Genomic DNA, 72089 nt, shown 5'->3' on the forward strand with positions numbered 1-72089 from the left:
ATTTCATTCTGGACCTCATATTTTGCCTTACTTGTGCATTTATTTAATGGACGGTTTACTATTTTGCCAGTAACGTTATTCAGATGTTGATTACAAGTGCTATTAAAAGCTGTGCTAGATTAAGAGTGGTCATTCACATGTGTTAGCAGACCCCGCAGTTGAAAAGTGAACTAAAAGACGCTTCTGCCAGGAAGGCATAAATAATAGTTTAAACAAAATTTAACCACAATTCGTTGTCATTTATGATTAGCACACTTGTGCAACAATACTAGCTTACTTATTTACGAACAAACCTTTATATGTAATTATTGTGAATGACTGTGACCGAATATGTACAACAGTTATTTATTTAAATATCTGTAATACGTAAGTTTAGCCCAGGAAGTTGTCATGATGAATTAAAAATTTTGTTTGTAGAACGTAAGAACGATGTATTTTTCGTGGAGACCACCTTCAGCCAATGGAAAAGCAGACAGTGGAGGAACACTACAGGAGTCAAGAGGAGTTGGTGTAATTCCAGTGAAGAGCTCTGAGATGACATGCATGATTCAGTCATATAGGTGTTTGATTCTGAGCAGTGAACGGCCGCTACCATACCCTAACTTCTGAAGGGACTTTATATTTCAAGAGGTCTGAATGTGTTCCTGAATAGAACTTTAACTTACTCCGCTTATGTCACGGACCTGAGGACAGACAGAGGATGAGTTACTATCCCTTGTATCATGTGTGATAATTTGTAAATCCTCAGGCTGACCTCTGAACATTTTTGAGCTCGTGAATATTTCTTATATACTGGTCAGAAAATCGACTTAGTTTTCAAGTATCTTTAACGACTATTTGGTCTGGGGATTTTGGTACCATTCTCGTAACGCCCTCACCTAAACGTTACCGCATAATATAAGGGTATTTTTGTCTGTATTTTTACTGAATATTGTTGGACCACTTCCCATTTATCTGAGACGTTCTTTCTCGAATAAACATTATTCGACATAGTTCTCTGTCGTTTACATCTGTTACAGATGCCAGAATAGAACCCTTGTTAAAATTACTCATTTGACTTTTGTTTTGTATTTCTGTGTTTCATATTAACTCGCAGTTCTAGTCAATGCGTAGACTATTTGACTGCAGGATCGCAGCTACAGGGTGATTTGATCTGATTTGACTTTGACAGGGAAGCTGAAACAGCTTTGGTCTAACCCGCCACTGCCCGCACCGGAACCGAGTTCACTGTGCGATGTCTCTCCCTGTATATCTAGTAAAGCCAACCAATGCCCTTAAATAGTGCAAGGAATCCCTTTAACAGTTTTTTGTTTGACACAATTTCTTCAGGCCTAGTTACCCCGAAGATTCTGTATCTTGTCCTCTCCAGTGACATGCATTCGAAGATCAGGTGTGATGCAGTTTCTTCACCCTCACCACAGATCCTACATTTAGGGTCTTCTCCCGTTATACCCTTTGTGTGTAGGTGGTTTTTGAAATTCCCATAGCCAGTCATCAGACCAGTCATGAGTTTAATCTCTTTCCTGTTCAATCCCAGGGTTACAGAGCTTCTTTTAAAACACAGCTTAGTCATCATTACCTTACCACGTTTTTGTTTATGGACCTTTGTCCAATATGCTACGTGCTGTTTCCCAATCCAGTTCTGTAGTTCTAGTTTGATCATAGCCTTAGTGATTGTCAGGACAGGTTTCGGTCCAATAAATGGAGTCGTTGCCCCCATCCTGGCCAATCTGTTCATTGACATGGATTCCTGAGTGGCCAGGGACCCACACTTGGTTTAACCTATTGCTTCCCCCTAGCTCCACCAGAGCCCTGTGGCATTCTGCAACAATCTTAGATCTCGTTGCAGGAGCTGCCAGTGATTTCAGGGCTGCCTGGCTGTCTGAATACATGTAGACTCTACAGTCCTTGTAGCACCTACGCATATTCTCCTCGACATTTCAGCTTGGAATACCGAGGCCAGTTTTCCTAGAAAGATGATGCCCTCCAGTCTTGGCTGAACCCTGTACACCCCTGCCCCAACGCCTTGGTCTGATTTCGACCCGTCGGTGAACCTAACAATGTCCCCAGTATGGTGCTGAACAGTTTTTTCCCACTACTCTCTGCTTGCAATCATTATATTGTGAGGCTTGTTGAAGTAGTTGGGAGTTACTGTATAGTCGGCCCGCATTTCCCCGGCCATTCCTATATTTAACTCACTCACTATCTTAGTGTCTGATTCTGGATATCCCAATGAGATCCAATTTTTACCAGTTTTAATTCTGTATGCCCCAGCTGCTGCCTCCAAAGGTGCATTGGAGGCATGTCCAGCATGGCTTTCATCCCAGCGGTTGGTGTGCTGCTAATTCCGCCTGTTATGGCTAAGTAGGCCAGTCTCTGCACCTTAGCAAGCTCCTTAGCTGCAACCCACTGTTCTACCTTCTTCCACCACACTACGGCCCCGTAGGAAATTCTAGATCTAACCACTGTGGTGTATATCCATACCACAAGCCCTTCTGGCACTCAATAGAGTATATTTCAGCTTGGAGCAAATGCTCTTAATGTGAGGGGTCCATGTTAGTTTCTCATCTAAGGTTACTGCTAGATATTTCACTATCGCTTCATAGGTAGAGTTTCATCAAAGAGCTTTAAATTCCAACTTAAGTGTTGGGTATGTCTCTTCGTGAATGGCACCACAACATTCTTCTTAGGATTAACCCTTAGATACTGTTTAATCCACAAGTCTTGCATAATGTGTCAGTAAATATGCCAAACATTACTATGACAAGGTCATCTGCATATCCTTGGCAAAAGCATTGTCTGGAATTTAGTTCCTCAATGAGTTCGTTCACCACTAGATTCCACAATAAAGGGGACAGAACTGCTCCTTGTGGGCAACCTCTAGTGGTGTTAATTACCATCTTTTCATTCATCATGGTAACCTCTACCTTCCTTCCTCTAAGCATGGCCCTGGTCAACCAACATATAGTGGTCCCTAGGTGATGCACCTCTGCTGCCCGTACCATGAACACGACGGTCGTGTTATTGAAGGCCCCCTCGATGTCCAGGAAGATGCAGAGGGCTTTTTTTTAAAGTGCTTTTTCCACCCTCCCAACGAGTTGATGGGGAGCTGTCTCACACGATTTACCTGGTTGATAGGCGTGTTGGTTTGAATGTAGAGGGGACCTAATTAGCCTCATCTCCCCAACGTATACATTAACCAGTTTTTCCAACGTTTTGAGAATGAATGAGGACAGACTGATTGGTCTCATATCCGTGACCTTGGAATAATCAATTCTCCCTGGCTTTGGAATGAAGACAATCTTCGCTGCCCTCCAAGCATTGGGAATGGTTCCTAAAGCTAGGCTAACCCTGAATTATCTACATGGGACTCTTACTACATTCTCTCCTGCATGTTGCAGGACAGCTGGAAAGATTCCATCTGGGCCAGGTGACTTGAACAGTAGGAATGTTCCAACCGCCCATTGAATTTTATTGAAGTCCACGCACTCCTTGGCCGATTCCCAATCCTATCTTCGAGCGCCTGAGAACCATATCCTCTGCAGGACCACATTCTGGTCTGTGTTGTCCGGCAGAGCATATTGAGGAAAGTGAGTTTTGAGGACCAGTTGCAGCGTCTCATGTGCTGTCTTTGTATATTCCCCATCCTCCTTCCCCAAAATTGGTTGGTACTGTAGCACAAAAGACATACATGTTGATGATACAATCATAACATTTTTTGAAGCTAATAGTCACATCAACAGCAAAATCATCTACTACAAAAGATATGTTGATGATAAAATTATACTTTTTGATGGCACCAATGAGGAAATAGACACATTAGCAACAAAACTGAGTAGCATGCACAAAAACATTAAATTCCCCGTTGAACATGAGACCAACAACAGTATCAATTTCCTAGATGTAAAAATCACCAACAAAGGCCATAAACATCATTTTGAGATTTATAAAAAACCAACATGCACTGATGTTTGCAACAACAGCTCATCTTGTAATCCAAACCAGCATAAGATGGCATATTTTTTAGATCCACGCTGAACCACCTACACAAAATTCCTCTTGAACACATTAAAAAAGAAAAAGCAATTAGTATCATTTAAATCATAGCCTCAAACAATGGATACAGCCCTCTCATGATAGACAAACTATCACAAAAAATCCAAAAACCGTCAGTCAACAAAACTGTGCACCAGACAACCATGCAACCTACTCAAGACACAGTGGAAAGGAGAAGAAAATATGTTGCACTACCTTTCTTAGGGAGTGTATTCTATAAAACAAGCAACCTATTAAAAACACAAACATTAAAATAAGCTTCCACACAAACAACAAAGTCCAGCAGTTAGCAGTTCACAACTTAAAAAACAGCAACCCCCATACAAAAAACCTGGCATATACAAACTCAGCTGTCAAAGTTGCCCCTCGTACTATGTAGGACAAACTGGAAGAAGCATTGAGACATGGTTCAAAGTGCATATAGATGCCATACGTTTGAACAACATTTCAAAATCCACATTTGTCATGCACACTACCAACAAAAGTCATGAAATAAAGAGCATTGAAGACCATGTACAAGTATTGCACTACGCTGAGAAAGGTAGCCTTACGAATTTGCTTGAGGAGATTGAAATGTATGTACATAAAAGCAAATCACCACAAATCCTCTCATTGTAAATAGTAAGTAACATAACATTAGCAATTTGTAAACATCTGCTGTCACTTGCATGTACGTAATGAAATATCTCTGAGAGTGGAAGTCTTTGGCTTTGTTATGGTTGTAATATCGCCATCTTTGTATGCATACCTCCGTGTGATGAAACTTCGAAGAGTGTGAGTGGTTCGTTGCATTATGTGCAAATATATACTTACGAAAAAGTGCATTATACAGTTTTCGATGTTGCAAGATGATAAACAACCTGCACTGGAACGTAATGACGCATACTCCTCATTGTAAGTAACCGAAACGTATTCCATTTGATAATAATAATTTGTTTACATTACTTAAAATTATCGTGAGGTACAATTACGATTAAAAAGGCACTGTCTCACATCTTGTTTTGGCTGTAGAGCATCACCAACTCATGGAAGTTTCGTGAGATGGCGAAAAAAAACTCAAAATGAAATGTAAAACGTGAACTAGCCGTCTGAAGATGAACCTATCGGTTCGAAACCGGTTACGGCGCTATTTAAGTAACATTATAAAAAGCGGCTGGTTGCTGTAATCTCCTGTGTAAGAGTCAACCTATACTCTAATGAGGATTCTGTGAAATCTGGCTTGAGCAGCCGTGCTCTCCAGTTCCTTGCAGAATGCCTTCCAGGATGCCTCCTTTGCTTGTCTAATTGCAAGGTTGTAGTTGACAAGAGCGTCACGATATTTTTCCCATTGTCCTTTACGTCGCACAAATTAAACAGTCTTCATACCCGTTTTCTTTGCGCTTCCAACTTATTATTCCACCAAGGCACACTCCTATTTATGCATTTCTTGGTGATTGTGCAGTTGTCCTGATATGAGGTCACTATGGCACTATGCTACTTCATCAAACTACTGGATTCCTTATCGAAGTTTTAATTTCCGGTAAGTTTAAGTCAAGGTCCCTCCTATACGTCTCCCAGTCTGTTTTCCTGGGATTCCTATAGTTCATGGTCTGTCTGATTCCCATTTAAACCTTGAATTTAATGTACATGTGTTCTGATGAGGATGGCTCTAACGCCACATGTCATCGTTTGACATTGCTGCCCATCATCATGGAACTGAAGGTCATGTCAGTTACTTCTTCCCTTCTGCTATTTCTGAATGTAGGCTCATTGGCCCTATTCAGGACCATCAAGTTGTTAGCTAAGAGAAATTCATGAAGGCTCTCACCTCTACTGTTGGTGTCCTTGCTTCCAACCAACAGTTGGTCACCCTGACGATGTCAAGCTTCTATCAGTCTCCTCACCTCCAAAGAAGGAGGAGAGCTGTCTTCATAAGGAAGGTAGGCTGAGGCCAAAACAATTTCCCTCGTGATACCCCTCACACACAAAAATGAGGGCATCACGATCTAGGTAGATCCTTCTGAAGTTTGGTCCTGGACCAGCGTCCCCCCCCCCCCCCCCAATCTTTTCAAAGAGGGCCATCTGTACAAGTTCCTCCTGCTGCAAGGTGATGGCTACCAGTGGAAAGCCTTCCCAGATAACTGCCATCTTAAAAACTGAGACTGCAGTACTATAGGTCTGTTTCCCTATTTCTTGCCTCGGCTTTTTCCGGGCTCGCTTATCCAGGGAGTAGGGAGTCTTATATTCTTCCCTTATCCTCTTGCTGCCTGTCTTCAACGTTGCATATCCCCTTCAACCAGAGACAGTTTTTTCTTGGGGGGTTTTAGGCTCAAGCCCTTTTAATTCCCTCCACTTGTCTTTGGGAAAGCATTATTTCCCTTACTTTTGTCTCTGTTCCCTGAGGAATTTCCTCCTCTGGGCCCTGACAAGGCTTTAATCTTGATCTGGTTCAACTTCTCGGTTACAGTTCCCACTTCTGGCTCAGGTCTAGACACTGATTCAGTACTGGGAATGTCTTCCATCGGCCCTGACACCGATGTTTTGGTGTCCGAGGTCTCAGTTTGACAATCTGTTTTAATTTATTTTCTTTAGTCGTGTCCATCTTGGTCACACGAGATTTAGGGATGTACACAGTCCACACCACGAATACCTCGCGCTTAGTAAGGCTACTTACTCAGGGAGGTCGGCCAGTATCCCTGAGGCTCCATTTGCGACACATCTTCCCATGTGCCAAGCATCTGTCTCCATGGATTGCATCACGTCTTGGGTTGGGAAAGGTAACTGGCTAAGGACTAAGAGTGGATAGGGAAGATGGAACGTTGTGGGACACTCTTAGTCTGAGCCATCAGCTAAGGCCTTTCTAGCACAAGGTCCTCTACGTTCGGCAGGCCTCTCCACCCACACGGACATTGCTTCAGCAAGGCGGTGTCCCTCGGAGAGGCAGCTACAGGTTACTACTTGCAGCAATTAGCTGTGGGGCACAAAAGCAGAAGTGCTCCACTCGACCCTATGACTACATCGAGCGATTCTTTTTAAACTGAGCTGTGCATAGCTCAGTACCTAAAGCACGAGTAACCACAGATAGAGACACAACAGGTTTGCTCATATGGATTATTGCTTAGAAGATCAAATAATCAGCAGTAACCCTTAGGTACCGTAGCATGTTCAATAAGTAATAAAACACATTTTTATCGCGCAATTTCGGATGAAGAAATGTGGAACACCGTGGAATACTGTCGCATCACCACCTATGGTTTCATGAAGTTCCGATGGGTGGTGGTACTATTCATATCTTCTGTAATGGAGGTGCAAACCAAGGAGGGAGCTATCACTGGGTTTCTTTTGACGGAAAACCATAGCATCGCAGATATTCATAGGTGCTGGCAGAATGTCTACGGAGACCTGACAGTGAAAAAAAGCACCATGAGTCGTTGGACGAGATATCAGTCATCATAGCAACAAGGTCGCGCAAACCTGTCCAAGCTCCCACTTGCCGGCCGGCCGCACCCAGCTGTGACTCCTGCAGTGTTGGAAAGTGCGGACACTCTCATTCTAGGTGATCGACTGATCACAATCAAACACTTCACTGCCCAACTGAACGTCTCTGTTGGTAATGCTGACACATTCGTTCACCAGATGGGGTGTGGATAAGTGTCTGCTCGCTAGATTCCACGCTGCCCAACAGAAGACCAGAAAGGACAACGAAGGACCATCTGTGTGGAATTTCTTGCGCATTACGCGGCTCATCGTGATAATTTTCTGTCAAATATCATCACAAATGATGAAATATGGATTCATCATTTCGAATCGGAAACAAAATGGCGATCCATGTTGTGCCATCACACCATCTCTCCTCGAAGTAAAGAGTTGAAAGTCATATTCTCAGCCAGTAAAGTCTTGGCGATGGTCTTTTGGGACTCTGAAGGGATTACTTTGTTTAATGTCCTGCATCATGGCGAACGACGAACTTCAAGAGTATTGTGTTACTCTCAGGAAACTGAAGAAACGACTTCTTCGCCACAAAATTGCAAAATGAACGTCTCCTTCTCCATGGCGATGTAACGCCACACGCAAGTCTGCGCCATCGAGAGGAGCTTACAAAACCTGAGTTGACTGCTCTGCCTAATTCACCCTACAGCCGTTTCTCAGGGGTCTAGGAGTTACAGCTCAGTTATACCTGTACTACATTACCGTCTGCCAGGCACTAAAGTGTGATTTGCAGAGTACCCATGTAAATGTAAATCAATGCGATATGAGAGGTGACGCTCAATGCGAAAAGATGCTTTCCTTCGACAAGAAGATCTCTGCGAGAATTCAGAGAGATCGAGTAGAGAAACTAGCCGCGGGAGATCGGGGTTGCGGCGCGAACGGGGAGACGCGTGCGGACGGCTGTCGTGAGGGGGAGCTGAAAAGAGTGCTGTCCCTTCGTTTGGTAACGTGACAGACATCACATTTATCTAGAAACTTAGACGAGAACCTGGCTTCAGTACTAACAACTGTTGACGTATTTAATCTGATATTATACACATCAAAAAAAGTTTTGCACACCTCAGTTCCGAGTGTTTCGGAACCCGTACAGAAAATTGGAATAGAGATCAACACAAACATCATTTCCGCCCTTTTTGTTGCTCATGAAAACCACACATTGCATGTTGCACCATCATACAGCGAGACCTTCAGAGGGGGTGGTCCAGATTGCTGCCCACACCAGTACCTCTAATACCCAGTAGCATGTCCTCTTGCATTCATGCATGCCTGTATTTGTCGTGGCATATTATTCAAAAGTTCATCAAGGCACTGTTTGTCCAGATTGTCCCACTCCTCAACGGCGATTCGGCGTAGATCCCTCAGAATGGTTGGTGGGTCACGTCGCCCATAAACAGCACTTTTCACTCTTTCCTAGCCATGACAGATAGGGTTATAAGCCCTGGCCGGCTCGCATTGATGCCGTTTGTTCTTTGGCATTTTGTTGCAATCGAGTGGCGTCTTATTTCTCCCTGAGTTACTACTATAACGAGCTGCTGACTTGCCCCACCAGTGGCAGCAGCGACGCTTATCGATACTAGTACTGCTGTACCATCTTTGGTGTGACCGCTGTATTTCCGTGTGGTGGTGTGTGTGGGAGTCAGTCGGTTGGGACAGAGCAGCGAGGAAGTCTCCGCAGCGTGAGGTCAGGCCGAGACCGCTGGCGGCGTGCACACGCGGTTGGATTGTGAGGCGCTAGCTGCAAGAGCTACAAAGATCGTTGCCGATTAAACCTGGACACTGAAGTTGAGTGATCAGTTAACCTGTTATGAAACCTCTACTGCTGTGACGTCTCTTTGTTCATTGCCAGTTGTTGCTTCCTGGGCCGTTCCGGCTAGCAGCAACGTATGGCGTGTTGGAGTCAGCGAATTTTTGCGGCCGTCTTCCTCTGTGGTCTTTAACTATTAAATTGGTTGTTACTTATCAGGAAGTGCACCAGTGGTATTTTCTGCCTTGTGGCCGTTAACGCCCCAGTTACCTGCCCTGGTCGTTTGCGTAGTTTTCTGGCAGTGTGTTTTTCTTGCCATGTTAATGCTGTCCGGCACGGCGTGTAGTTCGACAGCCTTTTAGTTGTTTATTCATATTTTTTCTTAGAGTGGTTATTGTGCCTTGGCTGTTTTTAGAAGCCAATTTTGAAACCGTAGTGCTGTTGGTATCTTGTCCTGGGCTGATATTTTCCATTGTTGTACCTGCCGTTCCTGGGTCGGGTTGCCATCCGATTATTTAACCTTACTCTCGGCTGCCCGTCTCACCTCACCTTACGTTAGAGCTACCTCCTCAGGCCGACCCTTGGAACACTTTAGAGCACCTCTGTTCTGTTGGTTTTAGACTGTGATTTTCATTGTAGTCTGGTATACTGTGCGAGGCCTTTAGCCGTCTATTAATTTAGTTTGTTTTAATTTTAAAGTAAGGCATTCAGCCGACTTAAATTAAAATTTGAAGATTGATTTGTTTAAAAACTAAATTTTAAAGTTTGTTCTATCTGAAATTCTTGTTATCCAGGCCTTAACCCCTGAGTTGTTCAGTGTCCAGTGTGTGGCCTTCAGCCGAGCTTTTATGTGAAATATTTTTGAGGTAAGGCCTTCAGCCGCCTTAAATTAAAATTTTGAAAACTTATTTGTTCAAAACTATTTTTTTTTAAATTTGCTCTATCTGAAATTCTTGTTATCCGGGTCTTAAGCCCCGAGTTGCTTAATGTCTTGTGTGTGGCCTTCAGCCAAGTATTTATGTGAAATACTTTTTTAAATAAGGCCTTCAGGCGCGTGTATTGTTTAAAGCAATTTTTATAACTTGTGTTCAGGCCTTTAGACGTTCTGATTTTTGGTGTGGTTTTGGGCCTTCAGTCCTTGGAGGTATCGCAAGTTTTCTTTACTAGGCCTTCAGCTGCAGGGTTTTAATTTGATCATTTTAAGGCAATGTGTAATTAAGTGGTTCTTAGGAAAATAAAGGTTTGTGTGTTTTGTGCAACTAACAGTAACTGATTACGGCCCCCTCCAAAACCATAACCTGCTCCACTCTACCCGCGAAACCAGATTTCAGGTTCATGTCTGGAGAACATGCTGGTCACTCTAGTCGACCGATGTCGATATCCTGAAGGAGGTCATTCACAAGATGTGCACGATGGGGGCTCGAATTGTCGTCCATGAAGACCTCGCTACTATGCTGCTGATACGGTTGCACTGTCGGTCAGAGGATGGCATTCACGTATCATACAGCCGTTACGACGCCTTCCATGACCACCAGCGGCGTACGTCGGCCCCGCATAATGCCACCCCAAAACATCACAGGACCTCCAGCCTGCTGCACTCGCTGGACTGTGTGTCTAAGGCGTTCAGCCTGACCGGGTTGCCTTCAAACATGTCTCCGATGATTGTCTGGTTGAAAACATATGCGATACTCATTGGTGAAGAGAACGTGATACCAATCCCGAGTGGTCCATTCGCCACGTTGTTGTGCCCATCTGTACCGCGCTGCATGACGTCGTAGTTGCGAAGATGGACCTCGCCATGGACGTCGGGAGTGAAGTTACGCATCATGCAGCCTATTGTACACAGTTTGAGTCGTAACACGACGTCCTGTGGCTGCCCGAAAAGCATTATTCAACGTGGTGACGTTGAGCCATAATCTGTAGGTAGCGGTCATCCACTGCAGCAGCGGCCCTTGGGCGGCCTGAGCGAGGCATTTCATCGACAGTTCCTATCTAACTCTCATGTCCTCCATGTCCGAACAACAGCACTGTTGTTCACTCCGAGTCGCGTGGACACTTCCCTTCTTGAGAGTCCTTCCTGGCACAAAGTAACTATGCGGACTCGATCGAACTGCGGTATTGACCGTCTAGTCATGGTTGAACTACAGATAACACGAGCCGTATACCTCCTTCCTGGTGGAATGACTGGAACTGATCGGCTGTCGGACCCTCTCCTAGTAGGCGCTGCTCACGCATGGTTGTTTACACCTTTGGGCAGGTTTAGTGACATCCCAGAACAGTCAAAAGGACTGTGTCTGTGATACAATACCCACAGTCAAAGTGTATCTTCGGGAGTTCTAGGAACTGGGGTAATGCCAAAATTTTTTTTTTTGCTGTGTGTAATAACTGGTCATCCACAATGATCCAGTTCAAATTTCTAGATGCTGTTTACTGCACGGAGAGAAAATTTACACAGAATTTCCTTGCGGCGAAATCCGGACAAATTTCTTAAGAAATATCTTAATCGGTGCTGCCCGTTGTGAAAGCCAGTGAACATCTGTTCTCTCCTCGGCTGAAGGCGTGTACAACGGTTTCCACTTTTAGCCGTAAGCGCGCCACTTTGACCGCCATCTGAGCTGGAAACGGTCGCTCCACTCCGGATCAGCGCGGAATTCGCTGCTAAAATCTCGCCAGACCAAACAAACAAGACAGCTCACTGTGTACAATTACGCTATCTTTCGTCTTCATTTGTTAGGCCGCATATAACAGGATGTATGAAAATAATCATCCAGCCTTTGATCGACATGTAATAAAACATTGGTACGAACCTTCAAACGTGGGACAAAATATGAAATTTCTTAGAATGAGCAACCATAGCATAAAACTACCAGCATTACACAAAATGACGACTAACAAACTGGGATGTTCGATAGAGCCAATAGTAAACGATAAGATCCTGTTCTGCATCACCAGAACACACACACATCAGTGTATGGTTAAAACCAATATTAGTGATTTCCAACACTCAAATAGCACCAATTTCTCTCTCCACTTGATAAAAACGCAAGAAATGCTGAATGTGTAACTATCCAGAAGCGCCAGAGAAACTGGTATAGGCATGCGTTTTCAAATACAGAGACATGTAAACAGGCAGAACATGGTGCTGCGGTAGGCGTCCTGCTACTATGGCAGGTTATCCAGATTTAAGTGAGTATGAACGTGGAGTTATAGTCGGCGCACGAGCGATAGGACACAGCATCTCCGAGATAGCGATGAAGTGGGGACTTTCCCGTACGACCATTTCATGACTGTACCGTGAATACCAGAAATCCGGTAAAAATCTCGGACATCGCTGCGGCCTGAAACACATCCTGGAAGAACGGGACCAACGACGACTGAAGAGAATCGTTCAACGTGACGGAAATGCAACTCAACCGCAAATTGCTGTAGATTTTGGTGCTGGACCATCAACAAGGGTCATCGTGCGAACCATTCAACGAAACATCATCGACATGGGCTTTTCCAGCCGAAGGCCCACTCGCGCACACTTGATGACTGCACGACAAAAAGCTTTACGCCTCGCCTGGGCCCGTCAACACCGACATTTTACTGTTGATGACTGGAAACATGTTGACTGGTTGGACGAGTCTCGTTTCAAATTGTATCGAGCGGATGGACGTGTACGGGTATGGAAAGAACCTCATAAAGCTATGGGCCCTGCATGTCAGCAGGGGACTGCTCAAGCTAGTGGAGGCTCTGTAATGGTGTGGAGCGTGTGCATTTGGAGTGATATGGGACGATACGTCTAGATAGGACTCTGACAGGTGACATGTACGTAAGCATCCTGTCTGATCGTCTGCATCCATTCATGTCCATTGTGCCTTCAGGACAATGCGTCACCCCACATGACCAGAATTGCTACAGAGTGGCTTCAGGGACACTCTTCTGAGCTTAAACACTTCCACTGGCCACCAAACTCCGCAGACATGAACTTTATTGAGCATATGTGAAATGGCTTGCAACATGCTGTTCAGAAGAGAACTCTACCCCCTCCTACTCTTGAAGATTTATGGACAGCCCTGCAGGATTCATGGTTTCAGTTCACTCCAGCACTACTTCAGACATTAGTCGAGTCCATGTCACGTCGTGTTTCGGCGCTCCTGCGTGCTCACGGGGGCCCTACACGATGTTAGGGAGGTCAAAAACGAAGACAACAGATCTCCACGTGGTCTTAGGGAATACTACTGGAAACAGCCATACGCAGAGAAAACACTTTTTTTTTCAGGAAAACACACGTGCTGAAGCTGAAGTGTGTGTAGTAAACTGTGAGAAAAAATCTACAACAGGACATTATCCACTGTACAGGTTAATTAAAAATAGTTATATCGGACACTTAAACGAAGAAACGACCACAGAAAATCATAAAGGATAAAAATTGTTAAAACGGTGAGTGTTTTGAGCGCCAAGAAGCTTTACTTAACTTAAAAAAGGTCATAAATTTCAAAAAATGTAATATGGAAATACGTTTAAATTCTACCATATATCTGCTATTGACATGTAGTAACCAAGTATACGTTACAGGCCACTGAGCGTGCTTCAAAGATAAAAGGAACTAAATACGTACGGCAAACAACTAAGAAGCCTTTTATTTAGTCCCATAGACGGATGTCAGATTCTGTTTTCAAAAGAATAAAACAACGGATGCACATAACCATAGATCAATGTACGTATGTTGATGGATCCAAGACTTCATTCTAAGCGCGAACCGTATAAAGTACTAGTAGCAAAAGGAACTTCTCACACATCTCCAGCTCATATTTCGGAAAAAAAACATCAGATCAACTCATTCTTTCAAATGTACGGGGTAGGCAGAATCGAGCTTTCAAGTACTCCAAGCGATATTCGAAACTGTACAAAACTATCGTCAGTTAACCTACATTTCAAGTCCGTCAGAAGAGCTCAGTGACCTCGAATATGGTCTAGCCATTGGATGTCACCCGTGTAACAGATCCATCAGCGACATTTTAACCCCTCTAAAACGGCCCACGTCGACTGTTGGAAATGTGACTGTGAAGGAAAATCGCTGAGGAGCAACGACAGCTAAATCAATACCAGGCACGCCTCTTGAACTGACGCTCAGGGACCATCGAGCATTGCAAGGGGTGATAAGTAAAAAATCGCGTGAAATCAGCTGAAAAAATGACTTGTGACTTAAAAGGTGCTACCAGCAGGCCAGCTTGCGCAATGACTGCGCTTAGCGAGTTAACAACAGTGGGATTCATTGGTCGAAAGCTCCTCATAAGCCACACATTTCTGCAGTCAAAGCTAAGCGACAGATGAGCCGCTGGCCGGCCGGGGTGGCTGAGCGGTTCTAGGCGCTACAGTCTGGAACCGCGCGACCGCTACGGTCGGAGGTTCGAATCCTGCCTCGGGCATGGATGTGTGTGCTGTCCTTAGGTTAGTTAGGTTTAGGTAGTTCTAAGTTCTAGGGGACTGATGACCTCAGAAGTTAAGTCCCATAGTGCTCAGAGCCATTTGAACCAGCCAGATGAGCTGTTGTAAAGAGCAACGCACTGGACACTGGATGGCGGTGAAGCATTTACGTTTGAAATATGACAGTAGTTTGAAATACAACTGTTAAAATGGGAATGGCATGTGAACGTGTATTTAATCTCGTCGCTTATGTACTTTGCCCTGTACTGAACTTTTCTGACTGCGAGATTGTACATTTAATTTATCTGTGAGAATGTTTCCTGTCAGTGAGGTCACAGTTCGTTGTAATTGACGCAAAGTCATCGAGTAAAACAGAGGTGATTTCCGGCGTTCTCCAAGGTAGTGTTATAGGCCATTTGCTGTTCCTTTTCTACGTAAACGATTTGGGAGACAATCTGAGCAGCCGTCTTCGGTTGTTTGCAGATGATGCTGTCGTTTATCGAATAATAAAGTCATCAGAAGATCAAAACAAAGTGCAAAACGATTTAGAAAAAAAAATCGGAGTGGTGCGAAAAGTGGCAGTTGACCCTAAATAACGAAAAGTGTGAGGTCATCCACATGAGTGCTAAAAGGAACTCGTTAAATTTCGGTTACACGATAAATCAGTCTAATCTAAAAGCCGTAAATTCAGCTAAACAGCTAGGTATTACAATTACGAACAACTTAAATTGGAAGGAACACAGAAAATGTTGTGGGGAAGGCTAATCAAAGACTGAGTTTTATTGGCAGTACACTTAGAAAATGTAACGGACCTACTAAGAAATCATTAAAAGAAAGGCGTTTCTCGTTGAGACGGAATCTTCTCACGAAATTCCAATCACCAACTTTCTCCTCCGAATGCGAAAATATTTTGTTGACACCGACCTACATAGGGAGGAACGATCCCTATGATAGAATAAGGGAAATCAGAGCTCGTACAGAAAGATATAGGTGTTCATTCTTTCCGCGCGCTATACGAGTTTGGAATAATAGAGAATTGCGAAGGTGGTTCTATGAACTCTCTGCCAGGCACTTGAATGTGATTTGTAGAGTATCCATGTAGATGTAAACTGTCGACAAATTTAAACAAAACTAAAACTGCATGAATATACGTAACACAAAAACTGAATCTGATGCAACACTACTGATTTGAAATTGCCCGAGGTAATAAAACATAACTTGACCAATTTGAAAATAGTGGTCCCTGTTCTTAATGAATGCTATCCCCGAAATAATAAACTTTTTACCTTTATCTGCGCAATGGTAACGCTCTTAGCACTGCTCTCTGTTGTTGTTGTTGTGGTCTTCAGTCCTGAGACTGGTTTGATGCAGCTCTCCATGCTACTCCATCCTGTGCAAGCTCTCTGTTAGTACTTTAAATTGTGTAGTTAGAAACAGCTATTGTGCAAGGCTTTCTCTATCGTACATTTTCATTAAATCGAATATGACTGAGACAATAACTTCTTGAGAAAAATATTTAATCAAAAATGACATAGATGTGGCAACTAGTATTGACTTCGGGTAAGTAACAATATGGCATTAAGTTTAAGACTTGTGTTTTGACTCTTTGAAAATTAGTAGTGCTCACAATTAGCACACTCAATAAACTGATTATACATTAACAATTAGCTTTACAAAATCATTAGCTGTGGGTGCTATACATTGTCCTAGTCATAACTTATGAATACGCGCATTGCTTTAGTAACAAAACCAATTTCTTTACGTTAATTATTGACAACTCTGTTAGCAAACATCATAGTATTTTGCACATAAAAAAATCATAACTGTCCATAGTGAATAAGTATATATCCAGCACACATCGGATACAATACGTCTTAACACGAGAGTCGTCCACACATCACTCGATTTAAAGTTACTCTAACGCATTACCCATAACACCTTGAATCAGCGATCGCCGTTGAGCAGCGACGCTACTACACAATCGGTACTACGTTTGACCATCTCTGATTCAATACAATTTACCCTGTTTATACACAGTTCAACTGGAAATTACTGAACTGGAGTGATGAATCACTCTGTGTCCTGTGGCAATTCGACGGAAGGGTTTGGGTTTACCGAAAGCCCGGAGAACGTTACCTGCCAACATTTATAGTGCCAACAGCACAGTGTGTAGGAGGTGGCTGTTTTGCGTGGTTGATGTACGGACTCCGTATCGCGCTTGAAAGAACGCTAAATTCTGAAGGATATGTACTCAATTTTAAACATTGTGTCCTGCGTACAGCAGAGGAACAGTCCTGAGACGATCACTGTACCAGCGTGAGCCAAGTGGGCCTGCCTTCTAAAGATTTTAGAATCGCGCCACCTACCCGGGGGGGGGGGGGGGGGGCGCTCCCTTTCGAACGGACGTTCGCTGACGGCTGTTTTCGGGACCTGAGGCTTGCAGCGGCCAGTGACGTAGTCTTTTCTGTCGAGACGAGCATAGAGCGGAACTAGTCACCAGTATGTGACTCCTCTAGTGGTTGCGGTGGTGTGTTTTCCTCCTTGAGTCTCAGAGGCGCAGCTCGTGGTCCCGCGGTCGCGTTCTCGCTTCTCGAACACGGGGTCCCGGGTTCGATTCCCCGCGGGTTGAGGGATTTTCACTGCCTCGAGATGACTGGGTGTTTGAGTTGTCTTCATCATTCATGAAAGTGCCGAGTTGGGACTCAGCAAATTTTGGGAATTTGTACGCGCGCTGATAACCGCGCAGTTGAGCGCCCCACAAACCAGACATCATCATCATCATTATCCACTCGGAGGCGAGAAGTCACTACGTGGAGATGTTGTGACAGATTCCCATCGCGCAGTTGTGAGCACCGGAATAGAACTGCATACTAACAGCGTTTACCTTCCCTCCATTTTATTATTTTGAGTCTTCAGCCTTTCGACTAGTTTGATGCTGCGTTCCACGTTCTCCTGAGCTAAGCTTTTCATCTCAGAGTAGCACTTGCAACCTACGTCCTCAATTATCTGCTGGATGTATTCCAATCTCTGTGACAGATTCCCATCGCGCAGTTGTGAGCACCGGAATAGAACTGCATACTAACAGCGTTTACCTTCCCTCCATTTTATTATTTTGAGTCTTCAGCCTTTCGACTAGTTTGATGCTGCGTTCCACGTTCTCCTGAGCTAAGCTTTTCATCTCAGAGTAGCACTTGCAACCTACGTCCTCAATTATCTGATGGATGTATTCCAATCTCTGTCTTCCTCCCCAGTTTTTACCCTCTACAGCCCCCCTCTAGTTGCATGAAAGTTATTCCCTGATGTCTTAACAGATATCCTATCATCCTGTTCCTTCGTCTTGTCAGTGTTTTCCACATATTCTTTCCCGCGGAGAAACTCCTTATTCCTTACCTTGTCAGTCCACCTAATTTTCAACATTCTGGGGTAGCACCACACCTTAAATGCTTATGTTCTCTTATGCTCTGATTTTCCCACAGTCTGTGTCTCAGCGCCATACAACGCTGTGTTACAAACGTACATTCTTAGCAAATTCTTCTTCAAATTAAGACCCATGTTTGGTACTTGCAGATTTCTCTTGGCTACACATGCCCTTTTTGCCAATGCTAGTCTCCTTTTGTGTCCTCGTTGCTTCGTTCGTCATTCTTTATTTTCCTGCCTAGCTAACTTCATTTACTTCATGATCACCAATCCTGCTGTTAAGTTTCTCCCTGTTCTCATTTCTTTGACTTCTCATTACTTTCGTCTTTCTTCGATTTACTCTCAATCCGTCTTCTGTACTCATTAGAGTGTTAATTACATTCAGCAGATCCTGTAATTCTTCTTCATTTTCAACAAGCATAGGAATGTCATCAGCGAATCTTAATGATGATATCCTTTTACCTTGAATATTTACTCCATTCTTGAACTTTTCTTTTATTTCCGTCATTGCTTCTTCGATGTATAGACTGAACAGTAGCGGCGAAAGACTACATCCCTGTCTTACACAATTTTTAATCCGACCATCTCCTCCTTGGTCTTCCAGTCTTACTGTTCCCTCTTGGTTCTTGTACATACTCTATGTTACCCACATTTCCCTACAGCTTATCCCTATTTTTCTTCGAATTTCGTACATCTTGCACTACTTGACACTGTCGAGGGCTTTTTCCAGGTCGACGAACCCTACAAACTTTTCTTAATTTTTCTTTAGTCTTGTTTTCATTGTCAACCGCAACGTCAGGACTGCCTCACTGGTGCCTTTACCTGTCCTAAAGCTAAACTGATCGTTATCTGACACATCTTCAATTTTCTTCTCCATTCTTCTGTATGTTAGTCTTGTCAACAGCTTGGATGCATGAACTGTTAAGGTGATAGTGCGATAATTCTCGCGCCTGTCGACTCTCGCAATCTTCGGAAATGTATGGATGATTTTCTTACGAAAGTCCGATAGTATATCGTCAGTCTCATATATTCTACACACCAACGTGAATGATCAGTTCGTTGCCACTTCCCTCAAGATTTTAGAAATTCCGTCCCTTCTGCCTTATTTGATTTTAAGTTTTCCAGAGCGCTTGTAAATTCTGATTCTAATACTGATACCCGATCTCTGTCCCGTCGAGTTCTCTTTCTTATTCTACCAAGTCGTCAGAAAAGTCCTCCTTGTCATAGAGGCCCTCAGTGTATTCTTTCCATGTATCCGCTCTTTCCTCTGCATTTAACAGTGGAACTCCCCTTGTACTCTTAATGTTACCATCCTTTGCTTTTAATTTCCCCGAAGGTTCTTTTGACTTTGCTGAGGCAGTCTTTCCAACAATCATTTCTTTCTCGATTTCTTCATATTTTTCATGCAGCCATTTCGTCTTAGTTCTGCAATTCTTACGTATTTCATTCCTAACTGACTTGTACTTCTGTATTCCTGAATTTCCCGGAACATTTTTGTACTTCCCTCTTTTCGTCGATCATCTGAAGTTTTCTTCTGTTACCCATAGTTTCTTCGTAGTTACCTTACTTGTGCCTACGTTTCTCTCTCCTTCCGCGATTGCTCTTTTTATGGATGTTTCTTCCTGTTCAACTGAACTGCCTACTGAGCTATTCATTACCGCTCTATCTATAGCCTCAGGGAACTTCGAGCGTATCTCGTCATTGCTTAGTACTTCCGCATCCCACTTCTTTGCGCGTTGATTCTTCCTGAGTAGTCTGTTAAGCTTCAGCCTACTTTTCATCATTACTAAATTGTGTTTTTTATATTTGCTCCTGGGTACGCCTTACAATCGAGTATCTGATTTCGGAATCTCTGCCGGCCTTTTCCAACGATACCACTTTCTCTTCTGATTCTTAAACAGGGTATTCACTATTACCATTTGAAATTTATTGCAGAACTCAGTTTTTCTCCTCTCTCATTCCTAATACAACGCCATATTCTCCATTAACCCTTTCTTCTACTCGCCCACGACTGTTAGACTTTCATCTCCCTTTGCGACGTCGGCATGTATAGCTGAACTATTGGTGTCGGTTTTGGTTTGCTGTCGATTCTGATGCGTAAAACCCTCTCACTGAACCGTTCACAGTAATTCACTCTATGTCCTACGTTCATATTCGTAACAAATTCTACTCCCGTTATACAATTTTCTGCTGCTCTTGATAATACCCTACACACGTCTGCAGAAATCTTTGTCTTTCTTCCATTCCACTTCACTGAGGCCTATTATAGCCAGAGTGGGGCTCAGCATTTATCTTTTCTAACTTTTTAGCTTGCCTATCACGTTGAAGCTTCTGACATTCCACGCCCCGACTCGTAGAACGTTATCTTTTCGTTGTTTATTCGATCTTGTTGTCATGGTCATGTCCCGCTTGGCGGTAATGGAAGAATGGTCCGGAATCTTTTGCCAATGATGAGATCATCATTTTTTCAATTACAGGCCACATGTCTTGTGCTACACTTTATGTGTCTTTAATCCAGTGGTTTCCATTACCTTCTGCATCCTCACGTCATCAATCATTGCTGTTCTTGTGCCTTCTAGGGGCAGTTTCAAACACCAAGAACAAGAGAGTGTTCCGAATCTTTATCTGCTCCTCCGTCCTCTGTGGAAAGGTCTCTGGTAGAATGAGAGTGACTTTTAACAAGGGAAAACGTTTGGAGTATTTTGTCAGCGGTTCGATGGTGCTGCTACTTGTGATTTTACACTCCTGGAAATGGAAAAAAGAACACATTGACACAGGTGTGTCAGACCCACCATACTTGCTCCGGACACTGCGAGAGGGCTGTACAAGCAATGATCACACGCACGGCACAGCGGACACACCAGGACCCGTGGTGTTGGCCGTCGAATGGCGCTAGCTGCGCAGCATTTGTGCACCGCCGCCGTCAGTGTCAGCCAGTTTGCCGTGGCATACGGAGCTCCATCGCAGTCTTTAACACTGGTAGCATGACGCGACAGCGTGGACGTGAACCGTATGTGCAGTTGACGGACTTTGAGCGAGGGCGTATAGTGGGCATGCGGGAGGCCGGGTGGACGTACCGCCGAATTGCTCAACACGTGGGGCGTGAGGTCTCCACAGTACATCGATGTTGTCGCCAGTGGTCGGCGGAAGGTGCACGTGCCCGTCGACCTGGGACCGGACCGCAGCGACGCACGGATGCACGCCAAGACCGTAGGATCCTACGCAGTGCCGTAGGGGACCGCACCGCCACTTCCCAGCAAATTAGGGACACTGTTGCTCCTGGGGTATCGGCGAGGACCATTCGCAACCGTCTCCATGAAGCTGGGCTACGGTCCCGCACACCGTTAGGCCGTCTTCCGCTCACGCCCCAACATCGTGCAGCCCGCCTCCAGTGGTGTCGCGACAGGCGTGAATGGAGGGACGAATGGAGACGTGTCGTCTTCAGCGATGAGAGTCGCTTCTGCCTTGGTGCCAATGATGGTCGTATGCGTGTTTGGCGCCGGGCAGGTGAGCGCCACAATCAGGACTGCATACGACCGAGGCAAACAGGGCCAACACCCGGCATCATGGTGTGGGGAGCGATCTCCTACACTGGCCGTACACCACTGGTGATCGTCGAGGGGACACTGAATAGTGCACGGTACATCCAAACCGTCATCGAACTCATCGTTCTACCATTCCTAGACCGGCAAGGGAACTTGCTGTTCCAACAGGACAATGCACGTCCGCATGTATCCCGTGCCACCCAACGTGCTCTAGAAGGTGTAAGTCAACTACCCTGGCCAGCAAGATCTCCGGATCTGTCCCCCATTGAGCATGTTTGGGACTGGATGAAGCGTCGTCTCGCGCGGTCTGCACGTCCAGCACGAACGCTGGTCCAACTGAGGCGCCAGGTGGAAATGGCATGGCAAGCCGTTCCACAGGACTACATCCAGCATCTCTACGATCGTCTCCATCGGAGAATAGCAGCCTGCATTGCTGCGAAAGGTGGATATACACTGTACTAGTGCCGACATTGTGCATGCTCTGTTGCCTGTGTCCATGTGCCTGTGGTTCTGTCAGTGTGATCATGTGATGTATCTGACCCCAGGAATGTGTCAATAAAGTTTCCCCTTCCTGGGACAATGAATTCACGGTGTTCTTATTTCAATTTCCAGGAGTGTATTAAGGATCGGTGGCTGTGGTGGTAGGCGTGAAGTCATGTACGAAATGATAATTAAATCAAGACCCTAAGCTGTCGACAGGCGTTGATATACATCAACAGCGACAGTTGAAAATGTGTGCCCTGACCGGGACTCGAACCCGGGATCTCCTGCTTACATGGCAGATGCCCTATCCATCTGAGCCAGCGAGGGCACAGAGGATAGTGTGACTCCAGGGATTTACCCCTTGCACGCTCCCCGCGAGACCCACATTCCCAACTTAATGTCCACACACTAAATTCGTAGTGCCCCTGCCCATTACACTCATTACTCGCGGCAGACGATCTTACCGAGTCCCGTAAGAGTTCGGGCAAGCGTGTGCATCCAACACAGAAGAAGAAGGTCAATGACCGGTTAGGCTATACTATATGAAGATGGTATCTGTTCTTTCGGACATGTCCGAAAGAACAGATACCATCTTCATAAAGTCATGTACGTACACGAGCTGTGACAGGTTTCCATCCTGCCTTCATGAGCAGCACGGTGGTGCTGCATACTGCTCAGTGTTCTCCACACAACCGGAAATGTTACGAGTAATCTGATCAACGGTTCGATGGTGTTGTTACTTGTGATATGGTTAAGGATGGGCTAGGGTTGTTGCGTTCTACCATTTGTAGCTAGTTTGTTTCCTGTTGTACGGATCAGCAAGCTGACGTCTGTGTGAGTATACACGAACTGCGTGAAAGATTAGTTTTTCATAGTAGTAGATCGGATGTTTTTCCACCAACGAGCGTGTGTATTCCTGTTCGGTTTGACCATCTCGTCCAGGGAGATTGGTTCTGTGTCGATTGTGAAGTTTCCATTGTTTTGTGTAGTTGCTGATGGGGACATTTACGTACTCTGTGCATGCGGAACATGTGAAGCGTCAGGGATCTGTAGTTTAGCTGTCTGATGCTTTATGAGAATTGTTATAATTAAACTGGCGGTGTTCCGAGTTCTGCAGTGCAGTCTACATACCTCACAGGGCGCTGAAACGTCGAGGATATATTCAGTAACCGGTGAGCTCGCGGAGTATGCTGAAAAAAATAACAGTTCCACTTTCTGCCACAAGGTGAAACCATGGCACTCTAACCATTCAGAATGTAAATGCTTACTATTTAAATTTTAGCATGCTGTTTGTCGCTTGGCAAAGTGTTCAAATGGCTCTAAGAACTATGAGACTTAACATCTGAGGTCATCAGTCCCCTAGACTTGGAACTACTTAAACCCAACTTACCTAAGGACATCATACACATCAATGCCCGAGGCAGGATTCGAACCTGCGACCGCAGTAGCCGCGTGACAAAGTGTGTTGATTTCTTTTGTGGAGTGGCTGTTCACGTAAAGAATTAAGAGGGTTGAAGTTTTCCGTACGAAACGCAACGGCTACTGAGAAAGAAGACCGTGCACTGCCGGTAAAGTTGTTTTATCAGAAGGGAAGCAATAGCAACGCCGCACTGTGGGGATATCGCCGATAACAACAGCCGCGAAGAGGCCCCATGTCAGTAAATGGGCTGAAGAATATGATCAACAAATTTGAAGGAACAGGTGAATCAGGTGGTGCAGAATGGAGCAGGTGGCGGCCTTTTCCCACGACAGTTAAATACAAACGTAGGCGTTCGTGGCCAGTGTCATACTCAATAAAAATTTTCTGGGTTTTTGACCGAATTGTCGATATATAAGACTACCGACGTTTCGGTCGCTGTTTGCAAGTGACCTTCTGCAGGATGTTTTTGTTTACTGTAAAGAAAAACGCCCTGAAGAAGGTCACTTGCAACTGTGACCGAAACGTCGATAGTTTTACGTATTGACAATGCGGTCACAAACCCAGTAAAATTTTATTGACTGTCCCATGACAGTTGTTAATGAAGTTGCTGTAGCTACAGACGACCGTGCAGCACATGTCTCAAATTCTGCAGGCGGTGTTCGAAGTGTGTTACGAGAATTGTATCTTCCCTGTCAACAGTTCAAACGACTGTGGCGCATTTTACACTGATATCCCTACAAGACACAGCTTCTTGGACTCAGGGAGCCGCACCGGCCCTTGATCGAATCCGCCTGGCATATTAACGACGTGGCCTCGTGTTCCAGTCAGTCTGGATGTGATTTTCAGGCGGCTTTCCACATCCCACTAGGCGAATACCGGGCTGGTCCCACTTCCCCCCCTCAGTTACCCGACTCGCAGACATTTGTAACTATTTCATAGTTTATACTAAACGCAGACAGCTGGGGTACACTGATTCTGCCCCAGGGCTGGCCGGCGCGGGAGGGGGGGGGGGGATGTAGGTGTATGGCGTGGCGGCAGGAAGGGTATCCGGCCACCCCTTCAAATTAAACTTGCCAAATCCGTTGTAATCCGCCTGCGACAACTGCGAGCCAAAGACGCAAGCGAAAGAAACAATCCCTACAAGACGCAGGGTGTGCACCAAACGAAATAAAAAAAAAAATGGCTCTGAGCACTATGGGACTTAACTGCTGAGGTCATTAGTCCCCTAGAACTTAGAACTAGTTAAACCTAACTAACCTAAGGACATCACAAACATCCATGCCCGAGGCAGGATTCGAACCTGCGACCGTAGCGGTCTCGCGGTTCCAGACTGCAGCGCCTTTAACCGCACGGCCACTTCGGCCGGCTAAACGAAATCGCAGGATAGGCTACGAAGCCGAAACTTTGTCCTTCGTTTTTTGGCGGGCACGGAAATGGATGACATGTGGCCGGGAAATATTCCTTGGACGGATGAGGCACATTTTACTCTGCAGGGTGCCGTGAATGCACAAACCTGTCGCATGTAGAGTTCTACTCCGCCACGTGTTGTGCATGAACATCCACTGTACTCATCTTGTGTGACAGTGTGGTGTCGTTTCACTACCTGTTTCACTCACGGTCCGTTCTTATCCAAGGAGATGACGCCTCGCGGGCCTGTCAAGTGACCAGTGACATCTGCACGTTACAAGGACCTCCTTGTGCAGCACGTGATTTCAGCTTTGCAAGAACTCAACTGTGTGCCCAACACTATTTTCATGCAGGACGAGACGAGACATGTCGCTTGCTTCGAGAAACTTTCGGTAATGACCGAATCATCTCTAGGCAATTTCAAGGCGTGTTGCCTTCCAGATTTCCAGATTTCCCGAGCTAAATCCGTGCGACTTCTCGTTGTAGGAAGCCTTGAAAGAACGTGTGTGTCAGGGAAGAATCTGGACTCTTCCTGATCTGAAGGATAGCATATTGCGACGTATCGGTCTGATTACAGAGGATTATCTGCGACCTTGCCGTGTTACAGATGCAGGATATTACTGAGTCGGGAGACCAAACTGAACAAGTGTGTAACTTGTGACCATACCCTAATAAACGTGGCAGAACCACAGTTATCATGTGTTTGATCGCTCCTCCGCTTTCCTGCATCCACACCACAATTTGACTGCATACAGCGCAATATTTTCACCTGGTGGCTGCAGGTGTAAATATTTTTTTCAGCGTACTCCGCGAGCGCAACGATTAATGAACGCACCTACGACATTTCAGCATCCTGTGATGTATACAGACCTCAATGCAGCACCGATAACACCAACAGTGTAATTACAACCACACGGGTACCATTTACTGTCAGTTGAAACCTTTGACTCTGGGAAATTCATTGACTTCCTGTACTCATTTCACATATCAGTGATTGCACCATTGCCGGCCGCAGTGGCCGAGCGGTTCTAGGCGCTTCAGTCTGGAACCGCGCTACAGCGACGGTCGCAGGTCCGACTCCTGCCTCGGGCATGGATGTGTGTGATGTCCTTAGGTTGGTTAGGTTTCAGTATTTCTAAGTTCTAGGGAACTGATGACCTTAGATGTTAAGTCCCATAGTGCTCGGAGCCATTTGAACCATTTTGATTGCACCATTCGTACAGTGAGTTCACTGATACGGAAATAAATCTGCAGTACGCTTTTGGAAGTGGAGTGTTTTTCAGTTGTTTCCCTTACCTCTCACACGCCACGGCAACCTTGTATGAATTGTGAAAGTATCGGCTTGCGTCGCTCTTCTTCTGCCAGGAGCAGGTTACTGTTTGTTTGCTTGTGCTGGCATTCCAAGCTGACCTCAGACTGATCCTCCGGTGAGTCTGGTGAGCATATGTACTCCTGGTCAATCATGCATAACAAGCCGCCAAACTGCCTTTGGCTCGTGGAGGTATGTACCGTCTATGCAGCTAAATGAAGGCACTTTGTTTATTGCCATACGCGTTTCGCTTCTTTTATTTGAGAAGCATCATCAGTGGCCTGATATATATATATATATATATATATATATATATATATATATATATATATACAGGGTGTTTAAAAAATGAACGGTATATTTGAAACGGCAATAAACACTAAACGAGCAGCGATAGAAATACACCGTTTGTTGCAATATGCTTGGGACAACAGTACATTTTCAGGCAGACAAACTTTCGAAATTACAGTAGTTACAATTTTCAACAACAGATGGCGCTGCGGTCTGGGAAACTCTATAGTACGATATTTTCCACATATCCACCATGCGTAGCAATAATATGGCGTAGTCTCTGAATGAAATTACCCGAAACCTTTGACAACGCGTCTGGCGGAATGTCCAGATAGCGTGATGCAGTAATCGTTTCGAATCTGAAAAATGGACCAGTGATTCCTTTGGAAGAAATGGCGGCCGAGACCAGTACTTTTTGAGGATGCAGGGACGATGGGACTGCAACATGGGGCTTTTCGGTTCCCCATATGCGCCAGTTCTGTTTATTGACGGAGCCGTCCAGGTAAAAATAAGCTTCGTCAGTAAACCAAATGCTGCCCACATGCATATCGCCGTCATCAATCCTGTGCACTATATCGTTAGCGAATGTCTCTCGTGCAGCAATGGTAGTGGCGCTGAGGGGTTGCCGCGTTTGAATTTTGTATGGATAGAGGTGTAAACTCTGGCGCATGAGACGATACGTGGACGTTGGCGTTATTTGGACCGCAGCTACAACACGGCGAACGGAAACCCGAGGCCGCTGTTGGATCACCTGCTGCACTAGCTGCGCGTTGCCCTCTGTGGTTGCCGTACGCGGTCGCCCTACCTTTCCAGCACGTTCATCCGTCACGTTCCCAGTCCGTTGAAATTTTTCAAACAGATCCTTTATTGTATCGCTTTTCGGTCCTTTGGTTACATTAAACCTCCGTTGAAAACTTCGTCTTGTTGCAACAACACTGTGTTCTAGGCGGTGGAATTCCAACACCAGAAAAATCCTCTGTTCTAAGGAATAAACCATGTTGTCTACAGCACACTTGCACGTTGTGAACAGCACACGCTTACAGCAGAAAGACGACGTACAGAATGGCGCACCCACAGACTGCGTTTGTCTTCTATATCTTTCACATCACTTGCAGCGCCATCTGTTGTTGAAAATTGTAATTACTGTAATTTCGAAAGTTTGTCCGCCTGAAAATGTACTGTTGTCCCAAGCATATTGCAAGAAACGGTGTATTTGTATCGCTGCTCGTTTAGTTTTTATTGCCGTTTCAAATATACCGGTCATTTTTTAAACACCCTGTATATATATATACAATAAACGTATTGCGTGACAGATAAAATATTCTGCTATATTACATTTTGTCTTTTTTTTCTCTTGCTTTTTAGGCTAGAAGCAACTATTGTGGCACAAGTTCGATATTGTGAATGTATCATTCGTTGTTACTTACGATTTCCAGCGCTATTAACGCCTGTGTGTGGTCCTGGAGATGTATTTGTTAGTCTACATACTCCAGATAGCCTATTTCTGGCATTGATTTATCCACATTTGTCACATAGCGTTTCACTTTCACTTTCCATTTGGTGATCAACGTATGAGTGTTTTCGGTGTGTAGTGGTGCCAGCTGTTGTTGTGTGTATGTCTAGTCTTTTGTTTTTGTTGTGTTTTATGTTTCACATTTGTTGTGTGTGTGTGTGTGTGTGTGTGTGTGTGTGTGTGTGTGTGTGTGTGTGTGTGCCCGTGTGTGTATTCTGAAAATAAAAAATAAATAAAAATGAAAAAAATAAAATTAAAATAAGTTCTCGGTTTCACAATTTGTTCTGTATGAGCATTAAGAGACGTCAACGAAACGTGTGTTCCTGTGTGCTGGCCTTCAGATCAGGTGTCCCTGGTGAAAGCGTTCTTTTAGATATCTCCAGAGCAAAATTGTCACATGGATTCTGATCAAATGATGTTGCAAGCCATGCCCCTAGAAAACTTCTAGAGATAAGACGTTCGGGGATGGTTGCGTTTAGCAGATCTTTTACTGAGCGAACGACATCGGGTGTTGCTCTATCTTGCATGAAAATAGTGGTTTCCACGCAGTGGCGCTCTTTCATACAAGAATCACATGCTTTACAAGAAGGTTTCGATAACGAGCAGACGTCAGGGTTCAACTGACAGGCCCTCTGGGTGTATTGTCTTCAAAGGAGAACGGACGGAGAATAAAAATGCGCGCGCGTGCACAAACACACACACACACACACACACACACACACGCACGCACACACCCACACACACACAAACAACTAATGAAGAACATAAAACACAACAGAAACAAAAGACAGACACACATACAACAACGGTTGGCACCACTATACACCGAAAACACACGTATGTTAACCACCAAATGGAAAGTGATAGTGAAACGCGATGTGATAAATGTTGATAAGTCAACGCCAAAAATCGGCTAGTTGGAGTATGGAAACTAACAAATATATCTGCAGGAGCCGGCCAGAGTGGCCGAGCGGTTCTAGGCGCTACAGTCTGGAACCGCGTGACCGCTATTTGAACCATCTCCAGGACCACACATATGTTAATAGCGCTGGAAATCGTAACACCAAATGATACATCCACAATACGGAACTTATGCAAGAGAAATTGCAAGAGAAAAACACGACAAAATGTAATATACCAGCATTTTATATCTATCACCTAATGTTTATTGTACGTATAAAAAGAAACATGTATTTCAGGCCACTGATGATGCTTCCCAGACAAAAGAAGCGAAACGCGCATGGCAATAAACAAACTGCCTTCGTTTCGCTGCATAGACGGTACATAACTCTACGAGCCAAATGCAGTTTGGCGGCTTGTTATGCGTGATTGACCAGCAGTACATATTCTCACTAGACTCACTGCAGGATCAGTCTGTGGTCAGCTTGCGGATGCCAGCACAAGGAAACAAACAGTAACCTGCTGCTAGCAGAAGAAGACCGACGCAAGCCGATACTTTGGCAATCCATACAAGGTTGCCGTGGCGTGTGGCAGGTGAGGGAAACAACGAAAAAACACTCCACTTCCAGAAGCGTACTGCACAGTATCTAACTCCCTGCAGATTTGTTTCCATATCATCTAACTCACTGTACGAAGGGTGCAATCAGTGATATGTGAAATGAGTACAGGAATTCAATGAATTTCGCTGAATTAAAGGCTCAATTGACAGTAGGTGGTATCAGTGTGGTTGTAATCAAACTGATGGTGTTCCCAGTACTGTGTTGAGGGCTGCATACATCACAGAATGCTGAATTGTCGCAGGTCCCTACAAAAGTTGCTTCTGGCCTAAAACGCAGTAGAAAAATACGACAAAATGTAATACAGCAGCATATTATATCTATCACACAATGTTTATTGTATGTATAAAAAGAAGCATGTATTTCAGACTACTGATGATGTTTCCCAGACAAAAGAAGCGAAACGCGTATGGCAATAAACAACCTGCCTTCATTTAGTGGCATAGACGGTACATACCTCCACGAATTTAGAGCAACTAAGGGAAAGACCGAAAACAGATAAAAATGCTTTTGGCTCATTTGCAAGCCTTTCCGCAACGATACGCGGCTGGTGATTCAGGGCGGTTACGGTTTTTGTTCCTCACACAGAAACCGAGTGGAGGATGAGTCACTAAAACCAGGTGGTTACAATTAAATTGCAGCTACTCACAGAGTTCCAGTGATGTGACGTTATTAACGTATGGCAGCTAAATTTGGTAGATATTCTAGCATGTTAATGCGGAACTGATTTACGCTGGAAGAAACTTAGTTCCTATTTTGGCCACCAGATGCGAACCTGGTACTGTACATTGTATGTCTCACCGACTGGTTTGAGGAAAGGCACGATGTCAACAAATTGTTTACAGAAGATGATAATGAAGTTCGAAAACATGGGTGAGCTTGGTGTGGCACGTGGACAACGAAGGCGTCATATCCCGGTGAAAGTTACTACGAGATAGTTGTTGCCGTAACTGACCATATAGCACACGTGCCCCGGGTAGTGACCGTGAAGTGTCACAAGAGTTGCCCATCCCTTGGTCAATACTTTCGCTTTCTATTTTACACTGGTACTCGTACAAGATCCAGACGGTGCAACAACTGAAGTCTCATGATTTGCAGCAACATTATTAATTTGCTCTTCAGTTTGTGGCACGGATCGAAGTTGCTGTCAGTGGCCAATCAATATTCTGTGCAATGATGAGCTACATTTTACACTAAAGGGTGCGGTGAACACACAGAACTACGAAATTCGGGGTACTGTTGAACTACTTGTTGTGCAGAAAGTGCCACTGCTCTCGCCGTATTTGACTATGTGGTGCGGGTTCACAAACACTTCTATTCTCGGTCCGTTCTTACACCCAGAGAGCCTGTCAGTTGTACCTTGACGTTTCCACATTATCGAGACCTCCTTGTCAAGCATGTGATTCTTGTATCAAAGAGCGCAACTTCGTGGAAACCACTATTTTCATGCAAGATAGATCAACACCTAATGTCGCTCGCTTAGTGAAGATTTGCTAAACGCAACCTTCCCCGAACGTCCTATCTCTAGAAATTTTCCAGCGACATGGCCTACAACATCATCTGATCTGACTCCATGTGACTTTTTGCTCTGTCGCGATACGATAAACCGCAATCGCCATAGGCTATTGTCCGACCTTTATCAAAGTCGGAAACGTGATGGTACGCATTTCTCCTCCTTACACGAGGCATCACAACAACGTTTCACCAGGCAACGCTGGTCAACTGCTGTTTGTGTATGAGAAATCGGTTGGAAACTTTCCTCATCTCAGCACGTTGTAGGTGTCACCACCGGCGCCAACCTTGTGTGAATACTCTGAAAAGCTAATCATTTACATATCACTGCATCTTCTTCGTGTCGGTTAAATTTCGCGTCTGTAGCACGTCATCTTCGTTGTGTAGCAAATTTAATGGCCAGTAGTGCATTATTAGAAAGTTATTTAAATATGTATGTCACGGTTGACCAAGTTTTAAGAGAAGTCTTTGTTATCATTTTAATGATTGTATCTCGTGGGTTTCTTAATTATTAATAAAGCACAAGGTTAATATTGAGTCGACCCTCCTGGTAGAGAACTTGTGTTTATGATTATTTTAAGGAAATAAAAGAATGTTAAATTATGTTCAAACTGTTACGTACAGCTATCGATCACAGTACCACTACTCCTAAAATAGTTAACATTTCGAAGATACATGTGTTTCAGCTTGGTCCACTCTTTCGGGGTAATTGTAGGGTCCTTGTTTAAGCTGTGCGTAATTTCTATTTCCCCTAATAAATCAAGGATACGGTCTTTGTGGTGACAATGGAGGATACTCAAATTGGTATTTATGTCACCAACAGATTGCCCAATAACTTTCAAGTGACTAGACAAAATGGACTTAGAATTAGTAAGAAGCCCATGTTGAAAACCGATTCTGTTTCGTAAAAAAATGCCGCAGTGACACCAGTTTTTTTGAGCCATCAGCCAACTTTATCTGAAATAGTGCCTAAACAGGTTATTTTACTGCATGAATTACACGGAATGTCCTCATCAGTTGCTCTCAGGGTAATCCTACGGTGGTTTCTATGAATTCCTTTATGCTACATTTGCATTTGCCAGTATTTTTGTCAGCCATATGGAATAACATTTCTTTCGATCTTTTCCCACTACCTTCACAACGCATAATGTTATTTGCTATAGACATTACGTCAATGGCGCCTTACTTGTTTACAATGCTGAGAAAGAAAAAGTCCAACAGTTCTGTCAAGATTTTAGCACGATGCGTCCTAGTATCCAATTTACGTCAGAGCATCACACTAATTTTACATTACCGTTTCGATTTAATAATCATCTTGCAAATCAAAATAAGATTACCTATCACATTTTTAGGCAAGACACTACGACTCACAATATAATTCAGTACAATTCACATCTCGTCGAATCACACGCTGAAATATAAGGTGGCTGCACTGCAAGCGTCTTATGCACACCAAACAAAACGTGATAAACTGTTTTATTACAACTACTCAGATCAAGTCCGTTTGGAGTGGGTGCAAAGCTGTAACTAGTCGAGAGTTCTGAAGTCTTGGAACCACGGGAAAATAAGTAAAGAGACGTTCTTAATCATGTTCACAGAATTATCGAATATTTTGTAACCAACCATTGATGATGAGCATAACAAAAAAAAAAAAAAAAAAAAATGGCTCTGAGCACTATGGGACTCAACATCTATGGTCATCAGTCCCCTAGAACTTAGAACTAGTTAAACCTAACTAACCTAAGGACACCACACACATCCATGCCCGAGGCAGGGTTCGAACCTGCGACCGTAGCAGTCGCGCGGTTCCGGACTGAGCGCCCAGATGAGCATAACAATTTACACAGTATCTTGCTATGCAGGGTAATGTGTTTTTCAAAACAGTTCGATTTTGGTAATTCGTTGTGGACTATAATCTTTCTTGTATCTCTTTCCAACTAAAAACAAGTATATTGGTAGCTAGGCAAAGGAAATTAATAACTTCTGACCAGTCTAGTAGCGAAGGCAACGGCCTTGCTGCAGTGGATACGCCGGTTCCCGTGAGATCACCGAGGTTAAGCGCTGTTGCCGGAGGGCAGGCTAGTAGCCGTATTTCAACTTTTACTTCAGACATAAACTCTCCGTCTACATCAGTGGTCCCCAAACTTTCATAGACGATTACCCACGAGTACAATCAGATATTATGTGTACCATTCCCCCTACTCTCCCCCCCCCCCCAACCCTCCTGTCACCAAATTTAGCGCCTGACTAAACTTTAGAATGAAAAAGAATTTTGTTTCAGCACTTTTATTTTTAAAGTGACGAAAGATGAATCATAGTTTTCGTGATTTATTGGGCCACCAACTAATGAGTCAATGAGACGATTGGTACTGTTTGTGTCAAACAACCCCGTTTATATTTGAGTGTTTCTCAGATACTACAGATCATAACTTATGTTCCAAATCCATTCATTCCGGTGGTTTTATTTTATCTATTATCATTGTCAAAAATCTACTTTCACATCTATAAATCTTGAATGACACATTTCTTTTCCAGACACGCGCGCGCCTGTGTGTGTGTGTGTGTGTGTGTGTGTGTGTGTGTGTGCGTGCGCGCGTGCGTGTGTTTGCGTGTGTGTGTGCCGCGCGCGTGAGTGAGTGTTTTTACAATCAATGATGAAGCAATTCCCGGTGCATCGCCACTGCCACTACAGCTCCTTGAAGGAAGAGAAAGCTAACTATCCACAGTGACGATAGACACTTATTACTAAAAATGCTTCTTCTGCCCTACTCTACTCCCTAGCGGCAACTGCTTCATCTGCAACCCAATTTAAAATCAATCAAGCTAAAATGTGTGCATTATACTGTTTGCATATTACTTGACTGTTGGACTCTTTACTTACGCATTCGCAGAAACTGAAAGACTTCAGGATGTTAATGCTTTGTGTCTGGCCACTATAATAATAATAATAATAATAATACTGTGTGCAGGTTTATAGTAGCCCTTATGTAACTACTGTTGTGTCATACTGTCAATTAATTCATTTATCTCTTTCGAAGCGAGTAATGAAGCAATTTCTGATCTGTTGCACGAAATCTCTACATCTGGGAGAAGACAGTTTCATATATCTAGCGTTTGTTATGTGCAGGCCCCAATGTTTCGTTTTTACGTTTATCGATGTGTGGTAAAAAGCGTTCGTCTGTACGTCATGGAGTATGCCAGTAGCCTATAACATCCATCGCATACTTATATAATCTTCTTTTTAAAAAAAATATGATTCCACGGCTGAAACACAATTAAACCCTTTTCATTTTTACTCCTCGTAAAATTTAATTTTACCCTTCAAGGGGTCATTCCCCCCAAACTGGGAACCACTTCTCTATATTAACCATTAGTTTTAGCAAAACGCGTAACAATCAAATTGCTCAATTACGCCCGCCCGGTTGGCCGTGCGGTCTAACGCACGGCATTCCGGGCGGAAAGGAGCGCCGGTCTTCCGCACGAATCCGCCCGGCGGATTTGTGTCGAGGTCCGGTGCGCCGGCCAGTCTGTGGATGGTTTTTAGGCGGTTTTCCATCTGCCTCGGCAAATGAGGGCTGATTCCCCTTATCCGCCTCAGTTACACTATGTCAGGCGATTGCTGCGCAAACAAGTTCTCCACGTACGTGCACACCACCATTACTATACCACGCAAACATAGGGGTTACACTCGTCTGGTGTGAGACATTCCCGGGGGTGGGGGTAGGAGGGTGTGGGGGGGGGGGGAGTCCACCGGGTGCAGAACCGCACAATAACCCCGGCTTCGGTGTGGGGCGGCGGAGGGGTGAAGGGGTGAAGTGGACTGCGGTGCGGTAGTCGTCGTGGGTTTGCGGACCACTGCGGCTGCAGCGGGGACAGAGCCTCTCCATCATTTCTAACTGAATTCCGAATCAAGTGCAGTGTGTAGGCAACAACCAACAGTGAAAACTGGTTTATAACAGAACCACACATACAAAATTGACCTGGAGTGTTGCAAAGACCAGCCACGAGCCTAATTTGAGAGCTTCATTTAAACGTTATAACGGAAAGATAGCCAAAATTAACGAAACATGGAACAGAGGGAAAAGTACAGAGAGAAAAAAAAAATACCCACGTCCCACGCGCCTATATCCAAACAGCCTTGCGTAGTTTGCAATGTAGATGTCAGACCAGGCTATCATGTCTTCCCATTAGGGACATTTCGATGGGATCTTGAAGTCGAGCCTGTTTACTTCTCTGGGGGTCTGTCAGCGTGACAAGTGCAGCACAGTTTTCCTTGTGGTGTTACTCGCTCTACAGTGCCAGGATCTCCGAAGAAAAAATAGGATTATTTATCCTTCGAAGATCCTGACACTGTACAGCGAATATCACCTCAAGGAAAGCTGTGTCGCACCTCTGGCACTGACACATCCCCAGAAAAGCAAACAGGCTCGACTTTCCTGGGCGGCGCAGCCTTGCACAAGAGTGCTATCTTTCCTCCAGGAAATCTCGTCTGCAGTCGTACGTAACCAAACAAACGCGGCCCATACCTCCGCAGCGGTGGCAGCTTGCCAGACAGCCGGGAAGCACCGCCTTCGGATCGCTTCGGAGTAACGCAGTCGTGCGTCAGAGAAGCCAAGGGGTCGTACGCGGAGATGTTATGAATGATCAAAACCAAGTTACTTAGTTATTAGTTACTACACTACTAGCCATTAAAACTGCAACACCAAGAAGAAGTGCAGATGATAAACGGGTACTCATTGGACAAATATATTATACTAGAACTGACATGTGATTACATTTTCACGCAACTTGGGTGCATAGATCCTGAGAAATCAGTACCCAGAACAACCACCTCTGGCCGTAATAACGGCCTTGATACGCCTGTGCATTAAGTCAAACTGAGCTTGGATGGCGTGTACAAGTACAGATGCCCATGCAGCTTCAACATGATACCACAGTTCATCAAGAGTAATGACTGGCGTTTTGTGACGAGCCAGTTGCTCGGCCACCATTGAACAGACGTTTTCAATTGGTGAGAGATCTGGAGAATATGCTGGCCAGGTCAGCAGTCGAACATTTTCTTTATCCAGATACGGTCGTGCAGTATCCTGCTGAAATGTAGGGTTTCACAGGTATCAAATGAAGGGTAGAGCCACGAGTCGTAACACATCTGAAATGTAGCGTCCACCGTTCAAAGTGCCTTCAATGTAAACAAGAGGTGACCGAGAGGCGTAATCAATGGCTCCCCATACCATCACGCCGGGTGATGTGCCAGTATGCCGATAATGAATACACGCTTCCAATGTGCGTTCACCGCGATGTCGCCAAACACGGATGCGACCATCATGATACTGTAAACAGAACCTGGATTCATCCGAAAAAATGACGTTTTGCCATTCGTGCACCCAGGTTAGTCGTTGAGTACACCATCGCAGGCGCTCCTGTCTCTGTTGCAGCACCAAGGGTAACCGCAGCCACGGTCTCCGAGCTAATAGTCCATGCTACTGCAAACGTCGTCGAACTGTTCGGTCAGATGGTTGTTCTCTTGCAAACATCCCCATCTGTTGACTCAGCGACCGAGACGTGGCTGCACGATCCGTTACAACTATGCGGATAAGATGCCTGTCATCTCGACTGCTAGTGATACGAGGCCGTTGGGATCCAGCACGACGCTCCGTATTACTCTCGTGAACCCACCGATTCCATATTCTGCTTACAGTCATTGGATCACGACCAACGCGAGCAGCAATGTCGCGATACGATGAACCACAATCGCGATAGGCTACAACCCGACCTTGATCAAAGTCGGAAACGTGATGGTACGCATTTCCCCTCTTTACACGAGGCATCACAACAACGTTTCACCAGGCAACGCCGGTCAAGTGTTGTTTGTGTAAGAGAAATCGGTTGGAAACTTTCCTCATGTCAGCACGTTGTAGGTGTCGCCACCGGCGCCAACCTTGTGTGAATGCTCTGAAAAGCTAATCATTTGCATATCGCAGCATATTCTTCCCGTCGGTTAAATTTCGCGTCTGTAGCACGTCAACTTCTTGGTGTAGCAATTTTAATGGCCATTAGCGTATATAGGAAATGAGAAACGAGAGACAGTGCAACCAGTTAGTGCACAAGGTACTGTCAAAATTTAACTGAATCACTTTCTAAATTTAGCAGCAACGATAGGAGTAAATGACACAGTTGACTAAAGTGTCACTGCTTTAAGCATCTAGAAGCAACACTAATACCATTCACTGAAATTAACAGAATCAAACAATAGCTCCTAAGGTGTTGGTGGAATTTCAGACAGAATTCTGAAGAGTTGTTCTAACTCAATAAGTAACGTCCTGAGGGGTATGTGTAATGCATAGCTGGTACAGGAAATCTTTCCAGGCACATTAAAATATGCCATTGTCGAGCCTCTTTATAAGAAAGGTGACATGAAAGACTTAAACAATTATAGTGCCATTTCTTATCTGACGTCTTTTTCTAAAATAATGGAATAATGAATTCAAAAGTAGTCTCACATTTAACTAGAAACAGTTAATTTAGAGCATTTACTGTTTGGATTCCATACGGATTATCCGACTGAGGGCGTCATTCATACATTCTCTCAAAAGCCTTAAATAATAAAATATTGCCAATTAGTACATTTTGTGATCTTCGCAAGGTGTTTGATTGTTTATCATGTTGCTGTCTTAGAAAATCATACGTTTTGTGGAACTGATGGCTTTACAGACAACTGGCTGAATCATATTTAACCTAGTACACTAAAGGAGGGGAAATGTTACGTTGTTACCAAACCATAGGAACTTCTACTGTTTCATATTTTATTCAAAGTACGTCATAATTTACAGTTTAAGCACTAGTTAATTACAATTATAAGTTCTCCAATGCTGTGCCACATACAAAATAAGTACAAAGTGTTCTGTTTTACACCCTTTAGTGACCATACCAGATTGGTGGAAACAGGGAATTGCTACCAACTACAATCATAAATTTTGCAGGAGTTTAGTAATCTAGGGTTAAAAAACAGAATGATCCATATATTACATTCTAAATAACATTGTGATGTGGAATGTGTTAACAGAAGAAACATATGACATAATGAAAATGGCCAAAAAACATTTATATGGATACATATGCAGATTTTTTTGCATAAATAATTATTTCTATTCACGAATTCATGGTATAGAAGCAGTTAATAAGGAGAAACATCTTTAATCTACATTTGAAATTACTTCTGGTTCCTTTGAGGCATTTTAATTCCATTAATAGACTGTCACAGAATTCTGCTGCTGCAAGTTTCACGCTTTTTTGTGCCAAAGTTAGGCACATTAAATGATAAGGTACATAATCTTCGATCTAGTGTTGTGAATGTAACTCTCGAGCTCAAATGAATTGTCATTAACAAATTTCATAAGTGAACAGATGTTAGGTGACGGTGAGGTAAACACTCTCAGGTGCCTAAACAGATACCTGCAGATGTACGTGTGTGAACCACTTACATAAGTGAGGAGTTGCACCTCAACGTCCAGCAAGACACCAGTGAAAGAAGATATGCTAAATAGAGTATCTGATCAAAAGTGTCAGAAACACCTATTAGTGGACACCAGCAAACCTTCGCTTCATTAAAGAATCGAACTCCCATGTGGAGAACTGCTTCAAATTTCTGATTCCCTAACACATAAGTGAAGGTATTAAATGTTTGATGAGCATGTAAGTGAGAAAAGGTTTGTAAATGGTTTGAAATTACTTTCACAGATTGATAGAAGTCGCTAAGTGCTCACAGTATCAAGCACTGGGTGAATGTAGTCTTGATAATTTTCTCTCTCCTTTAGGCTAGGGCTAGTTTTTCACACATTTTCACTCATTGTTTATGACGTGATATCTTCGAAACTATACATCGTGTAATGACACTTTTGCAGGTGCATTCAGTGGTGTATGTTGATGCTGCCTGCGAAATGTGCTACAAAAAGAGCTAGTGGCAAAGAAGTGCTGAATTCAAAAGCTGTGCGCGTTGTTGAAGTTTGACTGCTCTCATTTTCAAATACTTGGTGATTATAGTCCAGGAATTTGCGCGGCATTAAATAGGATGCGTCACGACAGTTTCCAGCAGTAGTACACTGAAGAGCTAAAGAAGTTGGTGGATCTCCATAATATCGTGTAGGCCCCCCACGAGCACCCAGAAGTACCGCAACACGACATGGCATGGACTCGACTAATGTCTCAAGTAGTACTGGAAGGAATTGACACCATGAGTCCTGCAGCGCTGTTCATAAATTTGTAAGTGTACGAGGGGGTGGAGGTCTCTTGCGTACAGCATGTTGCAAGGCATCACAGATGTGCTCAATAATGTTTATATCTGGGGAGTTTGATGGGCAGCGGAAGTGTCTAAACTCAAAAGAGTCTTCCTGGAGCCACTCTGAGCAAATCTGGACGTGTGGGGTGTCGCATTGTCCTGATGGAAATGTCCAAGTCTGTCGGAATGCACAACAGACATGAATGGATGCAGGTGATCAGACAAGATGTTTACGTACGTGTCACCCATCAGAGTCATATCTAGACTTACCAGGGCTCCCACATGACTCCAACTGCACACGACCCACAGCACTACAGTCTCCACCAGCTTCAACATTCCCCTGCTGACGTACAGGGTCCATGAATTCATGAGGTTGTCTCCATACCTGTACACGTCCATCCGCTCAATACAATTTGGAACGAGACTCGTCAAACTAGGCAACATGTTTCCAGAGATCAACAGCCCAATGTCGGTGTTGACGGGCCCAGGCGTAAAGCTCTGTGTCGTCCAGTCATCAAGGGTGTACGAGTGGGCCTTCGGCTGGGAAAGCTCATATCTATGATGTTTTGTTGAATGGTTCGAATGCTGACACTTGTTGATAGCCCAGCACTGAAATCTGCATCTATTTGCGAAAGGGTTGCACTTCTGTCACGTTGAACGGTTCTCTTCAGTCGTCGTTGGTCCTGTTCTTGCAGGATCTTTTTCTGGCCGCAGCGATGTTGGAGATTTAATGTTTTACCGGGTTCCTGATATTGAAGGTACACTTGTGAAATAGTCGTACGGGAAAATCCACACTTCATCACTACCCCGAAGATGATATGTATCTCTGTATTTGTTTACGTGCGGCTGTACCAGTTTCTTTGACGCTCAGTGAACTTTTCTGTGTTAAACCTGTAACAGAAATTTATGCTTATTTAAGGGTAAATTATGTCAGCACTAAAAATTTCAGATTCGATCAATAATTATATGAAATGTTAAAAATCAAATTTTTGTTGTCCCTTGGAGGCCGGTAGATTGGCAATCTGCAAGTGCGACTTGTTTCTGTGCACCGATTTAGTCGCTTAGTAATAACAGCCCTACTTCACTAGGATGCCACAGCAGGTCTGCTGGCTATGACTCCAGACAGATGCATTGGACGCAATGGACCCTGCTGCACCTGGCGTCTACCTGCGTGTGGCGGGCTGCCCTGCCGCAGCTGCTGTGGCAGCAAGTCTGCCATCCAGGCGGCGCTGCTAGCGGAACACACAGCAGATAATCGCGCGCGTGAGCATTCTGGACAGTTTTATAGTTTTGACACTGAGTCTTTTATCTGCGAGAATCAGATGAGGTCAGCAACTTAGGCCACTGCATCTCAGGGCTACTCAACCGTGAACTGAAAAAAAAGTGATGGAAATCGTGAGCGTCATAAATGAAGCCGAGTTCGAAGAAATAGCTTCTCCACGCTACAGTCACGTTCGAAATACTTATAATACTTGATCGGTCAATGCAGGGGCCGTTAATGTTGTTTGCAGATGTCGCTGGAGTTGTCATCAGATGATGTCCTATAGTGCTCGACTGGAGACATATCTGGTGATCGAGCTGGCCAAGGCAACATGTCGACACACTGTAGAGCATGCTGGCTTACAACAGCGGTTATGCGGGCGGGTGTTATCCTGTTGGAAAACAGTCTCTAGAGTACTGCTCATGAGGGCAGCGCAACAGATCACATCACCAAATAAACGTACAAATTTGCAGTTTGGAGCGTTGGATGATCTCGAAAAACTCCTGCTGCCATCCGAAATCGCACCTCAGACCGTAACGCCAGATATAGGTCCACTGTGTGTAGCAAGCAGACAAGTTGTTTGGAGCTCTGAACTGACCCCCTTCTAATCAACACACGGCCTTCACTGGCACCGAGACAGGACCAGGTTTCATCAGAAAACGCAATAGACCGCCAACCTGCCCTCCAATGACCTTTCGCTTGACACCACTGAATTCGCAAATGGCGGTGGTTTGGGGTCAGTCGAATTTACGACAATTCGTTGCGTCACTCTGGTGCCAAATGCTGCTCCAGTTGCTGCTGTAGATGCGGTAAGATGAGCCAGTGCCATACGCCGAACACGATGGTCTTCCCTCTCAGTAGTGCCACACGGCCGTCCGGAGCCCGGTCTTCTATCGACCACACATACCCGTGACCACCGCTGTTGTGAATTACGTAAAGTGGCTACATTCCTGCCAAGTGTTTCTGCACTATCGCAAAGGAACACCCAGCTTCTCGTAGCCCTCACTTAGGTGTTTATAATGGTGTCTTTCTCGCCTTAAATGCATTGTTAAGTAGTATCAAGGCACCACGTCCAATCTCAAAGCTTTACGGCGTGTATTTAAAGCAAACCTGAATCGCATCCGTATAGTGGCGTTACTAGCGCCACTCTTATGCGACTGCCAATTAGATGTTTCAGATGTAGAAGCACGCCTACCAACTTTCGTTTATGTCGCACAATTCCTTCTTGGTGTTGTGATTTTTTTCCGTCGGTGTATTTTATCATCTCTCCGTCAATGAAGCTACAGCAGCTGATATTCTGGTTTTTAGTTCATCAATGTCCCGAGGCGAGGAGGAACGTAAACACATTGTTTAACATATCCCCACAGGAAGAAATCACATGGTGTTAAGTCGGGGACTTACGAGGCGAAGAGTGTAAGGCCTGGTCTCGCGGTCTTGTAGCCCTGTCCAACGTTGAGGCACATTGGCATTGAGGAAACTGCGCACGTTGTTGTGCCAGTGCGGTGGTGCTCCATCTTGCTGATAAATGAAATTGTCACAGTCAAGTTGTGGGAATAACCAGTTCCGTAGCATTGCAAGGTATGATTGTCCTGCTACGGTTTCTTCCTCAAAAAAGCATGGTACATACACCTTGCTTTGCGAAACAGCACAAAAAACATTCACTTTTGGTGAATCACGTTTGTGTTCAATTGTTTCATGAGGATTTTCGAGCCCCCATATACGCACGTTATGGTGAACCTTACCGCTAATATGGAAAGTTGCCTCATCGCTGAACATTAACCGTGACACAAGTGTCATATTCCATGTCCTCTAGAACAGCATTGCTAAAGCCGTCGGCACACGGACCGTGCATCCGAACGTTGAGCGTTGAGCGTGCCGAGTTTCTGACGTCATAGCGTGAAATAGCACGTTCGGGAGTCTTTCCGAACGTGCAGAGCAATATCTGGCATGTCGGATATTCTGAGCCTGTGTCTGAGCGTTGACCAATGAGGTGGCACAACGCCACCTACGTCACACGCACGCTGTCCCCCTTCAGTACAGAGTTGTGAGGCGCCATATTGGCTTTCATTTCCAGCCTATATGTATATATGCCGTTTCTGAGCACCAACAAATGGAGAATCACTCGAAAACCCGTTGCTAACTGTGTCATTCGTTGCAATAAAATAATGAGAAACATCATATTCGTGGCAAAAGAATTATTGTAACTTGCGTATTATGAGAGTAGGCTATTTGAAGCCAGCGACACACTGAAGATCCACCCAAAACGCATTGTTCTTGGTACAATTTGTTATAATTAAATTTCAATTAGTAACATATCTACCAGTAAGGTTTTCTGTAAGAGCTAACATACTGTGATTAGACGTTCGCTGTCTGTTACTGGTGTAGCGTATTGACTAGCGTCACTGCCCAGATTAGGAAAATTTGATGGGGCGGTGGTTTGTGTCTCGCCACTTCCAATTTTTTTCCTAACATTCGCGCTTTTATTGGGTTCTGATACTTTATTATTAGTTTAATATAAGTATATACTACAATATTTGATGTTATGTAAATATAAGTTCACCTTTTTTTGAGGGACGACTTTGTTCGATTGGCTTAATCTACAGGACAGCTTGCGCTACTTGTATAAAGATATTTTCCTCATTTTTCTTTTACGCTTCGTAATTCACATGTTGCAAAGATTCTGCTGCTGGGTAGGAACACTGATCAAGTAAGACTGACCTTGGGTTTTACTAAAATGTGGGAATGATGAAATAATGTTTATCTTATGCGGAGAAGTATTCCAACTTTGTACTGCACTGTTTGTAATGGAACTTTTATAAGCCTGTGTCCTTATTGATTGGACATGGTACTTTCCTTTTCGTGGACGATGGAGGAAATTTGCGTTTTAATAGAGCTAATGTGGGAATTTTACGCGCGCCCTTTGAGTAAACAGTGTGACTTACGAACTAGGAACATCACTCAACTGCCACTGCAGTGCGTTGCGATCGCGTATACCACGTTGGGGCCCACGTACCGTGTGCACAAGTCGCATCGTACCTGAGCGTTCAGCAGCACGTTGAACTTGGCACGCTCAACGTTGACGTTCGACAGCACGGTCCGTGTGCCGACGGCTTAAAGTCAGCTGCCTTCACTTTGTCGGTATCTCGAAGAGCTTGTACCAGTTGTAATCGGTATGGTTTAAGGACTAAACGACGGTGTAACACACGCCACAGTGTCATGCGTGGTAACGCAAGTTCTCGGCTAGCACGGCGCGTATACTTGCGTGGCTCCGCTCAAATGCTAGTCGGATTTGTTCCACTGTTTGTTCAGGAACGCGTGGCCGGCCAGGACTTTTACCTTTACAGAGACATCCTGTTTCTTCAAACTGATTATACCACCGTCGAATGTTCTTTGGTGATGGTGGTTTATCACGAAACGCCCGCTGAACTGCGATCGCTGATTGAATACGACTAAATTGAATAACGCAATAAGCCTTCTGTTGTGCGGACGCCATATTGCGCGGGACTGGCTGCACTCTCCAGGTCAGCGCTTGTAGCGACATCTAGCGTTTTTTTTTTTTTTTTAAACTCTAGACCATGCCGATTACATCTAGCGCTGTTGCAGTTACCTAGTGACATTTGTCTCAATGTTATTACAAGTTAAAATCGGGTAATTCTTTTTGAGGCACCCTGTATATTCGAATTGGGTCGCCAATCATGAACAACATTCCAGGTGGTGTTTTCCAACAGGATAACGCTCGAACCATTATTGTAACAACATGCTCCACAGAGTGTCGACTTGCTGCCTTGGCCTGCTCGATCTCCAGATCTGTCTCCAATCGAGCACATATGGTACATCGTCGGATGACAACTCCAGCGTCATTCCCAAACGGCATTAACTGTCCCTGTACTCACCCATCAAGTGCATCAGTCATGAAGTAGTTTTCCCGGAGATTACCTTATGGACATTCCCAACTGTATGTGTTCTCCTAATGATGGGGAAAGATCGTGCTTGCTTACAGTATCCCTATGTATAGCCAGTGCCCCAAAAAAGGCCCCAAGGCTGAAGTCAACACCCTGCCAGCCTTGGGGCGGCGAGACGCAGTTTTTCTGGACAACGCATTCACTGCGCACCGCTTCAGGCGGAGCTGTCATCTTTGGCCAAATATCGGTCTATTTATAAGCGCGCTTTTGGGAGCCGCCCAGACTCGACCGCGTTTATTGAGAGGGTCAGACTTGGCAGTGGTGCAGATTACAGTCCAAAGCGCCGCTGGCTAACAAATGGCCCCGAGAGATTATTATTTCACTAGTAGGAGATAGAGAAGATCCAAAGAAGAGCGGCGCGTTTCGTCACTGGGTTATTTGGTAACCGTGATAGCGTTACGGAGATGTTTAATAAACTCAAGTGGCAGACTCTGCAAGAGAGGCGCTCTGCATCGCGGTGTAGCTTGCTCGCCAGGTTTCGAGAGGGTGCGTTTCTGGATGAGGTATCGAATATATTGCTTCCCCCTACTTATACTTCCCGAGGAGATCACGAATGTAAAATTAGAGAGATTAGAGCGCGCACGGAGGCTTTCAGACAGTCGTTCTTCCCGCGAACCATACGCGACTGGAACAGGAAAGGGAGGTAATGACAGTGGCACGTAAAGTGCCCTCCGCCACACACCGTTGGGTGGCTTGCGGAGTATCAATGTAGATGTAGATGTAGGCTGGTAGTCTCCGCACCCAATATTTCAGTCGCCACGTCGCGTAATTCGTCTGATCTCCTCGTTCGATTGGGACTGTGCTATACCTCTGACGAAATTACATCACCCATTCATGATGTTCATTGTAACGTCCGCTTTTTCGCATCGTTCTTCTCCAGATCTCACTAAACAGTTGTATCGCAACGACTCGGGCACTAGAGGCGAGCGACTCGATCTGATATCATACCTAACATGGTTACCCTAACTGGAAAGTTATCATTACACTTTGTGCTAGTATCATTAGTACACATAGAAGATGTAAACCAGAACTTACCTCGCCTGTAAGTAGCCCAAGTCTGTAATCGGACTCTATCAGCTTAAATTCTTTTCTGTTAACTGATTTTTTCGATGGTTAATGGTATAATATTTTATACATTATGAATACAACGGATACCTGTGTAGTAATGTACAGTATTTATTGTTTAACTGATATCGTTTCATCTGATAGGCCATTATCAGCTACAAAGATAAATATGTGCCTGTGAATATCGTGAGATCAAACAGTTCTTTTAAGAACTAATTGTATCCATTGGATCTCTCAGCTGGCTATCCCAGATGTCAGTTCTTTGCCCTTGATAGAAGAGTGAGGGCAGAAGAATTATTTCAACTAAAATGTGAATTAAAAACTATGTAGTTTAGATAAAATATGTGAGAGATTGATATAATGAACTATGTTATAAATTGCTGTTCTTCAGAGAAGAAAGTAAATTGAGTAAAATAAAGCTGCGAGGACATGTTTAGTCATACTCCTGAAATATATTAAAAACTAAACTAAACTCCGAACAGGCCTTGGAAAGGCCAACGGCACCGACCGGCCGCCGTGTCATCCTCGGCCCACAGGCGTCACTGATGCAGATACGGAGGGGCATGTGGTCAGCACACCGCTCTTCTCAATCAGGTAGCTCCTCAGTTTACCTCACAAGGGCTGAGTGCACCCCGCTTGCCAACAGCGCTCGGCAGACCGGAGGGTCACCCATCCAAGTGCTAGCCCAGGCCGACAGCGCTTAACTTTGGTGACCTGACGGGAACCGGTGTTACCAGTGCCGCAAGGCCGTTGGTGAAAGAAATTATACCCTTTCTATAATTTCTATTGAATATTACATTCAAAAGCTGTTCCAGCAGCACCTGTTACTAACCTATACACTGATCAAAATTATCAGGATATCCGATGCTGGACATATGGGGTGTATCCACCATTCGTCTTTGCGACGACTTGAACTCTGCTGGGGATAGTTTCAGTGAGGTATCTGAACATCTGTCGAGAAATGGCAGTCCATTCCTCCTCAGGAGCAGAAGCCAGAAGAGGTAGTGATATTGGAAGCTGGGGTTGGAGTCTGGAGCTAAACGACGTTCTAACTCATCCCAACGGACAGGGATACTGAAGTATACGTCACAAGAATGGAATAAATAGGAAATGCAAGGAAACTAATTGAAATGGCTGCAAAAATATTGGGAATAACCGGGAAAGAAATGATCATCGGAAGGACTGATTTGGCATATGCGGAAATGAAATCAACCTTGAGTGAATCTGAAAGCAAATAAGTCGACATCAGGAGTACAAGAGTAGGTCCACTGTTCAACGCTGACGAGAGAGCGGGTACATCGAAAGGCTACATTGAGGGTCTCTCCGAAGAAGAATAAATGTCAGTCAGTATAGACTTCATATTGCAGTCAGAGTTTACCAGAACTTTGGAAGAATTGCGATGAAACAAGGCGGAAGGCTGTTTGGGAGTGGGAAGTTAGAGAAATTGTCTCAAAGTGGTTCTGAGAACCCTCTGCCAACCACTTACACCGTCCGCCCATAAAGGTGGGAGACGGATTTTACTCCTGGCGTTATAACTGTAGTGGCAGTTTGAACTAACAACTGCAAAAAGCAGACGTATCTTCGAAGAGTCATTTATCTGGCAGCAGGCAGTGTTACGGAGTGGACGTGTAGCCACAGCACTGTCACAAATCGCAATGGAGCAACCTCTCTGAATGAAGAGTGCAAGAAATTCTCCAGAACGTTATAAAGAAGAGAAAGTTGTTTACAAAGTTCGTCCCACACACATTCACTCTCGAACAAAAACAATGACGCGTGGATGCTTACCGCGACTTGACTGAAAAGCAAAATGTGGAGACTTCCATTCTGGAAAAAGAAAAATGAAGACTTGGTCTTATCAGCACGAACCTACCACAAAATGACAAAGCACATGAAGCGTCAACGGTTTGTTGAGATAACCGACATGTGATGAGCGAGTTGAACAACATCCCAATGAACGACTTCTCTGACAGTTTCACATGGTTGTATGAACGAAATGAGCGTTGTACTCACGTGGGGTGAGACTATTTAGAACACCTGAGGCATTGAACCTGTTGGGTCTTGCCCACTCGTCTCTTATAGGGTGCCTAAGGGATGCTGCGTTCTCGGAATGCTACACAACAATTCAAGTAAATAACATTAGTAGGTTTGTTTATGTGAAGCAGATTGACAATACTTAACTTTGGATTTAGAACAAGAGTCGCAAGCGATGGGCGACAGGCAACACAAACCAGAGTCCTGTAATATGTGCAGTGTTCAGGCAAGTCTGACACATAGTTTGTGCGTCACTGCTGACTGTTCCCGTAGCACTCTCTCCTAGTCCGTGCTAATACTCGGCGAATCCTGTCCACTAATGTCCGGCCGAGGCTGGCAGGAGCGGCGCTTATATTCACTTCTTGCAGAGGGCGCTCCTGTCGTGGTGCGGTCCTATTCCGCGCACCATTGGCCGACGTCGTTTCACCGCCTTCTCTGCTCTTGCCCCCTTCGTCTTCGTCCCGCCGCTTGTGGTTACACCAGAACAAAAACGACCATCTTAACCTTTCTAAATGTTTTATTAATCCACTCTCTAAACTTTTTGGACCGACATGATATCCGTGAACTGCAGAATAATGATGTAGATGTACACTACTGGCCATTAAAATTGCTACACCAAGAAGAAATGCAGATGATACACGGGTATTCATTCGACAAATATATTATACTAGAACTGACATGTGATTACATTGCCACGCAATTAGGGTGCATAGACCCTGAGAAATTAGTACCCAGAACAACAACTTCTGGCCGTAATAGCGGCTTTCAAACGCCTGGGCACTGAGTCAAACGGAGCTTAGATGGCGTGTACTGGTACAGCTGCCCATGCAGCTTCAACACGATACCACAGTTCATCAAGAGTAGTGACTGGCGTATTGTGAAGAGCCAGTTGCTCGGCCACTATTGACCAGATGTTTTCAATTGGTGACAGATCTGGAGAATATGCTGGCCAGGCCAGCAGTCGAACATTCTCTGAATCCAGAAGGGCCCGTACAGGACTTGCAACAGGCGGTCGTGCATTATCCTGCTGAAATGAAGGGTTTCCCGGGGATCGAATGAAGGGTAGAGCCACGAGTCGTAACACATCTGAAATGTAATGTCCACTGTTCAAAGTGCCGTCAACGCGAACAAGAGGTGACCGAGACGTGTAACCAAAGGCACCCAATACCATCACGCCGGGTGATACGCCAGTATGGCGATGACGAATACACGCCTCCAATGTGCGTTCACCACGATGTCGCCAAACACGGATGCGACCATCATGATGCTGTAAACAGAACCTGGATTCATCCGAAAAAATGACGTTTTGCCATTCGTGCACCGAGGTTAGTCGTTGAGTACACAATCGAAGGCGCTCCTATCTGTGATGCAGCGTCGAGGGTAACCGCATCCATGGTCTCCGAGCTGATAGCCCATGCTGCTGCAAGCCTCGTCGAACTGTTCGTGCAGATGGTTGTTGTCTTGCATACATTCCCATCTGTTGACTCAGAGATCGAGACGTGGGTGCACGATCCGTTACAGCCATGGGGATAAGATGCCTGTCATCTCGACTGCTAGTGATACGAGGCCGTTGGGATCCAGCACGACGTTCCGTATTACCCTCCTGAACCCACCGATTCCATATTATGCTAACAGTCATTGGATCTCGACCAACGCGAGCAGCAATGTCGCGATACGATAAACCGCAATCGCGATAGGCTACAATACGACCTTTATCAAAGTCGGAAACGTGATGGTACGCATTTCTCCTCCTTACACGAGGCATCACAACAACGTTTCATCAGGCAACGCCGGTCAAGTGCTGTTTGTGTATGAGAAATCGGTTGGAAACTTTCCTCATGTCAGTACGTTGTAGGTGTCGCCACCGGCGCCAACCTTGTGTGAACGCTCTGAAAAGCTAATCATTTGCATATCACAGGATCTTCTTCCTGTCGGTTAAATTTTGCCTCTGTAGCACGTCATGTTCGTGGTGTAGCAATTTTAATGGCCAGTAGTGTAGAATGCCGCCGGCCGCTGTGTCCGAGAGGTTCTAGGCGCTTCAGTCTGGAACCGCGCTGCTGCTGCGGTCGCAGGTTCGAATCCTGCCTCGGGCATGGATATGTGTGATTCCCTCAGGTTGGTTAGGATTAAGTAGTTCTAAGTCTAGGGGACTGATGACCTCAGATGTTAAGTCCCATAGTGTTTAGAGCAATTTGAATTTGTAGAATGCCACCACTCCGAAAAACACGCTATCAAATATTACAACGTGGTTTCCGCTGTGGTGCGATTGAACCAAGGCCTATATATTATGACCTGAGGATGGCCTACTCCAGGCGATACATGTAATTTCGTTAGAAATAACTAAGCGCAATAATTAAATTATTTTCAGGTGGTGTGTATGTGCCTGTCGGTTATGAAATCAGCGCTGTAAGATGAGTCATTGTGGAGATTTGACAGATCGGCAAAATGGAGCCATCATGGTGCTCATGAACATCCTGCGAACGAAACTGCCAGATTTGTTGGCGTATCAGTGCGGACCGTAAAACGTGCCAACAAGAGCTGTATACCACCCGCAGCCATGTAACACGGCGTAAGAAAAGTCTTCGTAAAAGGTCCTGACTGATGGGAGGGAAGACTAACGACACAATCGGTTTCGAATCCTAAACGTTGCTCTCAATGAATCTGAACTACTTTCCGAGCGATCACTGCATGCAGTGGGCGTTTGTTGTCGGGTATCTCGCACGACGCTATTGCACGCAGCAAAAAATAATGCTTCTCGTCTTCAGTGGGGAAAAAATGGACAGTAGATGACTAGAGCGTGGACAAGTAATGATATCGCCTGTTTTCCATTGATACAAGCTGTCAAGTGCAACGCCAGACAATTAGGGCGTTTAAACAGCTGTGTGCGGATGGTCCAGGTTGGCGGTGGTTCTGAGGGGTTTTGCTGCTGTTTTTCGTACCATGTTTTGGGTCCACTAATTCCAGTTATCGTGATTATGAAACAGGATGTTTACTTTAACATTCTCGGTGACAAAGTGAGGCTCTATCTATTACATCTACAATTTTCTGCAGACGCTGCTCTCTCTCTCTCGCTCTCTCTCTCTCTCTCTCTCTCTCACACACACACACACACACACACACACACACACACATACACACACGCACACAAGCTATCACCTTTTGAGTGGGAGAATGGTCAACATTGTCGAAAAAACCAAAAATAAATTTAAGTAGTTGCAGACTCCTAATTAGGATCGGAAAGGCTCCCTTGGCTATCCGGTTCTGAATAATTACCGCTCACAGTCAGCTGGTATATTTGTCTAGTAATAAAAATAATAATTATAAACGGCCCAGCTTTTAGGAGTAGAAAGTGCAGATCCTGTGGATACTCCCATCATCAAAGATGACAATACCTGTGTTCATAGGGGTGCGCCCACACGTTTCTGGTCGACGAACCCTTAGGCACCCTACCGCACCTCAGCTGGTCTCCTGAATCATGCGACCATAATCCCATAGAAAATGTTTATATATTTGCGAGTTGTTTACAGTTCTTGCGGTCGTTTCTCGGGACCTCATATCTAAGCCTCTCCATCGTTGTATAAATCTTCTTTTAAATTTTTTCGTTGCGTATCCTCATTTACTTTAAGATTTTCCTCTTTTTCTCTTGTATGGATATTGCCAACAAAATACTGTTGGTCCACCGTTCATCCCCTAAACTTACCAAATGCCCGTACCATTTTTACGCCTTTTTTTCAGCTCTTCGATGATGTACGTGGGAGTAATTGTTCGTCACTGATTTCCTTACTTGGCGTCTTCTCTCCGTTGGAACTTTACAACTTCTCAGAAAATCCATGTGTACGGCTTCAAGTTTTCTTCTATCTTGTTTTGTCAGATGCCAGGAATCTGCACCCTATAAACAAGTGCTTTGTATTATTGATTCATCTAATCCTTTTTTTGTCCCTTTCTTAATTTTATCTTACGAAAGGATGGATCTTCTTCAGTGGAATCCTGACCCAAGATTATAACTCCCAGTTATTTACACTTTTCACAAGCCTCAGAAGTTTTCCCATCTATGGCGATGTTACGATGTTTGTTTCGTATAGAAAGATATTTTGTGCAGAAATATGTATTGTTAGTCCGGCCGTGTTGTATGTTTCTATGATTTTCTTCATCACGCACTCAACATCATAGTCATTTGCAGTCATTATAACTTGATCATCAGCGAATAGTAAACTCGGTGGATAACAGAAAATGAAAACGTCTGCGACTATTTGCCACAGCTGGGGGAACGGAACAGTCAACATCAAAGCTCTACAGGAGCTAATCATTGATGAGTGGTGTCAGTGGGTTATGGCATACTTGAAACAACTTTTGGACTCTGTTCGTCGCCGAACTGGAAAAAAAATTTGTGGTAAGGTTCTATGGGACCAAACTGCTGAGGTCATCAGTTCCTAGGCTTACATACTAATTAAACTAACTTACGCTAAGGACAACACATACACCCATGCCCGAGGGAAGAGTCGAATCTCCGACGGGGGCAGCCGCGCGAAGCCGAACTGGAGACATTATCAAGTCTACAGGAGGTATTAGCGTGATGTCTCTTGGGGATGACTAATTTTTAGTCCTGTGTACTTAATTCCATTTGACCGTCACATGTAAATATGATAGCAGTAAATCAAAACATAAAAGAGCGTCAGAAAAACTGCAAGGACCATCTGGAACGGACGGAAGAAATAAGAATTCCAAAGATGGCCTTACAATACAAACCCAAAGGAAAGAGGGCCATAGGATGGGACTGAAATTAAAACAGGTCGATAGGCCTGATTTATGAAAGTCTAGAAGAATAAGAAGGAATAGAAGAAGGTTGACCTACAATGTGTGACGTTACTGCGAAAATATTGTTTCTTATTACGTCTAAATACTGCCAGGCCGTTAGCTAACTTATTAAGAAACAACACATCGAAAAGTTATAATCCTAGGGAAATCGACACAACACTCCCTATGCAATCTATAATCATATAAGACGAGCGTGTGCAATGACCGTTTGTCTTCAATAAATAATAATCAGCTGATAGTTGAATTTGGCCACTGCCATGCCGTCACACCCAGAACAACAAACGTAGGTGTACAACATGTTATAATTGTTATTAGTGGGCCCCTAACCAAGTAAAAGTTGTAAGATAATTAAAGGATCTTGAAACTTAAGTTAGATCTGCTTGTAACAGGTTTTTATTTGTTCTAATTGACGCACACAGTTCACAAGAAGTTGACACAGGGCAAAGTTCTCCACAGTCTCGATTGAATTTACACAAGATGTTGCTAACACTGTGGAGAGGTATGAAACTATATGGTAGACTGCAGGCACAAAAGGCAACAGGAAATTCCTTATTTGGCAGCTTGCAAATTCAAATTTGTAGGTCTTCAGCTTTTCTCGGTGGGGCGTTGTCATCTTGGGAAATCGGTTTTCAGGCAGTAAGTCACATCATACTTGTACAATATTTCGATCACATAACTCGCAGTCTTCATCAGGTGCTTCCTGAGGTGCAGGATAGCGATTTACGGTATGAGAAACTCAAGTTGTGTAGCAGAGCAAGCAAGTAGCGAGCTGCTCGGTTTTGGATCACGCTACCGGAGACTGCAGCACACTTCCGCATAATCAGCGAAGCATGCATGAAACAGCACCACATGGAGGACAGGAGACGAATAGCCACGCATTTTAGTTCTCCTCCCCCCTCCCCCCCCCCCCCTCCTCAGCTCTCAGCCTTCCAAATTAAAACTACGTGGATGGATGACTCAGTGCTGTTGCCAGTGTGACAGACGAGAATATAGCTTACTTCACGAACAAACAGGGAAACGGAGCAGAAATTTCTCACTCTTGGTACACTTAACAAAAATGAGGTTGGAAGCGGCCTGAAGCAATGTTTTATCTATTGGTCACCTTTTTTGCTCCGAGTACGGTGGTGACAAGGGTGACACATTCCATTGGATACACCATAATGTTTGGAGTGAAAACAACAGCCTTTCTCACACTGTGACTTAGCGACACATGGAGGTAATGTCACATGGTAAAAAGATTAGGAGGCAAATAAGATGTTGCATTGGCTTCCAGCACACGACTATGATACAGGTTTAAATGTACCTCTACTTTTATATACACTTAACGTTAAGATGCAGAAAGATCACTGCCTTCTGTTCAACGCTGGGATTGATTTGCACGAACAGTAAACACAATATCTAATACGAAACAATGCCAGCACCTAGAGGATCTGCTGCAGAAGAAGATGTGCTTCAAAACACCTTTGGCTACAAGTAGAACAAATGGATAAGGTCTCAGCATAGTGAGTGGAAAATACGAGTAATTTTCATCAGCAGTCGTGATATTTTTCCGTATTCGTTTTCACTTTAGCAGCGATAACAAAGACAGTCCGGGTGGGGACCGATAATTAGCGGGTGAACCGTTTTCAGTGTGAGGAATGTCACAGTTAATATTAATAAGAAACCACAGCACTTGTACTGACACGTATTTCTTACATCACGACCGATTTCGTTCGAGAAAGAACATCATTTTAAACAGCCAACAGTCCTCATAAGAAATCCCCGCAGGTTTCTGCCAGTATCATGACTTAACATTTCTAGTCACCTTACGTAACATAAAAGGCAAGTCCTGGTCTGGTGTACACAGCACGCAAAGTTGCCTGCACTCGTTTTTCGCCGTGCTTCTGTCAGGCAGTCGACAGAGTGTTTACACGACAGTCATGTTCTAGAACTTTCTTGTGACTTTACGTAAGGTTACTAGACTTCTTAAGTAATGATACTGGCATAACTCTGTGGGGATTCGCTGTGAAGACTATTGGAAATGTAACCTGATGACGCTCTTTGGAATAAAACGCATCAAGACGCATTAAATGAGTTTCAATTTAATTGTGGTGGTTTCTTATTAACACTAAGGACGATCAGTTGTGGAGCTCAAGGTTATCAATATAAAATGTCTCGGCAGTTGCTAATTTATACGATATATGTCGCTCTGACCCTAGTTACCAACCAGAATTCTACCAATATAAGAGTGTGGCTGGCGAGCGTATTTTGTAGAAGATAGTCTTACACGTCTGGCGTGGGAAATGAGAGGACGCCACCCATATCCTTTCTTTATGTCGAACGAATTGCTCTCACAGAAGCACCACAGCCCTGTTTAATAAGATTAGATTAGATTAGATTTACTTTCATTCCAATTGATCCGTAATGAGGAGGTCCTCCAGGATGTAGAACATGTCAGAAAAACAACAATACATGACAAATATTTACAACTAAAACAAATAAGCTAATCTACCATTCCACAGGTCCCAAGTGGAATTATCGTCATTTTTTAATGAACACTATATGAAAGAGACATTTTACAAATACTAATCCACTGAATTTAAATCAAAAAAGTTTTTTATTTATTTATAAGGTAATAAACGTGTAATACAACTACTGTAATACTTATTTACAATGAACACATTACTGCACTGAAATGGTGCAGAAGTTAGATTGTACTTACACGCACACACTAACACACACACATACAAACACACACACACACACACACACACACACACACACACACACACACACACATATTTACAATGAACACATTAACGCACTGAAATTGTGTCAGTTGGTTTTACTGAGAAATTCATCAATAGAGTAGAAGGAGTTGGCCACCAATAAATCCTTTAGGTTTCTCTTAAACTGAATTTCATTGGTTGTTAAGCTTTTTACGGCTGCTGGCAAGTTATTGAAAATGTGTTCCTGAATAATGCACACCTTTTTGTACAAGACTAAGTGACTTTAAATCCTTCTTATTTCTAGTATTGATGCCATGAATTGAGCTGTAGGTTTAAAAAAGTGATATATGTTTAATGAAAAATTTCATTAAGGAATAAATATATTGGGAAGCAGTAGTTAGTATCCCTAGCTCCCAAAAGAGACTTCTGCAGGATGTTCTTGAGTTCACACCACATATGACTCTTACTGCACGTTTTTGTGCCCAGAAAACTTTAGCTTGGCTTGATGATTTACCCCAAAAAATTGTCCCATATGACATTATGGAATGAAAGTAAGCGTAGTATGACAGCTTTTTCATTTTTCTATATCCCCTATGTCTGACACAATTCGCATTGCAAATAGAGATTTGTTAAGACGCTTCAGCAGTTCTGTGGTGTGCTCCTCCCAGTTGAATTTATTATCAAGCTGTAATCCCAAGAATTTAACACTGTCCACTTCTTCTATCTGCTTGTCATCGTATGTTAGGCATATACTTGTGAGACACCCCTTACAAGCTCTGAACTGCATGTAGTGTGTTTTTTCAAAGTTTAGTGACAAAGAATTGGCTAGGAACCAGTGATTAATGTCCACAAATATTTTATTAGCTGATATTTCTAAGACTACACTTGATTTGCTATTTATTGCAATGTTTGTATTATCGGCAAACAAAACGAACTTTGCATCTGGTAATATTACTGATGAAAGGTCATTCATATACACAAGAAAAAGTAAGGGCCCCAAAATGGAACCTTGTGGGACAAGCGGAACACAAACGCCAGCACACAGATTACCAAAGCCCCTTCGAGCTTCAGAGACTAAACTTATTGTAGAAGGCATGCAGTCGATACGCGATTCAGTAGCGATGTTGTCTCTTTTGTTTCAAAGCTGTACTAAACCACACGTGTCAAATGCAAATACACTGAAGAAATAAAGAAATTGGTGTACCTGCCTAATATCGTATAGGACCCCCGCAAGCACGCAGAAGTGACGCAGAACGACTCGGCATGGACTCGACTAATGTCTGCAGTAGCGCTGGAGGGAACTGAAACCAAGAATCCTGCAGGGCTGTCCATAAATCCGTACGAGTACGAGGGGGTGGAGATCTATTCTGAATAGCACGTTGCAAGGAATCCCAGATACTCTCAATAATGTTCATGTCTGGGGAGTTTGGTGCCAGCGGAAGTGTTTCAGCTCGGAACAATATTCCTTAAGCCACTCTGTAGCAATTCTGGACGTTTGGGGTGTCGCATTGCCCTGATGGAATTGACCAAGTCCGTCGGAATGCACACGCACATGAATGGATGCAGGTTATCAGACAGGATGCTTACACGTGTAACCTGACAGAGTCGTATCTAGACTTATAAGGGGTTTCATATCGCTTCAACCGCGCACGCCCTACACTATTACAGAGCCTCCACCAGCTTGAACAGTCCCCCCCTGACATGCAGGGTCCATGGGTTCATGAGGTTGCCTCCATTCCCCTACACGTCCATCCACTCGATACAATTCGAAACGAAACTCGGCCGACCAGGCAACATGTTTCCAGTCATCAGCAGTCCAATTTCGGTTTTGATGGCCCCGGGCGAGGCGTAAACGTTTGTGTCTTGCAGTCATCAAGGATAGAGGAGTGGGCCTTCGGCTCCGAAAGCCCATATCGATGATATTCCGTTGAATGGTTCGCACACTGATACTTGTTGATGGTCCAGCATTAAAATCTACAGCAATTTGCAGAAGGGTTGCACTTCTGCCACGCTGAAAGACTCTCTTCAGATGTCGTTGGTCCCGTTCGTGCAGGATCTTTTTCCGGCCGCAGCGATGTCGGAGATTTGATGTTTTACCGGATTCCTGATACTCAAGGTACAATCGTGAAATGGTCGCATGGGAAAATCCGCACTTCATCACTACCTTGGAGATACTGTGTCCCATCGCTCGTGCGCCGACTATAACACCACGTTCAGATCCACTCGAACCTTGATAACCTGCCATTGTAGCAGCAGTAACCCATCTAACAACTGCACCAGACACTTCTTGTCTTTATTGGCATTACCGACCGCAACGCTGAATACTGCCTGTTTACATGTCTCTGTATTTGAATACGCATGCCTGTACCAGTTTCTCTAGCGCTACAGTGTGTGTGTGTGTGCAAAGTATGTGAAGCATGTTTATTAGAATGTCCTATGATGACTGATTCACATTCATACCAAGTGTTTTTTCGGTGCATGCCCTCTAATGCATTCGATTTCCAAGATACTTGCTTGCATATTAGTTTTTCGTAACTCGATTTCATTTGTATGCTGTCTTCAAGAGTAGGCGCATAACAAAAAAACACGTGCAGCTTAATGGTAGAGACAATAGACTGGAAAAATGACGTCTATAGTACACACATAAAAAAAATTGCATCACCTCGGTTCCGACAGTTCCGGAACCTGTACAGAAATTGAAATAAAGATAAACATAAACATCATTTCCGCCCTTTTTATTGCTCATGAAAACCACACATTGCATGTTGTACCACCATACAGAGAGATCTTCAGTGGTGATGGTCCAGATTACTGTACACACCGGTACCTCTAGTACCCAGTAGCACGTCCTCTTGCATTGATGGATGCCTGTATTCGTCGTGGCATACAATCAAAAGTTCATCAAGGCATTGTAGGTTCAGATTGTTCCACTCCTCAACGGCGACTCGGCGTAGATCCCTCAGAGTGGTTGGTGGGTCACGTCGACTATAAGCAGCCCTTTTCAATTTATCCGAGGCATGTGCGATAGGGTTCATGTCTGGAGAACATGCTGGCCACTCTAGTCGAGCGATGTCGTTATCGTGATGGAAGTCATTCACAGTATGTGCACCATGGTAGCGTGGATTGTCGTCCATGAAGGCGAATACCTCGCCAATATGCTGCCGATATCGATGCACTATCGGTCGGAGGATGGCACTCATGTATCGTACAGCCGTTACGGCGCTTTCCATGGCCACCAGCGGCGTACGTCGGCTCCACATAATGCCACCCCAAAACATCAGGAACCTCCAGCTTGCTGCACTCGGTGGGCACTGTGTCTAGGGCGTTCAACCTGAAAGGGTTGTCTCCAAACACGTCTCCGAAGATTGTCTGGTTGAAGGCATATGCGACACTCATCGGTGAGGAGAACGTGATGCCAGTCCTGAGCGGTCCATTCGGCATGTTATTGGACTCATCTGTACCCCGCTGCATGGTGTCGTGGTTCCAAAGATGGACCTCGCGATGGACGTCGGCAGTGAAGTTACGCATCATGCAGCCTATTGAGCACAGTTTGAGTCATAACAAGGCGTCCTGTGGCTGCACGGTAGGTAGCGGTCATCCACTGCAGTAGTAGCCTTTGGGCGGCCTGAGCGAGGCATGTCATCGATAGTTCCTGTCTCCCTGTATCTCCTCAATGTCCGAACAACATCGCTTTGGTACACTCCAAGACTCCTGGACAGTTCCCTTGTTAGGAGACGTTCCTCACACAAAGTAACAATGCGGACGCGATCGAACTACCGTATTGACTGTCTAGGCATGGCTGAACTACAGACAAGACGAGGAGTGTACCTCCTTCCTAGTGGAATGACTGGAACTGATCGGCTATCAGCACCCCTCCGTCTAATAGCCGCTGTTCATGCATGGTTGTTTACATCTTTGGGCGGGTTTAGTGACATCCCAGAACAGTCAAAGGGACTGTGTCTGTGATACAATATCCTGAGTCAACGTCTATCTTCTGGAGTTCTGGAACTGGAGTGCTGCAAAACTTTTTTTGGTGTGTATACATTCAGTCTTCTGTGTACCTTAACTTCTATACCTTAGCTTTAACTGAAAGTTAATTGCGTAGCTACGCGTAGATAATGAAACGTATGTAATACAAACAGGTTTTCTTACTAGGGTAATTATATAGATAACAGCAGCAGAAACGACGTGGTATACAGGCGCAATGGACTGACGTTAACCTTGCTGGTAGGGAAATAACCGGAAAGTGACTACACATGTAATGCCTGGAACAATAAACACAAGGTTGTGCGGGTATTTGCGGACCTTCTTGTATTGTTGACGTCTGCAAATGAAGGCCGTTACACTTGCGAGTAACGTGGACAATGCCTTGGAGTCGACAAACATAAAGAGGACGCCAAACCTTCCAGATTGTGGTAATACTGGCACGTTTCTAAATTGCACAGTGGAATATTATTCAGAAGCACCTGCGAAGTAATAAATGACTGGAGAGGTACTGCAAGACGATTACTTCGCTTTCTGGTTAAGGGAAAAGTTTCTTTTATGTAATTATGATATGATGCTCTCAAAGGGAAGTATTTCAGCTTAAGCGGGTAAAGTGAGAAAAGTGATTTTATAGTACGTAGATTTGTCTGTTTGATCCCCCCTTGCCCCCTCCCCCCTTCCCCCCCCCCCCCCCCCAAAGCTGTTTTTCCGTAATGATCTGAACTTATGTACAACCGATGTTTGAAGGTTAACAAATCTAAAGAGTATACAAGCGCAAGTTGCTGAGGAATTCCGTAAAACAGGCAGTTATCACCAGCAAGTTCACAAGAGTCATTATTTGACAAAAGGCTGAATATTTTCTTGGAACAATATTTGTAAAGACACTTTGATTTATAATTACCCCCAGTGGACATAAAATTAGTCATCCCTAGAGAAATCATTACAAGTATCATGTAGTACTGTGCGATTCCGAGGGTGGACTTTATGACCGCCTGGACTCGGTTAGGATGTGAGTCTGCAAGGTTATGCAGGCACGTCGCATCCAGTTAAGCAACTCACCGAGGATTTGATCGAGAAATCCACCAAATTGCAAAGATGCTGATGCCGGCGTTTTACCCGTTGTTCCAAAATGTTCCTACGCCGTTCAAGTCAGATGATTTTGCAGCCCAGTCGAGATGTAACAGGATGCGGGAGTTTTCGGAAAACAGTCACATATTCTTCCAGCTTGATGAACTCTGGTGTTGTCTTCTTGAAAAATAGAGGTATCAATAGCATTCCCATCAAGCAAATTCTGATTAAAATACAACACCTGATCATTCAGAATGTTTAAATGAGCATGCTGGATCGTTTTAGTGGTCACCTCTGTGAATGGTCACAATTAGTGATAAGAAAAACATCCCGAAAACATCACAGACCCACCGCCAGTTTGGACCTAACCTTGCACACCTTCAGAATGAAATGCTTCATTTGGCCTTCGGCGCGCTTAGCGATATGCGTCAGAGTTCAAATGGCTCTGAGCACTACGCGACTTAACTTCTGAGGTCATCAGTCGCCTAGAACTTAGAACTAATTAAACCTAACTAACGTAAGGACATCACACACATCCATGCCCGAGGCAGGATTCGAACCTGCGACCGTAGCAGTCGCTCGGCTCCAGACTGTAGCGCCTAGAACCGCACGGCCACTTCGGCCGGTGTTGCGTCAGAGTACATTACGTTCCGTCAGTCAGATACTTCCCATGTTCTACATCTACATCTACATGATTACTCTGCAATTCACATTTAAGTGCTTGGCAGAGGGTTCATCGAACCACAATCATACTATCTCTCTACCATTCCACTCCCGAACAGCGCGCGGGAAAAACGAGCACCTAAACATTTCTGTTCGTGCTCTGATTTCTCTTATTTTATTTTGATGATCATTCCTTCCTATGTACGTTGGGCTCAACAAAATATTTTCGCATTCGGAAGAGAAAGTTGGTGACTGAAATTTCGTAAATAGACCTCGCCGCGACGAGAAAGGTCTTTGCTTTAATGACTTCCATCCCAATTCGTGTATCATATCTGCCACACTCTCTCCCCTATTACGCGATAATACAAAAGGAGCTCCCCTTTTTTGCACCCGTTCCATGTCCTCCGTCAATCCCACCTGGTAAGGATCCCACACCGCGCAGCAATATTCTAACAGAGGACGAACGAGTGTAGTGTAAGCTGTCTCTTTAGTGGACTTGTTGCATCTTCTAAGTGTCCTGCCAATGAAACGCAACCTTTGGCTCGCCCTCCCCACAATATTATCTATGTGGTCTTTCCAATTGAAGTTGTTCGTAATTTTAACACGCAGGTACTTAGTTGAATTGACAGCCTTGAGAATTGTACTATTTATCGAGTAATCGAATTCCAACAGATTTCTTTTGGAACTCATGTGGATCACCTCACACTTTTCTTTATTTAGCGTCAACTGCCACCTGCCACACCAAACAGCAATCTTTTCTAAATAGCTTTGCAACTGATACTGGTCTTCGGATGACCTTACTAGACGGTAAATTACAGCATCATCTGCGAACAACCTAAGAGAACTGCTCAGATTATCACCTAGGTCTTTTATATAGATCAGGAACAGCAGAGGTCGCAGGACGCTTCCCTGGGGAACACCTAAAATCACTTCAATTTTACTCGATGATTTGCCGTCTATTACTACGAACTGCGAACTTCCTGACAGGAAATCACAAATCCAGTCGCACAACTGAGACGATACCCCATAGGCCTGCAGCTTGATTAGAAGTCGCTTGTGAGGAACGGTGTCAAAAGCTTTCCGGAAATCTAGAAATACGGAATCAATTTGAGATCCCCTGTCGATAGCGGCCATTACTTCGTGCGAATAAAGAGCTAGCTGCGATGCACAAGAACGATGTTTTCTGAAACCATGCTGATTACGTATCAATAGATCGTTCCCTTCGAGGTGATTCATAATATTTGAATACAATATACGGTCCAAAACCCTACTGCAAACCGACGTCAATGATATAGGTCTGTAGTTCGACGGATTACTCTTACTCTCTTCTTAAACACTGGTGCGACCTGCGCAATTTTCCAATCTGTAGGTACAGATCTATCGGTGAGCGAGCGGTTGTATATGATTGCAAAGTAGGGAGCTATTGTATCAGCGTAACCTGAAAGGAACCTAAGACTTGCCCGTATCAAGCGATTTGAGTTGCTTCGCAACCCCTAAGGTATCTACTCCTAAGAAACTCATGGTAGCAGCTGTTCGTGTTTCAAATTCTGGAATATTCCATTCGTCTTCCCTGGTGAAGGAATTTCGGAAAACTGCATTCAATAACTCCGCTTTAGCGGCACAGTCGTCGGTAACAGTACCATCGGCACTGCGCAGCGAAGGTATTGACTGCGTCTTGCCGCTTGTGTACTTTACATACGACCAGAATTTCTTCCAAATTTCGAGACAATGTTTCGTTGTGGAACCTATTAAAGGTATCTCGCTCTGAAGTCCGTGCCACATTTCCCGCGTCTGTAAATTTTAGCCAATATTCGGGATTTCGCGTTCTTCTGTACTTCGCATGCTTTTTCCGTTGCCTCTGCGACAGCGTTCGGACCCATGGTGGCTCAGTTCCATCTCTTACCGATTTATGAGGTATGAATCTCTCAATTGCTGTTGCTACTATATCATTGAATTTCAGCCACATCTCGTCTACATTTGCATAGTCAGTTCGGAAGGAATGGAGATTGTCTCTTAGGAAGGCTTCTAGTGACACTTTATCCGCTTTTTTAAATAAAATTATTTTGCGTTTGTTTCTGGTGGATTTGGAAGAAACGGTATTGAGCCTAGCTACAACGACCTTGTGATCACTAATCCCTTTATCAGTCATGGTGCTCTCTATTAGCTCTGGATTGTTTGTGGCTAAGAGGTCAAGTGTGTTTTTGCAACCATTTACAATTCGCGTGGGTTCGTGGACTAACTGCTCGAAATAATTTTCGGAGAAAGCATTTAGGACAATCTCGGAAGATGTTTTCTGCCTACCACCGGTTTTGAACAAGTATTTTTGCCAACATATCGAGGGAAGGTTGAAGTCCCCACCAACTATAACCGTATGAGTGGGGTATTTATTTATTACGAGACTCAAATTTTCTATGAACTGTTCAGCAACTATATCATCGGAGTCTGGGGTTCGGTAGAAGGAGCCAATTATTAACTTAGTTCGGCTGTTATGTATAACCTCCACCCATACCAATTCGCACGGAGTATCTAGTTCGACTTCACTACAAGATAAACCACTACTGACAGACACAAACACTCCACCACCAAGTCTGCCTAATATATCTTTCCTGAACACCGTCTGAGACTTCGTAAAATTTTCTGCAGAACTTATTCCAGGCTTTAGCCAGCTCTCTGTACCTATAACGATTTCAGCTTCTGTGCTTTCTATTAGCGCTTGAAGCTGAGGGACTTTCCCAGCACAACAATTTACAACTACAATTCCGACTGTTCCTTGATCCAAGCACGTCCTGTATTTGCCATGCACCCTTTGAGATTGCAGCCCACCCCGTACTTTCCCGAGGCCTTCTAACCTAAAAAACCGCCCAGTCCACGCCACACTGCCTACGCTACCCGTGTAGCCGCGAGCTGAGATTAGTGAACTCCTGACCTATTCAGTGGAACCCGAAACCCCACCACCCTATGGCGGAAGTCAAGGAATCTGCAGCCCACATGGTCGCAAAACCGTCTGAGCCTCTGATTCAGACTCTCCATCCGGCTCTGCACCAAAGGTCCGCAGTCGGTTCAGTGATTTATAAACCATTGGAGACCCTCAGCTTCATGTACTTGTTTGAGCATTGGTCTGTTGGAAGATGACTGACTCCAGATGTTCACTGCACGGAGTTACCATCACATTGTTCTCTCGCCAACTGTGGCGGTGGACCTTCATTTACCGTCTACTGCAATTACTGTCTGGTTGAGTAGCGTTGTTGATCGACAAGCCGTGAAACGCGTCCCCAGCCCCTCTCAGTCACGATCTTTTTCCGACCACAATAATTCTGACATCTGACTGCTTGTAGGCATCTTGAACAGTCCGTCGCGGGCAACACCAACAAATCCAGCAACATGGCCATGGGCACGGCCAATTACGATTCCTCCCTTTTGCTACTCTGTCATATCCTTACATTTACCCATGTTTCCGCACAATGTCGGCTTGAAACATAGGTCTCTCACTCATCACTAGTGCCTCGTGCTCACATTGAGGCAGTGCACGTGCGGTTAGTGCATAAGTTCGTAGCGTTTTCCCATAAGTGTAGTAGAGACAACAGATACGTATAACAGTGACTTTAGTCATCAATAATACACTGAAGAGCCAACTAAACGGGTACACCTGCCTAATCTCGTGTAGGACACCCGTGAGCAAACAGAAGTGCCGCAACACGACGTGGCATGGACTCGACTAACGTCTGAGGTAGTGCTGGAGGGAACTGACTCCATGAACCCTGCAGGGTTGTCCACAAATCCGTGAGAGTACGAAGGGGTGGAGATCTCATTTGAACAACACGTTGCAGACATCCCTCGATATGCTCAATAATGTTCATGTCTGGGGAGTTTCGTGGCTAGTAGAAGTGTTCAAATTCAGAACAGTATTCCTGGAGCAATTCTGGACGTGTGGGGTGTCGCATTGTCCTGCTGAAATTAACCAAGTCCGTCGGAATGCAGATGCACGTGGCCAGACAGGACACTTACGTACATGTCACCTGTCAGAGTCGTATCTTAACGTCCCATATCACTCCAACTGCACACGCCCTACACCATTACAGAGCCTCCACCAGCTTCAACAGTCCCCTACTGACATAGAGGGTCCATGGATTCATGAGGTTGTCACCATACCTGAACACGTACATCCACTCGATACAATTTGAAACGAGACTTGTCCAAACACCCAACATGTTCCCAGTCATCAACAGTTCACTGTCGGTGTTGACGAGCCCAGGCAAAGCGTAAAGCTTTGTGTCGTTCAGTCATCAAGGGTATGCGAGTGCGCCTTAAGCTCCGAAAGCTCATATCTATGACATTTTGTTGAATGGTTCGCAGGCTAACGCTTGTTGACGCCCCAGCATTGAAATCAGCAGCAATTTGCGGAAATAGTGCGCTTGTGCCACGTTGAACGATTCTATTCAATCGTCATTGTCCCGTTCTTGCAGGATCTTTTTACGGCAGCAGCAGTGTTGGAGATTTGATGTTTAACCGGATTCCTGATATTCCTGGTACACTCGTGAAATGGTCGTACGGGAAAATACCCACTTTATCGCTACCTCGGAGGTACTCTCCCATCGCTCGTGCGCCGACTGCACCACGTTGAAATTTACTTAAATCTTGATAACCTGCCACTGTAGCAGCAGTAGCGATCTAACAACTGCGCCAGACATTTGTCGTCTTACATAGGCGTTTCCGACCTCAGCGCTGTATTCTGCCTGTTCACATATCTCAGTATTTGAATACGCTTGTCTATATCAGTTTCTTTGACGCTTCAGTGTATATTCTGCCACAGCTGGAGTAACTTTTCGATTCTGCGACTGCTGAAATCACGTGGTTTTGAGGCGAAGAACTAATCGACCCATTTGGGAGCGCATTTTCATACGGAAAGGACATTCCTTGAAGGTTGTTCGATAATGGAAAAACTGATACTCTGAGGACGAAAGATCAGCTGAAAAAGATGGGCGCGGAAGGACAGCTCTACCCAATACCTGTACAGTGTTTTTGTCAGTCTAGCAGAATGCTGGCGGGTGTTATGGGGAACTGGAAAACCTTCACGAAGTCTTCCTGGTCGTTGTTCTTGGTCTGTGTCTGCAAGGTGTGTGATTGTTGACGGTAAATGTCAGCAGTGATGGTTACACCTAGTGGCAGCAATTCGTAGTAGACCACGTTCAACCACCATCAAATGCATAGCATCACCCTTTGTAGATGCGCGCACATACTTGTATGGGGAGTTACTGCTTTGTTTGGGCTTAACGATTTCTTTCTTTTCCTTATGTTAACATAAAGACATCATCTATCGTCACCAATAACGACGCAGGATAGGAATGGTCAGTGTTGTTCACGAACCAACTGATGAAGAGCAATCAGAGATGCACATATGGTCACCCGATGATTTTTGTGCAGTTGCCGAGTACACTAACGTGGCCATTGTGGATTAATGCATTTGAACAATCTTCATCAAACCCCGATCTTCCTGAAAGTGGAGAGTCACTGATGCGAAAACGGTCCTTCTTAAAACGGGAAAACCATTTTCTTGCGGTGCTCTGCCTAATAGCATTATCCCCATAAACGGCGAAAACATTTCTGCCTCTCTCTGCTGCTGTCACCCCTGCACTGAATTCAGACGAAAAAATACGTTGGAAGTGTTCCGATTTCTCTACTTAGCACTCCATTTTCCAGCTCCGCTCACTACCTGCAGATGGAAAACGACAATACGTAAACTCAAACAGAAACAGTGGACTACCAATAGAAAATGACAGTCGATAGATATACCCATAGCAACCGGAATACCATCATGCAAAACAATAACGCTACGGACTTAAGAACCAGCCAAATTTTTCCCAAAACAGAAGTTGCTATGTTATTGCAGGTTCTCATTTATTCGTCATCGAAATACAAATGGCATGTTCCAATGAAGTGATTAAAGCAAAACGGAAGGAAACGTAAGCACTCTTGACAAGGGTAAAATGGATACATGCTACATCAGTTTCGGTTACCTACAGCAAGCCAGTATCAAAAGCCACAGTGATCACAGTACTGAGATTTGTGCAACGAGCTGATCCTTTCCGCTGTGTATTAATTACCTCATTGGAACTTCATACTTGCTCTTTGGTGACAACTTCACAGAAATTTCTGCTTTGAAAAATATGACTAAGCTGTACATGAGTTTTGCTATTTTGGGCAGCGAAAGAACAGACGGTGAAGTAGTAGAGAGGAAATACACTACTGGCCATTACAATTGCTACACCACGAAGATGACGTGCTACAGACGCGAGATTTAGCCGACAGGAAGAAGATGCTGTGATATGTAAATGATTAGCTTTTCAGAGCATTCATACAAGGTCGGCGCCGGTGGCGACAACTACAACGTGCTGACATGAGGAAAGTTTCAAACCGATTTCTCATACACAAACAGCAGTTGACCGGCGTTACCTGGTGAAACGTTGTTGTGATGCCCCGTGTAAGGAGGAGAAATGCGTACCATCACGTTGCCGACTTTGATAAACGTCGGATTGTACACTATCGCGATTGCGGTTCATCATATCGCGACATTGCTGCTCGCGTTGGTTGAGATCCAATTACTGTTAGGAGAATAGGGAATCGGTGGGTTCAGGAGGGTAATACGGAACGCTGTGTTGGATCCAAATGGTCTCATATCATTAGCAGTCGAGATGACAGGCATCTTATCCGCATGGCTGTAACGGATCGTGCAGCCATGTCTCGATCCCTGAGTCAACAGGTGGGGACGTTTGCAAGACAACAACCATCTGCACGTACAGTTCGACGACGTTTGCAGCAGCATGGACTACCAGCTCGGAGACCATGGCTGCGGTTACCCTTGACGCTGTATCACAGACAGGAGCGCCCGCGATGGTGTACTCAACGACGAATCTGGGCGCACGAATGGCAAAACGTCATTTTTTCGGATGAATCCGGGTTCTGTTTGCAGCATCATAATGGTCGCATCCGTGTTTGGCGACATCGCGGTGAACGCACATGGGATGCGTGTATTCGTCATCGCCATACTGGCGGATCACCCGGCGTGATGGTATGGGGTGCCATTGGTTACACATCTCGGTCACCTTTTGTTCGCATTGACGGCACATTGAACAGTGGAAGTTACATTTCAGATGTGTTACGACCCGTGGCTCTATCCTTCATTCGATCCCTGCGAAACTCTACATTTCAGTAGGATAATGCACGACCGCATGTTGCAGGTTCTGTACGGGCCTTTCTGTATGCAGAAAATGTTCGACTGCTGCCCTGGCCAGCACATTCTCCAGACCTCTCACCAATTGAAAACGTCTGGTCAATGGTGGCCGGGCAAATGGCTCGTCACAATACGCCAGTCACTACTCTTGATGAACTGTGGTATCGTGTTGAAGCTGCATGGGCTGCTGTACCTGTACACTCCATCCAAGCTCTGTCTGACTCAATGCCCAGGCGTATCAAGGCCGTTATTACGGCCAGAGGTGGTTGTTGTGGGTACTGATTTCTCAGGACCTATGTACCCAAACTGCGTGAAAATGTAATCACATGTCAGTTCTAGTATAATATATTTGTGCAATGAATACGCTTTTATCATCTGCATTTCTTCTTGGTGTAGCAATTTTACTGGCCAGTAGTGTACATTTTGTCTAGGAATCCTGCATAGTCGGTTCGATAGACCAACAATCAAACAACTAGTCTTAATGAGTTTTATTACAACTATCCAAATAGAAACACTGAACTTTGTTACACAGGTGTGTCGTAAACAAAGGGCGGCATACAAAATAATCAGTCTTCTTCAGAATAGACAAACACAAATCAGTACTACGTAGAGATTACTAATGAAGAGGCTACGATGCGTCGGCAAACGAAGTGGCTAACGTTGAAGCTGTTATCGAAGTGGGCTGCCCCAGGCGGGCGTGGCGTTTATGTCCTCTTCACCTAAGGGCCTTTGCTGCCGCGTTGTCGTCCTGGAACGAGGTCGGTCAGCGTGCGATTGGCTGACCTCTTCTCAGAACCGTCTCTTATCTGTCATTCCCGACTGGGATGCCGGTGCTGACTTGACGGCGTAACAATATGAAATTCAGGTTGGCGATAATAAGAAAAGTGTTTGTTAAAAAAGAGTCTGTTCTGAAGGTATTTGTGTGTGGTCACTTACGGAAGCGAAATGTGGAAGATAAGCAATTCACTCAGGAAGTGAACAGCTTCTTAAATGTGGTTTTATAGAAAAATGGCAAAGACGAAATGGGTAAGCCAGGTTGAATGAAGATGTAAATGAAGAGAATTGGGGAAGAAAATAGTTTATGGCAATAATTGATTAACATTGGAGTGAAGTGTGTGGGTAACAACAGTAGCGGTAGATCAACGCTTGAATACAGTGCTATTTATGTTAAATTTACTGAATGGTTTTGCACAAATGGGTCAGCTTTAAAGTTTGAAAAAAAAAAAAAAAGCATTTCACACAGTTTTGTACTGACAAACATATCCCACCTCCTGATAATGTACACTACAATTTGGAAAAAGTGAAACACCGACCGAGAGATATGATCACAATCTACATCTACATTTATACTCCGCAAGCCACCCAACGGTGTGTGGCGGAGGGCACTTTACGTGACTCTTTCATCGCCTCCCTTTCCTGTTCCAGTCGCCTATCGTTCGCGGGAAGCCTCCGTGCACGCTCGAATCTCTCTAATTTTACATTCGTAATCTCCTCGGTAGGAATAATTTGGGGGAAGCAATATATTCGATACCTCATCCAGAAACGCACCCTCTCGAAGCCTGGACAGAAAGTTACACCGCGATGCAGAGCGCCTCTCTTGCAGAGTCTGCCACGTGAGTTTGCTAAACGTCTCCGTAACGCTACCACGTTGACCAAATGACTCTGTGACGAAACGCGCCGCTCTTCTTTGGATCTTCTCTATCTCCTCTGTCAACCCGGCCTGGTACAGATCCCACACTGATGAGCAATACTCAGGTATAGGTGGAACGAGTGTTTTGTAAAACACCTGATTTGTTAATGGACTACATTTTCTAAGGACTCTCCCAATGAATCTCAACCTGGCACCAGCCTTACCAACAGTTAATTTTATAGGATCATTCCACTTCAAATCGTTCCGTACGCATACTCCCAGCTTTTTACAGAAGTAACTGCTACCAGTGTTTGTTCCGCTATCATATAATCATACAATACAGGATCATTCCTTCTATGTATTCGCAATACATTACATGTGTCTATGTTAAGGGTCAGTTGCCACTCCCTGCACCAAGTGCCTATCCGCTGCAGATCTTCCTGCATTTGGCTGCAATTTTCTAGTGCTCCAACTTCTATGTATACTACAGCGTCATCCGCGAAAAGCCGCATGGAATGCGGAATTTAATCGATTAGGGACGTGACAGTACACAAACGGTTAGCGTTATAGACCTCTGCAGGCAGTATGACTATGGAAATAGAATACGGAGTAGCGCCACCTCGTTGTGCAATCAGAGCTGCTAGACGTCGTGGTATGGAATCAAAGAGTAATCGAATGTACTGCTGGGGCATACTCCGCCACGCGCTTTGTAGTTGCGTCTACAAAGCATCACCTGTGGTTGCGCGAGGACCTGAATGGACAATTTGCCGACCGACTATATCCCAGACACGTTCGATGGCGGACATGTCAGGCGAACAGGCAGGCCAGGGAAACAGTGGTATCTGTCGTTCCTCGAGGAAGGCCTCCCCGTTCCTCACTACAAGCGGCACAGCTGTGTCCTGCTGAAATATGGCATGTGGAACGGCTTGCAGGAGGGGCATGGACTTGAGCTGTAAAACCCACCTGATTTAGCGGTAGCCGTCCAGATTGCCCTCGGGGCGTAAGAGGCGCGATCGCATTTTGTAGACAGTGACGCCCTGAACCATCACACTTTGGCGTTTGTCCGCTATGCTGCTCAACAATACAGTTTGCCAGACTACATTCGCCACGGCTGCTTCGAACGCGTATGTGGCCATCAACGTAGGAGAAGTTGAAGCGGGACGTGTCCGAAAACACTACTTTTTGCCACTCAGTAGGCCTGTGTCGGCGTTCACGTGCCCATTGCAGTCTGCGGTGTTGGTGGGTTCTGGTCAGTGCATGCCGACGCAATGGCAAGCGTGCCACCTACCCAGCACGCAGAAGGCGGCGTCGAAACGTCGAGGCAGACACTTTCTACATCTACACATCTACATCATACTCCTCTAGCCACCTAATGGTGTCTGGCGCAGGGTACTTTCGGTACCACTGTCTGATCCCTCCATCCCTGTTCCATTCGCGAATAGTGCGTCGGAAGAATGATTGTCGGTAAGCCTCTGTATTGGCTCTAAGTTCTCTAATTTTCTCCTCGTGGTCAATACACGAGATGTATGTTCGGAGAAGTAACGTGCTGTCTCACTCCTCCTTAAAAGTGCTGTCCCGAAATTTCAATAGTAAATTTCTCCGTGATGCACAACGTCTCTCTTGTAACGTCTGCCTGTGGAGTTTGTTTAGCATCTCAGTAACGCTCTCTCGCCAGCTAAACGATCCCGTGACGAAACGCGCCACTCTTCGTTGGATCTTCTCTATCTCCTCTATCAGCCCTGCCTCATAGGGATCCAAGACAGATGAACAATACTCAAGAATCGGGCGAACAAGCGCCGTGTAAGCCACTTCTTTCGTGGATAAGTTACTTTTCCTTAAGACTCTTCCGATGGATCTGACTCTTGTGTCTGCTTTTCCCAGTATCGGTTTTATATGGTCACTCCACTTAAGGTCGCTCTGGATAGTTACGCCTAGATATTTTACGGCAGACGCTATCCCCAGCTGTTTGCCATCATTAGTGTAGCTGTACAGTAGTGGGTTTCTTTTCCTAAGTATGGCCTATATGTTACATTTATTTACGTTCGGGGTCAACTGCCAGAGTCTGCACCATTCTTTTATTCTCTGTAGGTCGTTCTGCAAATTCTTACTATCTTCTTTCGTTGCTATTTTGCTATAAACAACTGCATCATCTGTGAATAGTCTTAAAGAGCATCCGACGCTTTCTGCTAGATCATTTATATACACTATTGGCCATTAAAATTGCTACACCAAGAATGCAGATGATAAACGGGTGTTCATTGAACAAATATATTATACTAGAACTGACATGTGATTACACTCTCAC

The sequence above is a fragment of the Schistocerca americana genome, chromosome 2, assembly GCF_021461395.2.
Source record: "Schistocerca americana isolate TAMUIC-IGC-003095 chromosome 2, iqSchAmer2.1, whole genome shotgun sequence".
Taxonomy (NCBI): domain Eukaryota; kingdom Metazoa; phylum Arthropoda; class Insecta; order Orthoptera; family Acrididae; genus Schistocerca; species Schistocerca americana.